We start from the raw sequence: 72,089 nt of genomic DNA, 5'->3' as shown, positions 1-72,089 counted from the left end.
GTCGGGTCAAAACAGCGGGACAGTGACATGGGTTGTCACTCGCGGCTCCATTCATCCTTCAGGTATGTCTGTGACTCAGTTCAAAGGGCTTCAAAGTGTGTCCTGTGAAGTGTCAGACCTTTACAGCCGTTATCTGCGGTGGGTGGGCCGGAGATTATAGAGCCGGGCGCTCTGCCGTACCTGTCTGTCTGAAGGGAGCAGATGGGACTCAAGGTAAATGTCAAGGCCAGACTGCAGCTGTGAGATACTCAGCGCCGCAAACACGTGGACCCGGAGCTGAATAACAAGTTAATGAGCTTCAGCTTTACCTCCACATTAGAAAACAGCTGCGGCCGACAGATAAAAGGGCCAATCAGACGCGTCGCAGAGAGTTTGTTTGGATCCAGGTCAAGGGCGGCACGTAGTGAACTTTGTGTCAGCAGAGAAGGCGGAATGCTCCAAACAAAGTGAGAACCGCCGGCGAGCAGCGCTGTCAGTGTGCTGGATGGGAAGCCGGGCTGCGGTTCTTAAGGGGGCGCGGTGAGGATATGTCCGCCTACTTTCATGAGTGATCGAATGTGTCGTCCGGCTTTTTCAAGATTCAAGATTCAAGAGGTTTATTCGTCACATACATATACATACTTTCATACATATACATACTTTCATACATATATGCAGTGAAATGTAATGCAACGCACCCGGTGATTACACACAATATGTCCTAGGAAAATTTCTCTCTACTAGACCAACTAACTGACTCCTAAAACGTAATACAGTAAGTTGAATACTTATAGAATAAAATAAAAATATATAGAATAAAATTAAATTAAATCAAATTAAATTAATTGGAATAGATAAAGGGAATAGGCTTACGTATATGGGATAGACTTATGTATATGGGATAGGGTTATGTATATGGAATAGGCTATTATGTAAATACAGATATGTGCATTAAAGTGGCATGTGGATGTGAATGAAGTGAGGTAGTGTTTGTGGGATAATACAGCACAGTATACAACAGTACGGCGCAGCAATACGGTAACGCCGAACAACCCAGAACAGTGACACAGTATGCGGTACAGTACGCTACATATAGTACAGAAGGTAGTGGAGCCTATGTGTGTGGCTCAGTTAGGACCCCTGGTGAGGTCAGCGTTGACAGTTCTAATGGTTTGCGGGAAAAAACTCTGTCTCAGTCTCTCTGTTCTCGCTGCGTGACTGCGGAGGCGCTTGCCTGACCGCAGCAGCTGGAACAGTCTGTTGTTGGGGTGATGAGGATCCTTCATGATCCTGCTGGCTCTGCTACTACACCTCCTGGTGTATATTTTCCGTCCTAATTCCATGCTAAAAATGACAGTTACTGAAAAACGACAGTTGCTGAAGACGACTTGCTTGGAATTGCTGGATCTCATCCCCGTTTTGATTTCTCTGTTTCAGCGTAAGGCTGAAACTAACTAAGACTGAATTTCTCCTTTTTCCCCCCGAAATGTTCCAATTTATCCCCATGCGGGAGACACGGCTTCGGGGAGGGAGGCGGGAGACGTCCTGGCAGTGAGGTGTGGACACGACGGGGGTTTTTTCTTTTGTCATGACCGAGCCACAAAAGGGCCCCGGCCCGGCACCATGTGAACACAAAACAGGAATCCGAGCACTCGGCCTAGTGTCTGGTCCGCAGGCTCTCGGCTCCCACGGCACCATCCTCACTGCAGCACAAACCACGCGTGAGAAAAAAACGCTCCCGGCCGACCTCGGGCACGATCGCCGCCGGCGGTTGTCACCAGTTGTTTGTCGCAAGCTCCCTGCTCCAGGCTCCACTCCAAACGCCGGCTGGTCCTTGAGGTGGAGCGGGGGAATAAGCCTCACGTCACCAGCGCTTCCCTGATGGAGGGAGACCGGGGTTGGTTGGTCGGTTGGTTGGTCGGTTGGTTGGCAACGGCGGTTGGTTGGAGCTCAACTCTGGTCCGTTCAGGGTCACAGGAACACTGCACTCATCTGCTCCGTGAAAACATCTGAGCGTCACTGAGTTTTTAAAGACAATGTTTGCATTGTTAGTTAATTATTATTATTTGGAAAGCTCAACAGCAACAGTAAACCTCCTGATGAGTTGCTTTGAAATGTTGTTTGGTATTGGTTGCTTCATTTTTTTGGTTATAATTATTATTGATTATTATTGGTTAACTCTATCATTTTGACATTGTGCCAACCAACGGCATCACGTGATTTGTGATTAAAGTCACGTTGTGCGTTTGAGGTCGGCCGTGCCCGCCGACCTCAAACGCACAACGTGACTTTAATCACAAATCACCAGATTTTTAGAAAACATTTGTGTACATTCAAACATATTTATTTACAGCTGAGACCTTGCAGTGATTTCCAACCTGTTTCCTTTTAACGTTATTTGAAACACTCACATATGTGCGGCTGGAAGGGGCGTCTGATCGTTGCGGGCCTCGCCCTCGCTGGTGGGCGTGGCCGGCTCGATTTATATATAAACTCTGGTTTAGGCTCCTCGGGGCCGTGCGTGGGGGTTGCTCCGCGGGCTTCCGGCCTTTCTGGGGGCCCCGGGGCCTTTCCCGCTGCTTGGAGGTGCTACGATATACTACCGACGTATTGGGATGAGTCCCGTACACTCACCGGTGGACACATCACATGCACGCACACACACACACACACACGCACACGCACACACACACACACACACACACACACACACCAGCACCTGCTTGGACACACCCCTCAACCCCCTCCTGATTACATCCCACTCCTTCTCTCCCTCCTTTACTGCCATAGCTCTCACAGGAGGAGTCCAGGTGCCGAGCTGCTGTTCCAGTTTTCCTGGACTAAATTAACTCTGTTTTGTCGATACATGTTGTCGTCTGATGTTTCTATGGTTATGTTTGGTTTGGTTGTTTGGTTCTATGTTTATTTGTCTCACCCGTGGTGACTCTCCTCCTCTTGGAGTAGTGATCAGTTGTTTATAGAACCAGACATGATAAATAGTTCTCCAAAGAGGGGGGTTGGTGGTGGTTCTGTGTAACAACAAGCTGTGCTCTTGTCATCCTACAGCTCGTCCACAGGACAGAGTTATTGCATCAGTTCTTGATGATTTAAGAATGAATAAAGTGTTGCATTGCAGGTTGAGGAGTTGAACTCCACTTGCAGACTAACTCTGTCCTGGATGCAATGGCACACAAATAATGTGTTGTATGCCCAGCATAAACAAAGAAATAAATAATAAAATAAATAAATAAATACATAAAAAATGAAAAGCTCTCACATGACTGTAACTGCTTTAAATTGTTAAACATTTGTTTATCTATTTAAAGTACAAGCATCTCACAGCTGATTTGATTGTCTGTGTCTGCAGGACATAGAGAAGACCATGACCACGGCCCTCCACGAGCTGCGGGAGTTGGAGCGTCAGAACGCGGCCAAGCAGGCCCCGGACGTGGTGCTGGACACCCTGGAGCCCATGAAGAACCCGCCCAGCTCGGAGCCCGCCAGCCCCCTGCACACCATCATGATCCGTGACCCAGACGCCGCCATGCGGCGCAGCAGCAGCTCCACCTCCGAGATGATGACCACCTTCAAGCCCGCGCTGTCGGCCCGCCTGGCGGGCTCGCAGCTCCGCCCTCCACCCATGAGACCCGTGCGGCCTCCGCCCACCCAGCACCGCTCCAGCAGCTCCAGCTCCTCGGGGGTGGGCAGCCCCGCCGTCACCCCCACCGAGAAGATGTTTCCCAATAACAGCGCCGCCGCCGGCCCCAACGTGAACGCCACCACCGACGCCGGGGATAAGTCTGGCACCATGTAGCACACGCAGAGTGTGGGAGGTGGAGGGTGGAGTGGGAAGGCGACATGGAAAACAGGTACCGATGTATGAAAAGCAGGTGTGGCTGCGCCTGCGTTTCCATGGCGATAGCGGTTGGAAGCAGGTAAAGCTCCGCCCATTTAGGTCATGTAGAGAATAAGTCAAAAGTAACCTCGGAACAAACTCCTTTTTTTTCTGTTTTACCTCAAGATAAACGAAATAATCTGTGGCCATGTTCTCCTCTGGGAGATACATTGAATGAGATTCTAGTTTCAGCTCTTACTGTGTATCGCTCCTGCTGATGTGTGTGTGAGCATCAGCCTAGAAGATAAAGTCAAATTAAATTAAATCGGACACTCTTCGGCTGTATATAATGACTGACTTGAAGTTGTCATGTTTTCAGTTTGTATTATAATGTACTGGATGTTTAGCAAAGTAACAATGTTAGAAAAATATATCATTTGGGTCCAAGGTATAGGTCAAAAAAATAAATAAATAAATAAATAAAAAGGAACCCAAAAGGAAAGGGAAGAATAAAGACCCCGCCCTTATTGAGTGTAGATCTGAGGTGTGGGAGGCCTTTTCAATCCTGTGTCGGTAGATTTATTTCCTCGGTATTAATAAGTCATCATCTCAAACGTTCGATTTCATTTCAAACGTTAGATTTCATCTGTTTTTTCATATTTATTTATTCGGCTCGTGTGGGCTCAGCGTGCGTGTGTTTCAGCAGCGGGGTCCAGTACGTGGATATTCGGCTGCAGCAGGCGTCTCCTCCTTGTTTTCACCAATGAGCAGGTCTGCAAGTGCAATCGTGGGCTTCGGTGAAATACTCATGGAAACCTCCCTCGTTTATTTATATTCCCTTACCTTTCCTTCCTTGCAAGCCCATTGGTTTCCATCCAGCAACCCCACCCCCCTCCCAACAAGCCTACAATAACAAGGAGAACCAATATTTTTGGGAGCACTTCTGGACCGACCTGGAGGACCGCAGCACGAGAACGCCATTGTTACTATTCTGTTAATAGCACTGGTTCACAAAAGGCAGCTTTGGTTGAAAAACATTTGAGATAATTAGGCTCCTCCAGGGAGATATCAGCCCCTATCGCTAAAGACCTCACAGCAGAGGTTTCAGCTGTGGAAGTTATGCCCCTTCTCCTCACCCGCCCCTCACCCTCTCGGGAGACACCTGTTCAAAGTAAAGAAATCAAAGTCATCCTGTACTCTGGAGAGGAAGGCCGCACTACATGTCGGCGCTTACAGTGATTTTGTGTAATACAAAGCGAGTTGCGGAGAAGAAATGCGCCGATTTATTATAGAAAGGCAGATGGACTTGTAAATAATTTATTGCCAGGTTTAGTTTTTTTTGTTTTTTTGTTTTTGAAGCGCTGGATCCCGTACGGGGTGACGGCGGAGATCGTTGCGTCTGGTGAACGTCCAGATATTCGAACCCACAACCAGAGGCCTCTTTGCAGCTTGAGCGCGTTGTGTCGTGCGCTTCGATTCTGCGGCTGCGGGGTCGGAGCGCCGGCGAACCCCGCCCGCCCGCCCGCCCGCCCCGCTCTCCCCGTGAAACCCGCTTCCTCCCAATCACATCTGACCGACACGTCCGCGTTTTAATCGACCTGGTCGGCCTTCATTTGCGCCGTGCTCCCATGAGACGTGCGGGGAACGACTCAAAACATTCAAACGTGACGCCCTCGACGACGCGTAGCCTCCTGGATTCCCCTTCGCTTCTCTGCGGCGGCAGATACAGTACACGCTCCGGCGGGAACCCTCTAAAATATGATCTGCAATTGAAATGTTTGCATATTCGTTCTACTTCTTACGCATTGGAATGGTTGCCTGGAGCGCGGGCGCGTGTATGGAGCGTCCCGCGCAGCCTGCATGACGCCCTGACTCGCGGTTCGACAGCAGCTGGATGTGCTGCTGCGTCGGCTTTAGTTCAACGCACAACGGAATCATTATTGCCCTTTTTTTTTTTTATATATATATAAATGGGCTAGCACAGTACTTATTGGGGGCTTTGGGAATGATAACAGCCCTGCGTTCAGATCATTTAAATAGAACTGAGTAATAGTATTGATCGTTATATTTTAGAATCTGCGAGAGCAGTTGAAAAAATATCAGACGAATGATTCTAGCTTTTAGAGCCAGCGCCCTAAACATTGATCTGTTGGTTTTTTTTCCCTCTGGCATACATGCTTTCAAATAGAAATATTTGCATACATTTCTGTATTTTTATTGTGTGTTGCCTTTCTTGTGTATTCCTGCAGACAAGTGAGAGCAACAGCTATCACAGCACCATAAACAGTGCGTGCACGACCCCTGCTGGTTGCAAGTGGAACTGCTCCTTGTATCTCGTATCTTGTATTATGGGCATTATGAATTTGATCGGATGACATATGACATTGATAAACTCATCCTAGAGACTGCCCTGCTCATAAGTTTGCACCCGTCAGTTGAAATGAAGATGTTATGCAAAGAGTGTGAAAAAGGTTTTAGTTTATTATGCAAGACACACGCCCACACACACACACACACACGCAATGAAATTAACATGTCATGTTTAACTAGACTGTTTTACATAATGTTTTTGCATTTTTTTGTTAATTTATAAACCCTTTGTATAAGAGGAGTTGAAATTCTGAAAGTGCCTTTTGTGCACAGCATCAATTTTTATTGAACTTTTATATTTCCTTTTTTTTTTTAACTGCAATATGTTGTTCCTTAGTTGTTATGTTTGATGTGATCGCTGGTGGTTTTCATTGTCATGGTAACCCTGATGACGCTTCTAAATTGTGAAATCCAACGTGACCAACAAAACAATCAAAGGAATGCATCGTAAAACGCAAAGGTCAAAGGTGTCCTCGGCGCTGGATGAGAGGAAGGATCCTCTGACGGCAGTCTCTGCTCCGTCTAATCGGAAAACTACTGTACACAATACGATCAGCTGAGTTCAGAAGAATCACCGAATATTTTGGATATCTCATCCCTCTCGTGAATTGCCTGTGCTGTGGTTGAGCTGTGAATTCTCCTCATTTAACTCCCCCCCCCCACTTCCCCCAAGCTGAAGCATCGCAGTGAAGATGGCCACGGGGGCCGCTGCGGACCCTCCTACTGCACGGTTTATAAGGCGCCCGGTGCCCTCTCTACCTTCTGGCTAATATGATGTTCAGGGGACGTTTCCTCCCCCTTTTCTTTTCCTATTTTTCCTCGGTTTCTGGAATGTGTGCCGACACGACCCGTGTTTGCCGGGGTGACGGGAGGGCCCGCTGCGAGAGTCGTCGTCGTCGTTCCGTGATCCCTCTCTCTCCTACCCTCTGTCTGGTGACGCTGTCTGTTTATGAGTGTCTGGTCGGTCGAAAACCCTGTGATGTAACGTACACCATACCACTGTCTGGATGTCGAGAACCTTTATGTCCAAATAAAACATTATTGCTCTATGATCCCTACTTGGAATTGGGTTTTATGTCATATTGTCGGGTGGCCAATAGCACAGCTTGTGAGGACAACAGGTGACCCACAGTATTATTAACAAAATTGGAAAGAAAAAACTAAAAACACAAAACAAATGAATGTACTTTTAGGCTGAAGTTCATTGTGTCGCCACACGATGGCGACACTGCATCACTGACCGAATCCAAAACTGCCTGTTTACAGACAAAACCACTTTTGTCCACAATTGTTTACACATGTTTTCTGAATCTTGGGCTCGTTTTCTCAAAACTCTGAACACAAAAACCACAAGCACAAAATGCAAAAGTCTACAAATCTCGAGCAAAAGCAAACGTCACATTCAAAACTGTTTTAGCTCCAAAATTGTGGGTTTTTTGCATCAAAATGACACACACACACACACACACACATACACACACGCATACACATACACACACACATACACACATACACACATACACACAAACACACACACATACACACACGCATACACACACACACATACACGTACACACACACATACACACATACACACACGCATACACACACACACACACACACACACACACACATACACACACACACATACACGCACACACACACATACACACACACACACACACGCATACACACGCACACACACACATACACACACACATACACACACACCATCTTTCTACCAACCACACACACACTGATGTGCTCAACACACTACAAACCTGCTATAAATACTAAAATGTGCGTAATCGAAGGTTTATGCCTTTTGCATTTTCAGTGTTACACTGTAGCTGCTTGTAAAAGATTTTTACATTAAAGTCTATCTACTCAAATATATATACACATACTGTATATTATTTAAAGTATTTCCAAAATGCTGCATTTTGGAAATGCTGAATATATGCTGAATATATATATATATATTCAGATGCTGCTTGTAAAAGATTTTTACATTAATGTCTATCTACTCAAATATATATATATATACTGTATATTATTTAAAGTATTTCCAAAATGCAGCATTTTGGAACACTTGTGTTTCTTATTTACTTTTCATACCCAACAGGAGAAAACCAGGAAGAATGTTCAGAAAGATAAAGGGGTTTCTGTGGCTCATTTTTTCAAAACCCTAAACACAAAAAGATAAAGTCCAATGCAAAAATGTAAGAAAAAATAAGTGGTGCTGCGTCCTGCCTCCTATTGTGGTTTGGCCACGGCGCCTCGTCGACATCCCAGGCCCTGCTCCTCCTGGCTGAGCAGCAGGGAAGGAATCTCCCGGAGTCACGGATCCAGCCGCCGAAAGGCACCGCGTCCACTCCACCGCCTGCGTCCTCCACCGGCTTGCCGTAGAAGAGGCCTGCATGCCTCCCCCAGGGCATGGCGCTCGTACACCTTCTATTACCACGCAAAAAAAAACCAAAAAACCCCTCTTCAGTTGGGTTGAGGAAGGCTGGGGGCTGGGGTGGGAGGTATAGAACATTAAGTTGTGGGTGGTCGATGAACCAGTTGATCTGCTCTGACTGATGTAAACAACGTAAGCAACTAGCGTCCTGCTTTAATTAGTGGGAGCGGGTGACGCCAGCTGGTGAATAAAGCTCGGCGTCGTGGTTGGCCTTGCTCTCCAAAGGGGAACGCAAGAGATTTTAACTTTGAATGTTGCGCCAGATGTAGGCAGCCGTGTGTGGCGCTCTGCAAAAAGTGTGATTTGGAACTGAAAACCGATTGGGATCGGGCGACCGCGCTCGCGTGTTGCAGACCTGCTTTGGCGTCATGGCTGCACGCGCCTCAGGTTTCACTGATTGCGTTTCAGGTTCCAACTTAAAGTGCGTAAACGACGGCGGCAAAAAAAGGTAATTGGCTCATGGTACGTTCACTGGATCACCACGGCGAGAGGGGTCGCGGGTGAAAACTGCTCATCTCCGTTGGATGACAAGGTAAGACCCCCGACCGGGATCTGCATCCAGCTGGTACGGGTGGGGGTGGGGGGGGGCAGGAGGATAATTGCACGTCACCTGGGAGAGCAGCGTCCGTTAAACGACGACGTGGAAGCTCACGCAGGCACATTTCTAACAGAGGGGATTTCCAGGAAGTTGCGTCCATGTCTGATCAATTTCGTCGATTACGCTCGAGACTTTACCTGGAGAGGATATTGTCCTGAGTCGTCACGTCGGGACGTGAACCCACACGCCGGCCGCTCCACACACACACACACGCACGCACACACACACGCACGCACACACACACACACGTGAGCACGCACACACACACACACACACACACAAACACACACACACACACACACACACACACACCTATAACTCAGAGACCAAAATCGTTTAATTTCAATGATCAAATTCAACATTTACAAACCCATCCTGGAGCAGCGTGACTTCCTGGGCAGGAGGGATCAGCTCCAGCGGAAACGTGAGGCGCGCCGCTTCGTTTCACCGCCTCCACCGCGTTGCCTCTGCTCCAGTCGAGCCTGGGAGCCCGACGGCAGGAGTAAACGTCCGTGCGAGGTTTCAGTCAGTCCTCAAAGAATCACAGGTTGAGCGTTAGCTGCGGTGGGAGAATTACGCAGAGCTCTTCCCGAAGTGAAGGTCCAAACACCCCCACGCAAAGTGACTCATCGCACCACATTGACATTTGTAAGCTGACGCCTGTAAGTTCTCACTTTTCCCTTCCCGGTCTGTCGAAGCGACGCGGCTGCGAGCGACAGATCCATTGAACGTGGTCCGGCAGCTGAAAAGTTAACTTCTCTGCACTCTTCTGGCCCACATGTGATCCCCCCCCCATCAAGGTGCACTCACAGGAGACGCAAACAAACTCAACACACACTTCAGTATTATACAGCGCTACTGCGGCTCACGCCGTCGGTTCGGGGAGCGTAGGGTCGTAAAGAAAACCGCCCAACTCCGATCAAATGTCAAATATCAGATTGTCCAACACAGTCTTCAGGACAACGTCCAATCATTTGACGGTCGGCCCATGAAGGTTCACTGAAGACGTTATTATTCAATGAGGGCAAACAAATTCCAAACACATTGTTAATATCGGCACCGCTGGCTTCAGGGCGCTGTTTTGTTTTTTTTAGGGGGTTTTTTGTGTTGTTGTTGGTGTTTTTTTTTTTGTTTTTTCTGCACCTTTCAAGAGCGAATTAGGCTTCTCTCCTGGATGAAGAACAGATGCTGTGACAGGTCCAATCTGGAGCTGGTTTGGGAAAAACAAGTTGCGCCACAGCTCCCCGGTGGCCTCACTCGGGCTTGGCGTTTATCATAATTTGTATCCAAGTGGGAGCCGACCGGCGACGCCCGATGTGTCCGCGTGTGACGCGGCGGAACATCATCCCCCGTGTCCCTCCGCGACACTCACCTTCCCCGTCTCAGCCTCGCCGCCTCAGAATAATTAACTGGAAAACGCTTTCTCTGTTAACCGCGGAAAATGGGAGACAAAACGCTGCGCTCCGCCTAAGTGCGATTTCTGCATTTGTCTCTGTGTTATTATTATAATGTTCTTACGGGTGAAGTCTGACAGGAATTAAAGACGTGATAAAAGTGTGATGATGTCATTTGTTTTGCATCATGTTTTGTCTCGTAAATAAAAACTCATTTAAGTAAAGAGAGCATTCTGCCAACGAGGATGTGGTTTGACATGGCTTCAAAATAGGGATTTATTCATCTCTTCATTTATTTAAAGATTTTTAAATGTTGAAAAATGCCTTTTCAAAATTGGTACTACTACTACTACTACTAATACAAAACAAAAAATAATAATAATGATAATAATAAAAAATACTACTAATAATAATAATAACAATAATAACAATCATAATAATATTAGTTAATATTATTAATATTACTACATTATTTCACAGACATATGACATTCATACGCTTGTGTTAGGTAATGGAACAAAGAGTTAAAGTTTATTTTACGGTCGTATTTACAAAACAGTGAAATAATCTGCTGCTCAAAATCTATGTAGCTCCAATGTGTTTATGAGCTAATTTTTCCACACTTTCACCAGGTTCTCTTCTCATTTCACCACAGCAGGTTTCCATCCAGCAGCGTCAACAGCTCTCCCAGTTCGTAAAAGATCAAGAGATCCTTTTAAATAATGTATTTTGGCATGAGAGTGCTTAGGAGAGCAGTCAATAAACACATTCCCTACGGCTTTATACGTCCAGTTGAGGGTCATCGTGGCCATGGGACCAACATCCAGCCTGGCCTCCCCCACAGCCACTAAGGTCAGCTGTTTCCTCCGGGTAGACTGAGGGACATAATCCCTCCAGTAAATTGGAGGTTGACGATGAGCTCTTTTCAAATTGGGAGGCGCCCTGTACAGCCCCAATGGGGACCTTCCGGGTCGCATCCTTATTACGTCCCCAAACTGGCTCCAGTCCCCTCCATCCAAAGCAATTTTTGAGCTGAAGATTTTTGAGCTACTCACCCTGCCAGTGTGAAGCTGAGCCCCCAATAGAGAAAATCCCATTTCTGGTCCATTGTACCAGCAATCTATTTTTTTTTTTAGGCAGCGAGCCAACTGCCGTGGCAGTGGGTGACTCCGAGACTCCAAGTCACTCCAAGAGAAAAAAAAATCATCCTCAAAAAGCCGCAATGCCGCAACACTGCTCCCGAAACAAACACACACAGCTCCTACCAGAAATGCAACTTTTTGGCCGAGATATACACCAATCAGCCAAAACATTAAAGCCACTGACAGGTAAAGCCACCTGCCTAATACACCATATTAGGCGGGCGGCTATAATGTTGTGTCTGATCGGCGTATGATTCTTGTATATAGACGAGTGAGATACCTTGTCCAAAGTTTTGTGATCTACAGCCACCGTAAACCTGTGAGTAGGTCATGGACCAACTTGAAAGGCTGGAGATCACACGCTGTAGGACAATCAAACTGACTCGCGCTCGTCTTTCTCCGAGAGAATCATTGTAAGATACGGCAGAACTTCATGAACTCATCCACATTACGGTGTGAGTAATGCAATTTTGGACCCCCTCAGCAACCCCAGCGTGAGCACCAGGCACTGGGCACCCCCCCCCGGTCGAGGAGGAGGGTGGGGGGGGTGGACAGGTGGAAAATCTCATGAAAGTATTTTCCACCGATCCCCGAAAACAAATTGGAGGATTTGTCAGCGCTTCATGCCCCCTGCAGCGAGTACATTGGAAGGTGTGGCATCCCCCTCTCCTGAGCCCAAGCCAAAGAGTTCTCGCCGTGCCTCTCCACCGATCCACCAGATGCACTGAGGAGCGGTGCCTGTTTTCATTCTTTTATCTATTTCATTACCTTGCAAACCACATCGCTTTGGAAGTTCCTTTCCCTTTGCCGATGCCAGACACATGGAAAAGGAACCTGCAGTGCTCAGGTATGCGTGGTTGGAGATTAGAGAGTAACCTCTGGCACGTTGACCTTTTCTTGCGATTCCTGTAGGGGTTATGCAGCTTACATAGTTAAAAAAAACAAAAAAAACCCGATGAAACCTTGCAGGATAAAAACGATTATAAGCACACAAACACGGCACAAGAGCCGAGGGGAACCGGGGGCAGGCCAGGAAACCCGCTTCGGTGTTTCCAAAACTTCGAGGGTGTGGGTGCTGGTGAGAGATCCGGCACCGCTGTCCCGTTCAGCCTGAGCCGGTGCTTTTCTTCTTTGTTTTGACTAATTTGACTCGACCCTGGATTTGGACAAGGGATGAAGTGGCTGCATACTAAAACCCTTCCGTCCTCCAGACCCGTCCCTCATCTCCTCGGTCTCGCCTCCTCAGCCACGGTTGGAGGAAAGCTCGCCTGCGCAGAAAACAAGGCTTTCACTTGTCATTCTCCACAGCCTTACACCTTTAATTTGTATTCCAAACATAATGCTCGACTATTACTTCTGTGTGTTTTATAGTTTCCAAGCCGCGCGTTGCCTCCCCCCATCAGCGTGTCCTGACATCCACAGATCTGTGAAGCACACGTGCACACAGCTGCTGATAATGTTCTCTGTCAACACACACACACACACATTAACATTAAAGCTCTACACCATTATAATTCATTCTTTATGGTATTGCTTTGCTATGCAAAATGTAGCAAGGCTCTTACAGCCTTTGATGTAAAGGTTTTTTTTGTTTTTCCTTTTGTTAAATAGTTTTTGCCAAGCTGTTCAGCGATGCCACAGACGACCGGACATTGCACTCAGCTTAAATTGTCAATCAGTGTTTCACTGCAGATTGTCAGTGCTGATTTGACCAAACCTAGAACAGTTAAACATAAACCGTTAAGACATCGTAATGCAGCCCAAATATATGGTGAAGCGGCCATCTGGCCCGTGCAGTGTTCATTGTTTCACATCAGATAGCAATCTGTGCCGAGCGAGCTGTTCAACATCCCACATGACACTGGTATCGCTTATTTGGCTGTTTTCATTTAGAGCGTGCAGCACTAGCGACTGTCCAGGGCTGCGTTCTGATAGCAGCAGCTTTGTGGGGATGACTCACTCGCTGCAGGTCTGATCAGAGAACGGTACACAGGGCGGATAACGGAAGATGAGGCAGAGCAGAATACAGCCCCCTTTCCCCCCCCCGACTCCAAAGCGACGACATGCAAAGCATTCTGACATTCTTGTTCTTCTGTTCAAAGGCTAGTCACACACTCCAAATATTTCTCATAGAACGAGACATGTTCTTCATGGAGATTATGCACGTTTCAAGACTTTATGCTTTATTGCTCTTACTTTCCATATTTTCTGAAATAATCAGATATTTGAGACTTTCTTAGACGTCACTTATTAAGAACCAGCCAATTCAATATATTTGTGTTAAACACGTTCTACTCTCTCCTGTGTCCATCAGTGAACTGTTGATATATGCAAACATTTATGTGGCGTGGGGGTGGTGTGCTTCAAGCAGCCACACCTGTCTTGGGTCTAGTTAATATGGCCCGGGATTAGGGGTGGCTGTGCAGCTGTTGCTCATCAGAGCAATCAATGAGCACAGGTAAATCACCCATCCCCCAGACACGCAAGCGAGGGGAGCCTTTGTCATGACAAGGTTCCATCTGTAACATCTTGCCGCTCTCTTCAATAAACTGTTTGTCTTCAACGTCTTCGCCTGTGTCCTGTGTCGGGGAGCCGAGGAAAAGCCACATGGAGGGCATGTGGCGGGAGAACTGTCACAATTTACAAAACAGAATGGCAGCCTCAGGTGGAAAACCATCCCTCCAACTCAAGTAACCAAGGAAAACAACAACTGACGTTTTGAATGGAATTCTGGGACTTCTGGGGCAGTGCACTCCACCCAACACAGACAATCTTGTGGATTTCCACTTGAATGATGTTGCTGGTGGGTTGACATCTTGATTTGTTGCACTGACATTGACACATTTCAATTCCAATTGTAAAAATATTTAAATATTTAATGACATATTTACCTTGATACTTAATCATAATCTTGTAACAAGTTAGAGTAAAAGTTAAACGATTTAAATTTTTCTACATCATATTCAAACATGGTCACATCGGACCAGCTTTTTACCCTGCTGCAGATAACTGAGGGGGCAAGACAGTTTGCCAATCCTGTGGTTCCGAGAAAGTGTTTTGACCGTGTCCCCCGAGAGATTCTGTGCGAATTGCTTTGGGAGTGAGGTACCGGGGTACCGTGGCTGCCATTACTCTGGTCACATATAAGGTTTACGTCAAGTGATATTTATGGTTAGGCTATCAGGGCGGAGCCAAAGTTTGGTGAATTACTGGTGACGGGGCAGCACCGGGGCCACCCTGCTGTTTGCAGATGATGTTGAACTTTCGGCTCCATCTCAGCGTGACCTCCAGCCTGTACTTGAAAGATCTGCAGCGCAGTTAGCGCGCTAAGTTACTGCTTACTTACTGCATCAGTCATTGCTCCCACAATGACTGATGCATAACCCGGGATTCTCCTCGTGAAATCCTACCACAGAGGTGTGACATGCACGTGTTTGGGGCCCTGCCCAGGGAACCAGCACGACCTGTTACTCTTTCTTGATAATAGTAGTTGGTAATAGTCTGCACGTGAAAGAGAGTCGACAATAAAATCTTTTTTGAGAAAAGAATAAATAAATTGTGATAACCCTAAAACCTGGACTCCAAATTGCAGCCTAAACTGCAACTGACAAACATCCAGCTACGTGTCTCACAGGAATTCTATGGCGCATGTCACCACACTGGTCACACTGAACCATGCATGTAATTACTGCCTCGCTGAGCATCCAGTAATGAAAAATGCCCCCCGTTCCAAACCCATCAGAATGTCTCGGCGGAGTGCAAGGTGATTGTGACGCTTTGTTTTCATCAGACCCAAAGTATCTGCAACAAATGAGATGCGACCGCACACTTGTGAGTTGACTATGGAAAGATGTGTGTTTGATGTGTCAATTCCTTGTACAATAGGATCATTCCTATCTAGTATTCTAGAACATTTTATTATAAAAGGTCTAACATTTGATGCCAATGAAACCACACAATAATTACACGGTTACACCACATATTATATTTTTTTATGAACAGTTCTATCCGAGAACTTCCCTTTAATTCCAGCGTTTATGTGCAGTGGCTGCTCCGATGTGCCTACACACTGCAGATGCAACTGTCGGCACCAGACACAACGTGTAAAGTGGCGTCAATGATTTGTCAAAAATTCCTCTTCCAGCCTGTTTAAATTACAGAATTGGCCAAGTCTCATTGCACCGCGATTGGCCGAGCAGCGACGCCAAATTAAATGACTGCACCTGGCTGCGAGGAAATAATCATTGACACACGTGACGTGGTCTCACATGAACACATTAGCACAACGGCAGGTCTTTTTCACCTTGAGGTTCCAGGCTCTATTCATCATAATGGTTCATAATAATAAGGGTTGCAATAAGAATCAAAGCTACAAATGGGTCGGTTACGGAAGGAGGACACCTTGTTTTTACTAAGACGCCTTCCGAATGACACAGCGTGAAATGCAAAAATGTAATGAAATAAAATGAATGCAATCTTATCTCGAGTGACATTTCCATAATGAGATGAATGATCCTGTTCAGCTGCCAGTGTTCTGGGTCCAATACCTTTCTCAGCGCTGGTATGCCCTTGGCTTAAGACCAGGAATGTGTTTCTAGTTCAACTGCATTTTTCTTATTATCCGTTATGCACGCTTACCGTGGCGAATGATGGTCCGATCAGGTGGAAGCCGTGGGTTTCTTCGTACGAGGTGATCCCTCGCAGGGGATAATAAATTGGTTCCACATCTGCTCTGCGGGTGGGAAACCATCTCAATCATGCGAGCACGGCGGCGCCATGTTACCTCGCCGATATCTCCTCAGGTTGATATTTAAGCATCGCTTACTTGTTTACGCAATAAAAACAAATAACATCAAAACCACCCAATACCCGTCCAAACTTTTACTTTTCAGTTGTCTTTCTCGAGGGCACACCGGGACAGAACAGCAGTTGAGTGTTTTCTCCCAGAGCTTTGATCGATGAACCGCTGAGCTGTCAGACCTTACACCCGGGAGTTTTGCCGCACATCTCCATCAGTTCCAGAGATAGAAAAGAAGTTTCCCTCCACCTCTATCATGTTGCGTAGAGGGGATTTAGGGGATTTGGGTTATATCTGCCAGGATGATGAAGATAAATCTACTAGAATAGATACAAAGGGGGGTTAAATAACATGCCTTAAGGGTTTACAAATACCCCTCCTTCCAACAAAATATTTGTCTTGGGTCAAGAGGAGCAACCTGTTTTTCATATTTGCAGCGAGGTTGCATTGTTTACGACCATTACCTCTAAAGTTGTTGGAAATAAAGTGCGGTTTTTATTTATTTTTGCTTTATTTCACAAGATACTGTACAAAGTTCCATGGCAAATTCATAAGATAGGTCGGAGTGGGCCAAGGGATTATGATCATGCACTGTCATGCGTGGAGGTCTGGGGGACGAAAGATGAAACTCTGTATCTGTATCATTAAAAAGAAAAATGGAATTAGAAAAAAAACAACACAAGTCATACATAATTTGTGGATGGAGAGATATATTTATGCTTCTGTTTTTACATTAAAAATATTAATACAGATTTGTCAATGGTAGTATTTATTAATTACCATTACCATTTATTTTTAAAAATATAATCTCTTTAATATTTAATATCCAAAATACAGCGTGTTTGCAGATTAGATTATCTGTAGTATCTGAATTATCCGACTGGCAGATCTTTTTTCAGCAAGTACAGAAAATTATATTTATTAAACAAAGCAACCCAAAGAACAACAATGACAAAAATAGATACAGCTGCAGGCAGCAACACTAATGGTCCAGGGTAGTCGCCCCTCAGTTAAAATTTAACGGACGAGCGTGTATTGGCCCTCTGTTCCGGTGTGTTTTGTGACCGCAGAAGTTCATTTGTTCCGGCCCGGTTACAGTGTTTATGGATGTGGGTGGATTTCCTACGCAGCAATTAACGGTGGTTATCATTCTGAAGGTCTCTCTAGGGCTGTACGATTATGGCTGAAATGATAATCACGATTGCTTTCGGCAATATTGTGATCACAATTATTTATCACGATAATTAGTTCATTTTGGGGAACAAAATGATTTAATGGCACTTCGTAAATCAACAGAAAACTGCCTTAACAATGATAATGTATTTTATAAATATATAAACCTTAGAATAAACTAAGGTAAGTGGTTTAACTGACTTGTAGAGGATAACAATTGTAGAGGATATACACCGATCAGCCACCACATTAAAACCACCACTTATAACCACTAATATTGTGTAGCTCCCCCAGTAGGATGACTCTGGAGGACAAGAAGAGGAAGAGAGTGAAAGAAGAGCCAAAGGTAAAATGGTGGAAGTTGAAAAAGGAGGAGTGTTGCATGCAATTTAGGGAAGAGGTAAGGCAGGCAATAGGTGGGAATGAACTGTTACCAGATGACTGGCAAACAACTGCAGAAGTGGTGAGCGAGACGACCAAGAAGGTACTCGGTGTATCATGCGGGAAGAGGAAGGAAGACAAGGACTCTTGGTGGTGGAATGAGGAAGTACAGGGGAGCATAGAGCAGAAGAGGTTAGCGAAGAAGAAATGGGATGGTCAGAGAGATGAAGAAAGTAGACAGGAGTACAAGCTGTTTCGGCGCAAGGCGAAGAGAGAGAAGTGGCAAAGGACAAGGAAAAGGCATTTGACAAGTTGTATAAGAAGTTGGACAGTGAGGAAGGAGAAAAGGACTTGTACCAATTGACAAGACAAAGGGACCAAGCTGGGAAGGATGTACAGCAGGTTTAGGGTGATAAAGGATAATGATGGGAATGTGCTGACTAGTGAGGAAAGTGTGTTGAGAAGGTGGTAGGAGTACTTTGAGGAGTTGATGAATGAAGAAAATGAGAGGGAGAGAAGAGTGGATGATGTGGGGAAAGTGGATCAAGAAGTGTAGCAAATTAGCAAGGATGAGGTGAGAACAGCATTAAAGAAGATGAAGAGAGGAAAGGCAGTTGGCCCAGATGACATCCCTGGGGAAGCATGGAAATGTTTAGGGGAGATGGTAGTGGCGTTCCTAACGAGACTCTTTAACACGATCCTGGAAAGGGAGAGGATGCCGGAGGAGTGGAGAAGAAGTGTACTGGTACCCATCTTCAAGAATAAGGGAGAAGTACAGAGCTGTGGTAACTACAGGGGAATAAAGTTGATCAGCCACAGCATGAAGCTGTGGGAAAGGGTGGTGGAGGCTAGGTTAAGAGGAGAGGTGGGGATCAGCGAGCAGCAGTATGGTTTCATGCCAGTAAAGAGTACTACAGATGCAATGTTTGCTTTAAGAATGCTGATGAAAAAGTACAGGGATGGCCAGAGGGAGTTTCACTGTGTCTTCGTAGATTTAGAGAAAGCATATGATAGGCTGCCGAGAGAGGGAGTGTGGTATTGCATGAGGACATCGGGGGGTGGCAGAGAAGTACGTAAGAGTGGTACAGGATATGTATGAGGGCAGTCAGACAGTAGTAAGGTGTGCAGTAGGTGTGACGAAGGCATTCAAAGTGGAGGTGGGATTGCATCAGGATCAGCTCTGAGCCCTTTCCTGTTTGCAGTGGTGATGGACAGGTTAACAGATGGAACCAGGCAGGAGTCTCCGTGGACTATGTTGTTCGCGGATGACATTGTGATCTGTAGCGAGAGTGGGGAGCAGGTGGAGGAGAGCCTGGAGAAGTGGAGGCATGCATAAGAGGGAAGAGAAATGAAGGAGTCAGCAGGAGTAAGACAGAATACATGTGCCTGAATGGGAGGGAGGGCGGAAAAAAAGCTGAGAATGCAAGGAGTGGAGGTGGAGAAGGAGGATGAGTTCAAGTACTTGGGGTCGACCGTCCAAAGCAGCGGAGAGTGCGTGGTTTGGACACGTGTGTAGGAGAGATGAGAGTTACATTGGGAGAAGGAGGCTGAGGGTGGAGCTGCCATGCAAGAAGAAAAGAGGAAGCCAAAGAGAAGCTTTATGGATGTGGTGGGGGAGGCCATGCAGGCGAAAGGTGGTGCGAGGTGAGGCCCCCATAGATCAGGCTTCGGCCCCTAACCCCGCCCTTCCACATGATGTTGAAGAACAACGTGATTCACCAGACCGGGCCACCTTCTTCCAATGCTCCATGGTCCAGTTCTGACGCTCACGTGTCCATTGTAGGAGCTTTCAGAGGTGGACAGGGGTCAGCATGGACACTCTGACCGCTCTGTGGCTACACAGCCCCATACACATCAAGCTGTGATGCACTGTGTTCTGACACCTTTCTATCATAGCAGCATTAACTTTTTCACCTATTTGTGCTTCAGTAGCTCTTCTTCTACCACAAACCAGACGAGCTAGACTTCACTCCCCACGTGCATCAATGAGCCTTGGGCACCCATGACCCTGGCGCCGGTTCACGGGTTGTCCTTCCTTGGACCACTTTTGGTGGGTACTAAACACTGCATACTGAACACCCCACAAGACCTGCTGCTTTGGAGATGTTCTGACCCAGTCGTCCAGCATCACAATTTGGTCTTGGTCAAAGTGGCTCAGATCCTTATGCTTTTCCATTTTTTGTGTAGTAGACTACACAAAAAACACAAAATCAATGAAAATATTTCAGAACACATACACAATAAATACATGTTCCTTGTATTGTGTAGCTGCTTATTGCTATTGTTACCAATTCGGGAAGTTTGAATACATTGATATCTCTGGAATGTCTATAAATTCTGACAGTGGTGTAATTGGGTTTTTATTTTGTAGAACTTACTCTGGTGCGTGTCAGTTGTTCTCAGAAGCGAATACATTTAGGGCATGTAATATGCTGTGCATTGTTTAATCCAATTGTCTCTGGTAAAATAAGAACTTTTTGTCATTGCGCAAATGACAAAAAGTAGTTTGTTTTTTTTTACTAAATTATTCCACAACAATGGACCGACCTGGATCAAATACACATTTCAGTCATTGTGTCTGTGAGTTGGCGGATCCGTGACAGCCACACACCACTGACTTCAGTTTTTCACTATCAAAAAGTAATCGGGCTCCCCCGAACGATAATCGTACCTTAAAATAAAATGTTAGCAACAAAAAAGATGGGGGCGCCCCACGTTCGCGCCTGGTGACGAAGCCAAACGATGACGTTTCGTGACGTCACCGACGCAGCGTCGGCGCGCGGGACTTTGTGTGTTGTGGCCAGCTACCTCCAGTGCTACGTTACGAGCTTCCACGTTCCCGTGGTTAGAGTGAAGTCGGCCTCCGGGGATGGCTCGCCGGAGCGAAGCAAGTCAGCCGCCCAATCTGACGTGTCTCAAAGTGAGTTTGAAATCACTAGGGCGCCGTCACGGTGGCGTGCCGCTATGCTAGCCGCTATGCTAGCTGCTATGTCGGGTCGGCGTCTACCAAGCCCGGCCAGTCGATTGCCCGGCGCAGGTCAGCCCGTTGGGTTTGATTGAGCTCGGGGAGCGGGTGTCGGTTGGACTTTCGGTGTTTGTTCGGATTGTTTTTCACGTCGCAGCACTTGTTTAGCGCAAAATGGCTGAGAACTTCAAATGAGGGTACAGGGTCGTGCGGTGTAGATCAAGTACGGAAAGCCGAAGGTCACAGGGGGAGACAAATACATCTTTTTGCGGTAGTTCATCGCGGATTTTTTGTCCCCTTCGGGGCTCCGTAGTAAATGTGCCGTATTATTGGTCGTACCTGGTGTGTAAATAGGACAGTGGTAACATTTTGTCGCCATAACTTTATATAGAACCTGCATCAAGTTACTAATGCGGTATGGCGCCTTGCAAAAGTTTGTTACAGTAATCCATTCTAGCCATGAGCAGTGTAGGATTGCGACTCCAAATAAATTTGGCTTATACGTAAATGATAGGTTCCGCCATTTATCAACCCAAGATGCTGGTTCCCACCATTTACGTCTGTTTACAGCACAACCTCGCTGAATGCTGTTCTGTTAAAGGGGACCTACTATGCGCCTTTTTACACAAGTGATATAGGTCTCTGAGTTCCCCCAAATCATAATTTTGAATGTTTTCGCTGAAACTGCCACTCAGATTGTGCATTGGAGCCATTCAAACGTGCCTGTGTGTCATCCTGTTCCCCAGGCCCCCAGCTCTGTGAGTCAGTGGCGTTCTGGCATCTAGGGCTGTACTAGACTCAGAGCTGTTGTCAGGTGAATGGGATCGGGCTGTGCAATGCGAATGTTCGACTCTTCGCTGGCGACGGGATAGGCGGCCCCACGTAGGGCCCCATCGTTGGGGGCGGAGAGGGAGCGATTGGGGCGCATTTTGTTGCACCTGTCCCCCTCTCCAGCGTTGCAGGCGTGCTCGCCATGGGGGTGCCCGCGCTAGAACGGGGTGTTTTTTTATTTGACCCCTCCTCATGGAGCGAAACCCGGCGTAAACGGGGACGCTTTCTCCACGGCTCCCTCCCCGGTCGCCCCCCCCCCCCCCCCCCCCCCCCTCGTCACGCGTTTTGTGCGGGAAATCATCTTAGCGAGTCTACGGGTCGCGCCTCGTCCCCACGCTGTTTCTTGTTGTTCTATTTGGGGGAACGGGGCTCAGCTCTCCGTGTTGCTCTCCGCCGCCGGGGGGCATGGAGGGCCGTGTCCGGGTACCGACGCAGACCATTCACACATTTAAAAAATATATTTATGATTCATCATTGAAATGTTACCCCCGTGCATTTCGTAAGCTACTATCTGCTTTAGCCTGTTGTTGTAATCGACCAAAAAAAAAAAAAAGATAAGACTGCTCAACTTGAAGAGTCTCAGCCGATTGACCCGTTTCCGACTGACGACTCGACTTGTTGTATTTACTCCGTAATTTTCACTGATCCCACCTCCTGCCGAGCTCGGACCACGTTATTCTGCCCGGATTTTTCCACTTGTCGAGAGGTTTTTGGAGATCGCCGAACAAAGCCCCAGATCGGAGGCAAATCATAGCGCGTGAGCGACGAGCGTTTGGTGTGAAGTGCCCACGACGTGATCGGCCGCGGCGAGATATGGAGCGGGTTCATTTTCTGGTCGTGTCGGGCTCCACTCGGGAGCGACGCAGCGAGCTACAGCCATTGAGAGCTGACACGGGTGACGGGGGGAGGGGAGAGGCGGGAGCGCAGCAGAGCAGCAGCGAGAAACACAACATACCTATATTATTTTTCTTCTCTAGGTTTTTAATATATTCTTTATTTAAATTCTGCTTTTATTGCTGGGATCCACTGTTTTTTTTAATTAAATGAAAAAAATTTAATATAGCGATCAAGATTGTATTAAAAAAATAAATAAACCTGCCCCGCGCCTGGTGTCGCGTAATTTCCCGTGGCACTTCTCGTGTGTGTATTTTTGTGGCAAAACGTAGTTTGGAGACCCAACAGAGTCGTCAGGGATCCCTCCTGGTGGAACATCTTGTAATGTGGGACCCCTGCCGCCGATCAGTCATTGCCGCGTGAAACCACGACGACGTCAAGGTTCCCGATCACAAGACAGAAAGTTGTGTCGTTTAAACTGTACAGTGATCTGACGGCTTTTAAAGTCGTGTCGTGTGCCCATGGCATTGAGAGTCCACCAAAAATCTGTCTCTGAACAAATTTCAGGCGAGAAATGAGCAATCCAGTTGCGGAATCTTCACTCTTATTAGATCTACAAGACCCGAGTTAAAAGTTTGTTTTCGACTTTTGTTGCCGTTCTTCGAGCCTGTGGGAGACACAGACACCCCGCCACGACGCACCAGGACTCTCGCAAGTGGGGGATTTTTTTTTTGCTTCGGGCAAACGTCGGAAAATAATTCAATAAATGAACACATCTACAATAAAAACCCTAATTTCATTAGTTTGTTTTTTTTAAAGAAACAATCTTACTTTTGAAATACTTACATTCCCATCATCTGCTGTTTTTTCATGGACAAGTTGGTATGATTTCCTCTTTCTTTTAAAATCTTAGTTCGTTGAGTTTCTCAGATGGGGGGCGGTTCATTTAGAACGAAGCCCTCGGTGACGTCAATCAAGGCAGCAAAGCTGAACGGCTTGTTTTAGGAATTTTTTTTCTGAAAGGTACAGCTCAAAAATAAAAAACAGACTTAGTTGTTTTGTTTTTATTTCATAGTTGGTGTGTTAGTAGGCCCATCAGAGACCCAAATAGGTCCCCATAAATCTCCTTTTCGAAAGCGCAAAGCTCTTTTATTTTATTTTTTTTTTAACACGCTTATTAGAGAAAAGCTATGAGTTTCCTGTCATGTTTTGGCAGCGGATTGTTTGTTGGTTAAGTTGCTTTAAAAGCTTTGCCTTGTAAAGTCAGCCTGTCCAAATAACAAGATCAAGAGGGGTCGATAAATGTTCAACTCTGGCACTTTGTCAAACTGGGCCAACTTCCACGCTCTCAAATGTGTAGCTGTGCTCTCCCAAAATGTAATGTTGACGAGATGGTCTGAATGCGTCTCTAGAGCCCCTTTCCCACTTGCACTGAAAGCCCTAAATCCGCTGCCAATGTTCCGTATTGGCTTCATGTAGGAAAAGGACCCGGTTCTCAATTTTCCGCAAAAGTCGTTACGTAAATTCCCCCTACTCTCAACCTAATTCACGAAAATGCCGCTGCAGCTGTGAATGGAAGTGCGTGGGAATGGCGCAAATACTACGTTTTTATGAACATTTATTTTGTACAAATATGCGAGAGGGGCGGGGAGAAAAACGAAACCCAATTCTGTTGCCTGCTCTGGACACCTGCTCTAGACACCTCGCGCACAAAAAAAAAAAAGATTGAATTATGTCCCGCCCCCCCCCATTTTCCATCTGGATAAAAATTTGAGGAGGAAAGCCGGATGTGAAATTGGACGGAGGTGGCCTTTAAGTAAACGACTCCAACCGCTGAAGAAGCCGAACATGTTATTTAACTGGGTTTGGTTAATGACGTACGGTAATCACCTTACCTCGCTCACCGAGCAAGTTAAGTCAGGAAGGTTGGTGCCTCTTTTCCCTCAAACACCCTCTTCATTTCATCAGGACCTGCAAAATTAAAATTGCACAATTTAACATGTAAAAATATTCAAGACAACAGAGAAAAACAATTAGGATGCCAGTACCCTTTTTCCATTTTCCTGGTACTATAAGTATGAGATGTCCAAATAAATTGCCCCCAAACAATCTCAACGTTCAGATGGGGAAATGCGGACCAATTAGGAGAAAGAGCGAGTCATAAAAAGAGATTATTCCAGGGAAGATATGATGGATGACAGCATAGTAATTGAACAGATTACACAAGAAGATAATCCTTTGTTTTTCTGGGTGCTCAGCCAGCGGAGGAGTTCATCACCCTGTTGCCATCAACCATACAACATTCGTCCCAAAATAAGAAATGCTTCTATGTCGACAACAAATCCTTCAATCTAATCCCCCTAATGGCTGTAGTTTAGTCCTTTTTATTATGTTATTTTATTATCCGTACAAGCAGTGAACTAGTTTCATGGATGCCTTTCTCTTTTTTTTCTTTTTTTTCTCACAGAACGTTGATTCCCTGCTCCGATGCCCCATTTGCTTTGATTTCCTCAGTATCGCAATGATGACGAAATGCTCTCATAACTGTAAGTACTGAGAAGTTAAAAGAGGCTTTTCTTTGAATTTAGAAGTTCGGAAAGTTTTTTCTTGGTTTTATGAGGAATGGGAAAACGAAGATTTTGTTAAACCGACAACTTCCTTTGGGGACGAAGCAATTCTGAGAACCGAAAAGCTTTTCTGGAATGAATGTAGGAAATTTTAGGAGTCAAAAGCGCCACGTTAACAGGAGGGCTTGCAATTCAGACATGGTCACCAAGTAAATATAAATATTATTAATGTTGCATCATCAAGCCCAACTTTTTGGAGTTCTTGCTGTAAAAATATAACCACTGTGTTATTACTTAATTAAGTTAACTCGTATTCGTTAAATATGAAAGAACTGTTAGACGTGTGGAATCCATATTTTATCATATTTTCTTTGAATAAATAACACTTTCAAATTCTTAATGGGCAAATCAAGTCTTTTTGTCTGAACTGACCCTCAAGGTGACAGTGATCATTGTGAACTAGGAAGCAGAGTGATACATATCAACTTATTCATTTATTAACTGTCTTGAATCTTGATATTGAAGTTGTTTATGACATTGTCACGACACTATTTGCTGTTTTGGACACTTTACTCACAACTGAACTTACTTATACTTACTTACGTACTTATAAAATTTTTTGTCTGGGTTTCACTTCACAGTTTGCTCCTTATGCATCAGGAAATTTCTCTGCTTAAAGTTGCTGTGTCCAGTTTGCAATTTAGTAAGTACATGTCCTGAGGGTGCAATCAGGCCGATATACTAGTTTCAAATTCATTGAAATGAGAGTGGAAGGAGCTAAATTCAATCACTTTTGTACCAGTTCCTGACACGTCGTGTTCCTAATCTCTTATCCCACTGTTACAGCAAACAACTGAACAGGATTTAAGAAACAACCGAATATTGGATGACCTGGTCACAAACTTCAAAGCAGCAAGGTAACCGCGCTTGGTCATTTAACTATAAATACTTTTTATTTTACTGCTGGTAAACCTTTGAATACTGTGTGTGTGTGTGTGTGTGTGTGTGTGTGTGTGTGTGTGTGTGTGTGTGTGTGTGTGTGTGTGTGTGTGTGTGTGTGTGTGTGTGTGTGTGTGTGTGTGTGTGTGTGTGTGTGTGTGTGTGTGTGTTAGGCTCTAAGAGGAAGAAAGGAAAGCATATATGATGCTGGACCTTAATCTGAAGTTTGAACAAGATGCAGCTGTTTGTACATTTGACATGTACTTATTTACATACTTTTCACTTGTACTTATTTCATAATTGTGCTCGAGTGTGTTGAACGTAAAACTGACATCTATGGCGGCAGTGAGGAATTAAAGGGAGCTGGAAATGATTCATCGAGTCTCGTGCTATAGTTGTGATGAAGGCAGAATTGATCTTGACAAGGCTCAGGAATGGATTTTGGCTGTGAATATTTTTAGATGAAGACAAAAAATATTCACGGCCAAAATCCCTGTCACGTTTATGTTGAAAGTGGACGCATGTTCAGTCCAGTTAAAAGAAGAGTTGGTGGTTCAGAGGTCAGAGCGTTTGATTACTTCCCCAAAACCTTTCTGTGAATTGAAAATTCTGAGGGGCGATCTATTCCAATTTTTACCCTTTTGTAAACTGGATGGAAACCAAGTTTTTTCTGGTGTTCCTCTTTTTTATTTTTTACTTGCATTTACAAGAGGGTACAAGTATGAATTCTCGGATTGGGTTTTATTTGAAGGCATCAATGAAAAATATCTGTCACCAACAAACCAGATCCTGAGTAAATATGAAGGAGTGTATGGCAGTTCATGACATCACACGTCAGTACATGTATACGTGCATGTTTGTTGTCTATACCAGTATGCACAGTAAACATTACATTAATAATAAAATTATTTTGATCAAACACAGAGCATAAGGGGATCTATGTTGACTCCTTAACTGAGAAAAGATCATTATTGTTTATATATTCCACCTCACTCTACCAATTCTCTTTTCAATAATCCACCGCTTTATAAGATACCACCATTATGAAATGTTTGATAGTAACATATTAAAGTATATGAAATGTTACATTCTAAAGTGTTGGATGATCGTCTATGTGCAATAATTGCAACTGTATGTTTTAGGGAAGAGAAACAATATGATGGTACATTTTTTGCTAAACTTCTAATATCAGGGAAAAAAGACTAAAAGATGTTGGGTCAGGTGAGTGCGTGTTTTCAGAGGATGGGTTTGTTCGAAACAAGATCACAATTTGTCTTGGGGGAGATGGGAGGGGTTGGGGCTGCATTTGAAAAAACACTCAAATGTGGATTTTATTTTCATCAACCAAGTCATGCAATGTTTTCTTCTTGAGGTTAAACTCTTGGTCTTAGTTTTCAGCTTTCGGGACATTCTTTCATTGGAAGAGGATGTGTACTTAGACCAGTTGATTGTTCAATGGTATTTTTTCCATATATCTTTGGTTAAACAGTTCACCAAACAGGGGGGTTGGTGGTGGCTCTGTACAACAAGCTGTGCGCTTGTCATCCTACAGCTCGTCCACAGGAATAATGAATAAAGTGTTGCATTGCAGGTTGAGAAGTTGAACTCTTCTTGCAGACTAACGCTGTCCTGGATGCAATGGAACAAATACTCTGTTGTATGCCCAGCATGCTGACAGCACAGGTTAAAAAAAAAACAGGATTTCTTTCCAACTTTGGTAATTTCAAACTCATCTCCTGTCTTTTGTGACATTGTAGAAAATAAGATTTCCCAATGTTTCTCTAAAACTCTGAGCAATATTAGCACGCCTCAGAAGCAAAGGCAGGGCTTTCCATTAACTTAACACGGGCCGTACTAGAGAAACTGACAAAGGACATTTCGCATAATGTCACAAAGGTTTGAATGTCATAATTTCAACCCTTTAAAACACTCTTCGGCATCTACAATAAACCTTGATCTTGTACTAGATCTCTACTGACTTGTTGACATGATTGCCCCATTCGTCTGCCCAGTGTTCAAGAAAATTGATAAGTATGAGTCTGGACTGTAGAATGAGTCCTTGGACTGTAGAATGAGTCCTTCGAAAGTAAAAGTGCCACCTCAACAATCGTTGAAACGGATATGGATTTTTGCTTTAGAAATAGATAATGCTCCGATAAACTGAAACTCACAAAGACATCAAAGTAATAATGAAACATCTTTTTAGTAGGATTCTGGTCGGCAGAAGGACTTCATCCCTCATAACAACATCATCATCCCTTAAACCATGAGGATTCGCCTCTGTAGGTTGTCTTTCCAGTCGTAAATCCTCAGATTGCCATCAGTGTCAGGAATGAGTGGCTTAGGTTGGGGCTTCCTGTGTCTGTCCTTTAATTTCCTGTTGTCTAGAGCTGAGCGTCTGCAAAGTGGGGTTCCTTGATCGCTGAACATTTCATAAGGTAGAGTTGTTCTTTAGCGCTGACCACTTAATTTCCCTCATACCTGGACAAAACCCACCCTCAAATAACCTGGACCAGTTTCTTTAAAGGGGACCCATTACGCAGAACTCAACTTTTTCGGTGCTTGTACGCATACATTTGGGTTTCTGATGAGCCCGGTAACACACAAACTGTGGAAAAAAGACAACTCTGTCGTGGTTTTGGGAGCTGTCTGTTTCAGGAAACGTGTCCTAAAACGTGCAGTTCACCTTTGCTGTCTTGATAAGTGTCACCAGGGGTATTATTCTAAATAGAGCCGCCCCCATCTGAGTAACTCCACCCACGACTCACTTGCATTGAAGCATGCATGGGAAGTGCTCCGTTATTGGCCGCAGAGACCAGCACAAATCTTTTAAAAGAAAGCGGAATTTATACCATGTACAACTTGGTTTATAAATAGTAAGTATGTACCTCCAAAAATATCAATAAACACACCAAATTGGCGCAAAAAGACCACTTTGGAGTGAAGTGAATACACCTTCATTTCTAACCGAAAGAGATTTTGTGTGTAGCACGTCTGCTCTTAACATTTTCCCTTGTGTAGACTTCCTGTAGAGTTGAATGAACATGTGAACACACGTCCATGATTCAGCAGATGACCTTGATAGTGCTGTAAAGGCATTTGCTTTCAAATCAAAGACAGTTGATAAGAAAGATAACTCCTCAAGCTGTAGGAGCAACTAAGTAGTGTAGTTTAAAGAAGGCCGTGTTGACCAAAATGCCTTAGAGTGGCTACAGAGATGCCACGAGAAGATCACTAAGCTGATAAACTGAATAAGAATAAGCTGATGAACTGAAATGCTGAAAAAGCGTAATCTTAAGACTTTCTTCCCCACTTGCATTTTCCACCGCAGCTAGTAACTGAGCACACATCTTCTTTATTTGCATCTTCTGTCAATTTTACCCCGTTTCCCTAATTTAAAAAAGCCAAAACCACAAACAAAAAAAACTAAGCTTCATTATTTGTATTGTATATTTATTTGTATGTGTTCCATGTAAATACAACAAATGACACAGGATATTAAGGATAATTGGCTCCCAGTTACTCTGATGCCTTTGGAAATATGCAAAATATATGACTCAGAACAAACTACTACTTCTTCTTCGGGCTGCTCTCGTTAGGGGTCGCCACAGCGCATCATCTGCCTCCAACACCTCCTGTTCTGCGCATCTTCCTCCCTTACACCACCTTACGCCTGCATGGCCTCCCTCACCACATCCATAAAGCTTCTCTTTGGCTTCCTCTTTTCCTCTTGCCTGGCAGCTCCACCCTCAGCCTCCTTCTCCCAATATAACTCTCATCTCTCCTCTACACGTGTCCGAACCATCTCAATCTGGCCTCTCTCGCTTTTCCACCAAACTTTCCGACCTGAGCTGTGCCTCTAATGTCCTCGTTCTTAATCCTGTCCATCCTTGTCGCTAGAAAGGGAAGAGCTAGAAAATGATGCTAGTTGTACCAAGGTGGATTTTTTATTTTTATTTTTTTTACATTTTTTTACATTTTTTTATTATTTTTTAACATTTTAATTAAAATGGTTTGTACAGATGATTTTGCACAGATCTGAGCCAAAATAATCAAATACAATTCCTTTTGAAAAGTGATCCTTTCACGCATACGGCTGTGGCCCATGCAGGAATAATACAGATGTACAAAATGGACAGGGGTTCTTTTTTTCCACATAGTATTTGTCCAACTTACGCCTTTTTTTTTTCTTCAAGTGTTTATGTGTAGATCTAGTCTAATGAGGAAACTGGAGGTGGGGGGGGTATTCAATGTGGAAAGTGGCGCATCACACACCTCATTGATTCCATTTTATGGCCAAGTAAATGGGCCTGGTGCGATTTGTTTGCTTTCCACATTTTTCCAAGCCAACTTGCGTCAAATTATTTTTTTTTTTCGCTCAAGGAGATAATAGAGCATATGCAGCTGAATATCAAGGAGCTCTGATGTCTGCTACCACATAATTCATGCTTCTTTCCATTGTTCTTCTAAGTGCCCATGCAACTAGCGAGAACAATTGATTATACATTCTATCTTTTTCTACACCAGACAGTGTAGGAATCTGCCAAAATATGCTTCTGCATTAGAATGGTTCTGTGTCTAATTGTTTTTTTGTTTCGTCACATCAAAACACACTAATTACCTTTTCCTCCTGCGTATTCCAGACAGGAGACATCAAAAGTTAAATTAGACTCTCCACCACCATCGCCAGCGACCCATGCCTCAGCTATCCATGCCTCAGCTATCCAGTGCAGAACTGCTACAGCAAGGGGCCCGACGAGGGACGGCTCCATCCTGTCTCACTTTTTCCAAGTGGGGCACAAAACAGCTAAAGACGCTAAAGAAGCCCAGCAGACTGGGTCTGCTCTGTGTGTCTCCCGAAGGAAAATGCAGCCGGCATGCACCCGCACATCAAATAATGCCAACCTACACAAATCGACCGTGCCGCGTCTCCTGGATGTGAAACAGGAGTCAGAGGAGGAAACGGTGTCTCCCTCGGACCTGGTGTCCGTTAAGGTGGAGGAGACGGAACTTTCATCTGCGGTCCCACAAACCTCCAAGGCTTTTCCTGTAATGGTGCTGGAAGATGTAAAGCCAGTGATCAAAGGTGAGGGCTAAGTGTCTGAAGAGTTTTACAAAGATATCAATATTATTTTTTAGTAAACAAGTGAGGGTAAGAGAGTTTAATGTCCCATATTTACGTTAAGTTAAATAAACTTGTAAAATAGATTAAATGCATCAACATCTCTATTTGTGAAATTAAATGCAATGCAATCTATATGCAGCTGTTCTCAAAGCCCTAGACATTTTCCAGTGTCTTTGTGAAAAATTTGGGCTGGTTATATAAATTTTAGTTTGTGTGTTAAGTGAAGTAAGGGGTTTGGGAATGCCCAGTGATCGCCATAGACATGTTGAATATTTTTAAGAGCGTCTGTGTTGTCTGTGGTGTTGTCCAATTTCTCACTGTTGTCTACTTCCTTTCTGTTGCAGTCGAATGTCCAGTGTGTTCCGTAGGTGTTTCTCAACAATTTATCAACAAGCACCTGGACTCCTGTCTGAGCCGCGGGGAGAAGAAGGAGAGCCTGCGGAGGTACTAAATATAGCCTCACTAATGGCAGCCAACTGCTCCCCTTTCTGTGTAGTGGTATTTGTTGAGAGTACCATAAAGTGTATGCAGCCTTCCAGACACATTTTTAGCAAAAAAAAAACATTGTTGCACCAAAAGAACTTTCAACACCGATTTCTTAACTACAGCGTAAGGATTGGCGATAGAGAGTACCTATCTGATCTTGACGTATAGATCACTAGTTTGATCACTAATGTGGGGCCAATAGAATATGAGGACCGATGCTTTCTCCAATAGAAACATCTACATTGTTTCTATGTGCAAACCCCATTTCCAATGAAGTTGGGACGTTGTGTAAAACGTAAATAAAAACACAACACAATGATTTGCAAATCGTTTTTAAGATATATTCAATTGAATACACTACAAAGACAAGATATTTAATGTTCAAACTGATATACTTTATTGTTGTTTTTTTTGCAAATATTCACTCATTTTAATTTGATGCCTGCAACAAGTTCCAAAAAAGCTGCGACAGGGGCAACAAAAGACTGTGAAAGTTGAGGAATGCTCAGAAAACACCTGTTTGGAACATTCCACAGGTGAACAGGTTCATTGGAAACAGGTGAGTGTCATGACTGGGTCTAAAAGGAGCATCCCCCCCCCAAGGCTCAGTCGTTCACAAGCAAGGATGGGGCGAGGTTCACCACTCTGTGAACAACTGCGTGAGCAAATAGTCCAACAGTTTAAGAACAGCATTTATCACGTACAATTGCAAGGAATCTAGGGATTTCATCATCTACAGTCCATAATATCATCCAAAGATTCAGAGAATCTGGAGACATCTCTGCATGTAAGCGGCAAGGCCAAAATCAACATTAAATTCCCGTGACCTTCGACCCCTCAGGCGGCACTGCATTAAAGAACCGACATCATTCAGTAAAGGATATTAGCACGTGGGCTCAGGAACACTTGGGAAAAGCATCGTCAGTCAACACAGTTCATGGCTACATCTACAAGTGCAAGTTAAAACTCCACCATGCAAAGCCAAAGCCATATATCAACAACAGCCAGAAACGCCGCCGGCTTCTCTGTGCCCGGGCTCATCTGAGATGGACTGACGCAAAGTGGAAAAGTGTGCTGTGGTCTGACGGGTCCACATTTCAAACTGTTTTTGGAAATTATGGACGTGGTGTCCTCCAGGCCAAAGAGGAAGAGGACCGTCCAGAGCGCTATCAGCGCAAAGTTCAAAAGCAGGAAAGCAATGAAAGAAAGGAAAGAAAGCAGGTTGATATGGATCTTCACAGACTTTTGTATTGGAACATTCTGATGGATCTCCTGTTTCAGTCGATACTGACTCAATACAATGTTATGACCCCTATAACCAACCACCGCAAGAGATCAGTCATTGTTGGTTAAAAAAGTTCCATTTGCGGGAAAACCTGTTGATTTTATGACATGAGCAGAACACAGATCTTAGTTTTGTTTTTACAGCAGTTACTACGATGAAAATGTTCAGGACTGAATTGGTTTCGTTCGGACAAAATATGAGATTATTTCCATGTTTTCACTCACACTGCAAGTGTATTCAGTTCAAGCAAGACAATGTAAAGATTGATACTGAATTACTATACATATCTTAGAATTAATCTTTTTAATCCATTGCCCAAAATGATATGAACCATTGTCCTAAATGGCCTGAAGATGTTTTTAAAGTTGTGAGAAATAATTGGATTTCAAACAGGTGGTTCTCCATTAATTATTAACCAAACTCCCCCACGGTGAGTGCCTCCAATCTATTAATAACTCATTTGACCCGTTTGAATGGAGAAAAGTATTCTGAAAGTATTGAGTCACTGCATGTTCCACACTGATCGTAAAGAAAAGTAGAGAATCTTCCGAGTTGGTCAGACAGATACCAGCCAAGCACGCGCAATCTCCAGACATATGTCCCAATCTCCTGCCGCCAAACCTCCCTGAATGGGCAGTAAGAAGGAATTGATCAATGTTTGGGGCGCAGGATTGCTGCAACGGTAGAAAACTAACCTCAGACAACTGCATTATAGATTCAAGCTGACCTTCAAAGCCAAAATGCAACACTTAAAACACTACACCATCCTGCGCCAACTCAGTGAAAATGGGTTCTGTGGTAGGAGACCCAGTCAAACCAGTCAAACCCAGTCACAATGGAATCTTTGAGCCTAAATCTTTGTGAGAGAATGTCCTGCTTCTGGCTCCTGGTGCCTTAAATCCGCATGACATCAAATCAGGAGGTGACCAAGTTCTTTTGGAGAGTGGTGTTGAATCCAGTGTGAGAAAGCTGTGTCTCCATCGAAGGCCGCTGGCCTTCCAGCAGGACGATGACCCCCAAGTACGCCCCAAAAAGCACCCAGCGAGTTTTTGAAATCCAAACGCTGCAATGTTCTGTGGCCAGCGGTGGCACCAGATCTCCGTCCCATTGAAGGCGCGTGGAGAGATCTGGAAGCAGCAGTTGGGAGACGGCACCCTTCAAATCTGAGAACTGGAGCAGTTTGCGAAACAAGAGTTGCCCAGACTGTGAGGGTTTTGGGAATCTCATTGAGAAGTATGGGAAGAGCTTCATATCCGTTAAAGTAAAAGTAAAGGCCTAGTATTTGTCAATTGCAACTTATTTAGAGAAAATTTGTGTTTTTTTGAAGAAGGCCAAAAAGCAAGGACGTCAATTGCCACAATTTGAATATGTTGAATAGATCTTCTGTGCACATTTATTATACCCCGTTTTCTTTGTGACAACCCAAAAATGCAAGCACGTTCAGGATGATTAATTGGGGGTCCACTTAATGACTGGATCTATTTGCATGACAGCCCTGCACATTTAATCTGTGGCAGACCTTGATGTCATGATGATGGATTGCACAGATGTCCGCTCTCGTAAGAACTATTCACCTAAACTATCCCACCACAATGGTTTTGTTTCCATCCCACTCACCGTTTTTTTTATCTTTTACCATGTGGTCAAACCTAACATTTGACGTAACTGTTTAAAAGTACCTGCACAAAGTGTCAACACGGTGTCTGGTCTCCTTTTGGACCAGAACGCCTGAAAATGTTTGACTTTTCCTCAGTGACCCACAAGAGCCAGTTGAGACAAACAAATCTCATAAGCTCATCTTGAATACCTTAAGATTTATTGGCCCAAGAAGACGTCATCAGTAATAGAAACGGCTTTCCCAATAATTCCGGTCTTTAAAGTGTCTAGCTACAGCTCTCCCCCCTGGCTGACATGTGCTTATGAGCCCTACACTTTCATTATGTTACGCTTACATAGCCATGTAAGTAAGAGGTTAAGTGTTCTCATCATTGGGTTCTGCTGTTTTGTGCATCAATTACACACTTGTCTACTGTACCAATACAATTATAATAGTATGACAATGAGTTTAAATAAAAAAAATAAAAATAAAAAGATAATAACCACTCATATTGTGTAGCTCCCCCTTCTGCCACCAAAACAGCCGTGACCCGTGGAGGCATGGACTCCACTAGACCTCTGAAGGTGTCCTGTGGTATCTGGCACCAAGACGTTAGCAGCAGATCCTTTAAGTCCTGGAAGTTGCGAGGTGGGGCCTCTATGGATCGGACTTGTTGTTCCAGCACATCCCACAGATGCTCCATCGGATCGGCCCCTAACCCCCCCCATCCACATGATGTAGAAGAAAACGTGATTCATCAGACCAGGCCACCTTCTTCCATTGCTCCATGGTCCAGTTCTGACGCTCACGTGTCCATTGTAGGAGCTTTCAGAGGTGGACAGGGGTCAGCATGGACACTCTGACCGCTCTGTGGCTACACAGCCCCATACACATCAAGCTGTGATGCACTGTGTGTTCTGACACCTTTCTATCATAGCAGCATTAACTTTTTCACCTATTTCATCAATGACCCTGTTGCCATTTTACTGGTTGTCCTTCCTTGGACCACTTTTGGTGGGTACTAACCACTGCATACCGGGAACCCCCCTCAAGACCTGCTGTTTTGGAGATGCTCTGACCCAGTCGTCTATCCATCACAATTTGGTCCTTGTCACAGTGGCTCAGATCCTTACGCTTGTCCATTTTTTCTGCTCCCAAAACATCAACTTCAAAAACGGACTGTTCACTTACTGCCTCATACATCCCACCCCTTGACAGGAGCCATTTGAACCAGATGAGCAATGTTGTTAATTTCACCTGTCAGTGGTTTTAATGGTGTGTGTGTGTGTGTGTGTGTGTGTGTGTGTGTGTGTGTGTGTGTGTGTGTGTGTGTTCATATAAATAATAGACAATGTGAAGATTATATTTTAATTAATAAAGATCACATTGAAAATTGATTATGTGTTTTTGCATAAAATCCTTGGAAATGACACCATAGTGCTTAAACGAAAGTCCTTGAATTACATTTTGTAATGCCAAAATGAGCCCTGTTACAATGTTATACATGTTGAGTTATTAATGTCTATTGATTCACTCTTTATGTCTTACCGGGTTTTCTATAATATCTTTATTAGTGGATCACCAGAAAACTAGTTGCGGAAGTGCCAGTTCAGTCAGTTCTTTGTATTCCAGCTCTTTAGGTGGAAGACGGCGCTCAATGGGCAAGCTGGTGTACAACCTGCTTTCCATGCCGGAGCTGAAGAGGAAGCTGAAGGAGTGTCACCTGTCTGTGCAGGGCTCTCGAGACCAGCTGGTGAAAAGGCATCAGGAGTTTGTACACATTTACAATGCCCAATGTGACTCACTGAGCCCCATATCAGGTTGGTCACTTATGCCAATTATGACATGTGTCAATCTCTATATGATGTAGAAATTTTGCACATCACCCATTTCTAGAGGTGTTGTTTGTTGTTTTTAGTTTTTTTCCTTTTATCACATTCTTTCAACCACCTACATTTAGCATATTCACAGATTAAATGTTGTTTTTAAATTACGAGAGGTCCTGTGCAATAGCATCTGGGCATTCACACTTGGAAACCCTTTTGTAAACGTTCATACACATATTGCGACTGGATAGAATTAGCGTAAAACTCGAGACAGGATTCAGGATTTGGTCAGGTTTAATGAGCAGACTGGAAGCCAAGTAAGACATAATAGCATCAGTTTGATGCAAAATGTAAAACACTGCGATCAGTTCATTTAGCGCTGCTTGCATCAGGACGGGGTTCAGTCATTTAGTCTTGGAGTGCCTTGCTTCTGTTCTATATAAAGAATTTTTCTGGCGCTCTTTGTTTTGCTTATATTTTCCTGACACTTTGTCAGTTGTTTATTCAGGAGAGGTAGCGCGTAGACTGTGAGTTCTATAAATGTATGAATGTGACAAGAGTGGTGACTCAATCAGTCCCATCTTACAGCACAGCCGCAAGTTCTGAAACGAGCACTTAGCTTACAAGCAACGTTGTCATTTAACTGCAGCACGGACTGCAGGTTGCATTCAAGGCTTCATAATTCTTAATTCGTCACTGTTAGAGGGTGTGAAAGGATCAGACTGAGTTGACGATGCATTAACCACAGGATTGAGCTCATCCGCTCAACAGTAGCCTTCACAGTTCCATTTTCAGTCAGTACACGTCATAGACAAGTCCCATTTTAGCTTCAGAGTGGAATTTAACGTTTCTGTTTTTGCTCGGTACGTCTCATGGGATGAGATTTCCCGGGAAGTGGCACGATGAGCCAAAAAGCTTTGTGTTTGGTGAAGGGCAAGGTTTTTTTTAATGGATTTTGAATCATGACGATCTGTCCATATGTCAACAGCTGAAGATATTGCCAAAGAAGTGGAGGCCAATGAGAAGATCAAAAGTCAGTTGCAGGGAAAGTCCAGACGGGTATGTAAATCACAACTTACATATTTTGACCTTTTTTAACTTGTCTGTTTTTCATTATTGCATGCAATGGGATATAAATGAGTTCCACTCAAGGGGCTTTGATCCATCGCTTTTCAGCCGCATTGTAAAACAGATCTTGTCTGGACCGCGTCAGTTGTTCCCCTGTTCTGATGCCATTTGATCCTTTTTGTCAACGGAACACCACACAGGTGTTTGTCTTCTCAAAGAACCAGTCAGAGGGGGAAATTGACGAGATGCATTCAAATTACAGTAAGTGACGCTTCCAGATCGAATTTGGGGTTCATTGCTAAAGTTGGGGCTTTGTGTTCGTATCCTTTGCTACATGTGCTGTAGCCGTGTGCTTATTGCAGCTGTGTCAGTTCATGTCTTGAGGATTGAAAAATTACTGTTAAAGTCGTAAAGACAATCTAGAGGTAAATTACAAAAACAACCGTCATTTAAATTGGAGAAGTCGGAGAGTCATTTATTGAGTAATAATAAGAGTAATGTGTAAGAGTAATATTGCTAAAAATCAGTCCCATTGTGAGAGATTTAGCTGCAGAGAGGGACAGTGTGTAGTAGTAATAGATGTTGAGAGTAGTGAAATCATTGGAAAGCAACAAAGGAGCTTAACGAGAAACCCGCCGTCGACAAGGGAACATTTGTAATGGATCTTTCAACACGTGCCTTAAACCACCACTGCCTCAACAGCCTTCACACGACACAGCTGAGAGCCAACAACAGACTGTCTGGAAAATAAACGTGTTCTATTTTACATTTAATCACATTCTCCTTTGTTTTAGGAAGATTTATTTTTTTACTATTTGATTGATTATTTATTAAGATTTATTTGCCCTTAAACCATCTTTGAGGGTCATACGGGAAAATGCCCGTCTAACTGCAAGTGTCCATGAGCCCCTTTTTGCTTTGTAGGTTTTTGAGAAATCAAGTCATTTCGTCCATCAAGTTCTTCTCTAGTTACAGCCAAAATAGGCACAGGTCAGGAACAGATTCATCTTTTAATGAATTCCGGCTGAATATAAAGGTCTGAAAATTTGTTGACGCCCGTAGTAAAAAAGGCCAATGGACAAAATTAGAAGTTGAAAATAGTTGATGTGATGCACACTGCAGAGACCAACAGTTAACTACTTTTATCCATTTCCAATTGTAGATTTTTCCACAAGTTATTTTTTTTTTTTAAACATTATCAAGAAATACACTGTTATGGTCTTTTTTTATCACTCTATGCCAGTCTTGTCTTGTAAGAGCTATTCTTTAAAATGCCAAGGGCAGCATTTCCTCTTCCACTAATGCTCTGTCTTATATAAGTGGCACCTTCCTAGACGCACTAGGAGTTCAGGAGCTCTTCTTCATCCCGTCTGAATGTGAGTCACACTGGGTTTGCGTCTCTAAACTCCTTCCCAATAGGGTTAAGGCTTGTAACCCATCCCTGCATCGATATTGTTTCATATTGTCTCGATGGTCCTCCGTTAGGAAAACCAATACTTCACATAAATGCTGCCACAAACAACAGAAATGGTATATGGGCAAGTTAAGTTATTACCTTCTTTAGAGGGAATCTTTGTGCTCCAGATTGGTGACCAAGTGATCCCACGGGACAGGGAGTGCACGCAAACACTACATGTCACTGCGTCATTTAAATGTCGCTTAAGAGCGGTGTAGTCTCCTCTAGCCACGGGTGCATAGGTGTTCCCATTAGTGTCAGATTAATCAACCTATCATCTGGATTTAATAAGTAGCAGCCCTAAACACATGTACTGAGATTTTATATGTGACTCAACACGATGAGAAATTAGATTAATTAAAACTCCGTCACCCAGTAACCGTCTGTGCGTGCACACGGGCCAGACAAGACACGGGCTCGTTCCCGACAAGAAACCTTCCTGTCCGCCTCGTCTTTGGAGCGTAATCTTCAAGGTGCATCTGTTTGGGAAGCAGCCAAGGGAGATGCCGGCAGGAGCATCATAATAACACACTGGAGGGTGAGCGCCCTTCGTAGCATTCACTGCAGCAGCATTCAAATACAAACAGTGGTAGAAATGCCCACAGAAAAAAAAAAAAATAACACACAGGTTTTAAATCAACAAAAAAGGAAATCCCCCATGTCCTACTTTGTGATAATATAATAATTTCTACAAGCGGTAACTGCTATTAAGTTCCAGATCACATATAATGGTGTTCGTATGCCTAGAAAAAAATGACCCAAACACTGTGGTTACCTGCTGCAATCTACTATGTTATTTCCTGTATCAGGAGTCGCAACGGGCAGAGAACCAATGTCAATTTGGAACCGGTTCCCGATTGGTCCGAACCAAACTTCCAATCAGCCACACAACAAAGGGTGCTGCTGCTGGCATCGCGCTGTCGAATTCACTCAAATTCCTTCCAAATAAGTCTGCATTTCTGACTTGGCTCTTCAGACACATTCCGAGCCTGCCCCCTATGTGATGACTCTCCAGGCGTTGCTTACGTTCTGTGAATTCCAAGCGCGGCGGAAAGGCTGAAACGCTCAAGTGTGGGCCCAGTTTACCAAGGGGGACAACGACACGGGGGACGGCAAGTCAGCCCAAAAAGGGGGGCAATACCAGTGACCTCCTGACACAGCCTCCATTTGAATCAGTGGAGTGTGCTCGACTACCTAAGCAAAGTGTCTTCTGCTCAGCATTACTGGGTGCAAAGAGCACCCGTGTCGTCAAGGTTACCAGATACAAGGTTTGCTCGGATTCAGTCCATCAGTCATAGACTTTGGAGAACAACAAAGTAGCAGTCAAGCTTCCGACCCCCCCACAAACGTCAGACATGGAAAAAAAATCAGATTTTCTTTTCGGTGTAACTCAATTTTAATATATATTTTTTGGCATAAAATGAGGAGCAGTAATAACAGAATTATGGATAAAATCCTAATGATAGCAATGAAAGTAAAAGATCCGGATTCGTCCTGAGGTTCGAGTCAGGGGACGAGGCACGACACTGGCCTTTCTGGAACATTTGAAAAGCTCCGTGGGCATCGTGGAAGAATGAGACGACGAGCTCGTTGAAAAATAGCTGCGCCGAGAGATAACTCTAAAAGTGAATGAAAAATACGAGTGACTCACCGAGACGGGTTCTAAAAATAGCTGCAGTGCCGTGGTATCCTTGAATTATCAGGAGAGGATGGGGATGACTCACTGCCAGCGTCGGGAGACGGAGCAGACAGACACGCACTCCAAACCTGGGATTGCTATCATTAGGATTTTATCCATAATTCTGTTATTACTGCTCCTCATTTGATGCCAAAATATATATATTAAAATTGAGTTACACCGAAAAGAAAATCTTTTCGATTTTTTTTCCCATGTCTGACGTTTGTGGGGGGGTCGGAAGCTTGACTGCTACTTTGTTGTTCTCCAAAGTCTATGACTGATGGACTGAATCCGAGCAAACCTTGTATCTGGTAACCTTGACGACACGGGTGCTCTTTGCACCCAGTAATGCTGAGCAGAAGACACTTTGCTTAGGTAGTCGAGCACACTCCACTGATTCAAATGGAGGCTGTGTCAGGAGGTCACTGGTATTGCCCCCCTTTTTGGGCTGACTTGCCGTCCCCCGTGTCGTTGTCCCCCTTGGTAAACTGGGCCCACACTTGAGCGTTTCAGCCTTTCCGCCGCGCTTGGAATTCACAGAACGTAAGCAACGCCTGGAGAGTCATCACATAGGGGGCAGGCTCGGAATGTGTCTGAAGAGCCAAGTCAGAAATGCAGACTTATTTGGAAGGAATTTGAGTGAATTCGACAGTGCGATGCCAGCAGCAGCACCCTTTGTTGTGTGGCTGATTGGAAGTTTGGCTCGGACCAATCGGGAACCGGTTCCAAATTGACATTGGTTCTCTGCCCGTTGCGACTCCTGATACAGGAAATAACATAGTAGATTGCAGCAGGTAACCACAGTGTTTGGGTCATTTTTTTCAAGGCATACAAACACCATTATATGTGATCTGGAACTTAATAGCAGTTACCGCTTGTAGAAATTATTATATTATCACAAAGTAGGACATGGGGGATTTCCTTTTTTGTTGATTTAAAACCTGTGTGTTCTTTTTTTTTTTTTTTTTTCTGTGGGCATGTAGAAATGCCCACAGAAAAAAAAAAAGAACACACAGGTTTGTACTGTTTGTATTTGAATGCTGCTGCAGTGAATGCTACGAAGGGCGCTCACCCTCCAGTGTGCTGCAGCCATCCTAGTTATTATGATGCTCCTGCCGGCATCTCCCTTGGCTGCTTCCCAAACAGATGCACCTTGAAGATTACGCTCCAAAGACGAGGCGGACAGGAAGGTTTCTTGTCGGGAACGAGCCCGTGTCTTGTCTGGCCCGTGTGCACGCACAGACGGTTACTGGGTGACGGAGTTTTAATTAATTCAATTTCTCATCGTGTTGAGTCACATATAAAATCTGCAGTACATGTGTTTAGGGCTGCTACTTATTAAATCCAGATGATAGGTTGATTAATCCGACCACAAAAGATAAAGGCCTTTATGGTGAATCTTTAGTCATTTCTTTGTCGGGATTGAAGCTGCCTGGTGTATTGTTTTTTTTAATCACATTATGAACATGTGCAAATTACACATTGCGTAATGCTGCCATGTCAGCAGTAATTATCACTGACTTTATTTTCCACTTACTGCATCCAAACCAAATGACAAAGACGCTTGGGAGAAACACGCAAAGAATGGACGAAAAAGAAAAACATTCACAGAGGAGTTTGCACGGAAAAGGCCAAAACATGGGATGTGTGGATGTATTTGCATGTGAGAGAGAGAGCAATTGCAATGGCGGGCGTTGTGCAAAGCTTGTGTGGAGGTAGCGGGCGCGTGGGGGGGGGGTGTTCAGCATCCCCTCACGTTGGCTCACACGGCGCTCCGTGATGTGTTTCTGTCACAAATGACGGAGGTGCGTCGCTCCTGTCCTCCTCCTCCGACTCCGTCACCAGTCATTACGGTCTGAGGCCAACACGTGATAAATCATGAAATCTATTTTCATAGATACAAATCATCCAGGCGACGTCATCTCAGGAAATCATGGATGCCGATGCACAATACCCCCCCCCCAGTGGTTATTCTCAAAATAAATGAGAAATCTGGAGAATCAGGATGGAAGCAAATGACATACTTTGAGAGCACAAGCGGTCAGAGGGGAGAGCGCTGCATCAGCCTCACTGTGCACGGTTTGCTTTCCTGATCAGCAGCAGGGGAACAGAAGCAGCTACCGAGCCCCAACCCAGCTTGAGGATTCTGCCGGCGACAAACAATAGAAACGTGTTTTTCTCATTAGGGGGGAAAAACAATATTTTTCCAGGCTGTGCCACTGGGTGGTTAGCGGTTAATTGAGTTGTGTTTTACACTCTTATCTCCTGGTCCGCTAAAGTTATTTGCCGTGAGCCTCCGCATGCAGCTGGTCGTATGGGGGGAATGAGTAGTGTGGAAACAGAAACCAGATGAAGGAACATTTCTCTCCCACCCGAGCCGTACGTGTGGTTCCTTCTCACTTTGTATCTGGGTTGGCCACACATTTAGGGGCTGTTCTCGTAGTTTCCACCGACAGAGTTTACAGTATTGTTTCCCCTCGATGTCATACAATGTCATTTTTGTTCCCCCTCAGTGTCCCCTCAATTATGTTTAATTTTTCATCATGTTGAATGTTCAGGACCTACGCTATTGTGACCTTTTAGCCGAATGTATTACATCTACCTGTCTAAAAAAAAAAAAAAAAAAAATTGCAGTTACACTTCAGTCTCCACAATTACACTTCAATCGCATTGATAACTGGGAAGTTGAAATGGTTTCAAAATTTAAATGGTTTAAATTGTATTGTTTGAGCGAGTTGACTTAATGTATGATTCTATGACAGGCGTAGCTTTAATTATTTTTATTTATTTGATAATAATTATTTAAAAATTATTATTTAATATTTAATTGAATTGTATTTTTTTTTATTTGATTTTTAGATACGAGAACACTATGTTAATCCCCGGGAGGGGTTCAGAGGAGTAAATATATATGCTGGTTTTTTTTTGCAATAAAGATTTATAACTTTGAAGATATATGTCCCTCACCTGTAAGGGTAAACAATACCAACTTTTCTTTTCCTGTAAGGAGTTATCATCAGAGAAGACAAACTCAGGTGTTTACAACCATGTTTCAATGAAGTTAGAGTAACCCCTCAACACTTTGACTCTGTTTATGCAACGCCTCCAGGTTGTAACCTGTCATTTGACAGCATTCATCAAACCCACCATATCTTGTTTTCTCCCATAAGAAAAAATATAATATTATAAATAAATATAAATAAATATTCAGACACGCTCCCAGAGAAGACACCCATTTGTGTTTTGCCCTTGTGAGTTAAAAGCGTAGATAATGGAACTGCGTTCACCTTCAGCTCGTCGCATTTATGAATTTCATATTATCTGCGTCGCTTATTTTGTTTACACGCAAATAAAACACTAAGTCGCAAAAAAGCTGAATGGGAGTTAGAAGTCACGGAATGGAAAGCTGATGTGGAGCGTGCGGCCCAAAGAGCAGCCCCCGCACGCTCTCCTTAACCCAGTTGACTTCTGTAAACGGCACAGTGACAGGAACGCTGCAGGGCTGTAAGGTAGATGGAGGCTCACTAGTGTTGCAGCTGTCCCGCTCCCTGCACCCAGGTAACTGCTTCCAAGCGGAGGGATGTGCTGCCTTCTGGAGATACTGATGAACGCTTGTCAGTGAGAACCAGCTTTTCCTCGAGTCATTTTTCGAGGGGCCGTACAAGTGACTAGACTGGCTTTTTGCCACTGTTGGGTGGGGAAATTGTTAATTTAATTTCTCATCGAAATCCTAAAAAAAACAAAAAACGGTAACTTGGTTACCGTGTGGTAACTGATCGTGTGTGTCTCAGTCAATGGTGAAGCGTTTTTTTTTTTTTTGTTTTTTTTTTTTTTTTTTCAAATTGCAAGTCTTACTGCTGCCGCCGCCTCTGTGACAGGATCAGCGGGCGGTAACGCACGGAGTCAAAGCCACTTCAACGCCGCTGCGGCTCATCCTGCTCGGTTGGAAAGGTGCTTCACCTCGTCTGAGTGGCAGACTTGAGGGATTTTTTTTTTTTTTTTTTTTTTTTTTTTACAAAACGGAAAAAAATGTAATCTGTCTTTTATGTATTTGGCCCGAACTGTTTTCACATCGTAGTGAGTGGATGTGATCAGTGGGAGTTAGTTGACAGCCCTGCTTGCTCTGCAATCATCCCTGGATCTGCAGTCTAATCCTCCTCCCAGCGTGTTGTACGTGCTACCTTCATATATCACACATACAAGGATAGCTATACAGTCAGCAGCTGGTATGTGGTGCGCCTAAGTGTTCACATCGGCTCTTCTATAATCGTACATATCAATATACAATCGTCTATAATACGTACTTGGACTTCTGCCCATAATAACAGTGATATTGTTGATGTTTTGTGCAATGTGCTCTGACCAGAACGAACAATTAAAAAAAAACCCCAAAAAAAGCAGTTCGAAGGAGGCGTCGATTTTCTGCTTTGATTGAGTAGAATCGGAGTCAGCTTCAATTAAAATATGAAATAAAAAGAAAATAATGAAAGAAGAATCGCGTTATTGTGGATTTTGTTGGATGGCAGATGTTTTTATTTTATATTTTATTTTAACTATTAAAAAAACATTTTCTTGCCTAAATTGAGTTCCATCCTTAATGTTCGCTTCAAGCAGTCAATTTGAGTATATATACTACCTCTGTTTTTAATTTTATTTTTGGAGTTGCGGTCCAGGTTTAGAGCTAACTGGGGTATGTGGCTTGTGTTTTGTAAGTTAAGTGACATGTTTAGTTTCCCTGATGCCCAATAATGTATTCATTGTGGATGAATGAGCTCTGTTGTGGCAAAGCCTCGCTGCAAGATACTGTATGTAAATGTTAGAATGTGTGGGTTAGCAATGTACAAAAATCATCAACAAAAATATCAAATGGAAACCATTCCTCGTTTGCCTTCCAGGGAAGCAGCACAGCACGGAATTTTCCTTCCTTATTGCCGAGGTTCGAGGTCGTCTGGAGAGTAAGGGGCAGAGTCGGAGCAAGCGAGAGGTGAAAGAGCAAGGAGAGGAGGCCCAGGGAGCGAGCACTGAAGGTATTTCAGCACACGTCGTCGTTCAAAGTGATAACATGAGGCGGAACCTGTTCCCATCTTCGAGATGTTTTAAAATCAATGCGTGACGTCACGAATAACCTTCACTGGGCGGACCAGCGGAGCAACTCTGTTCTAGAAAGAAGGCGTCGCTAGAAACTTCAACTCTATATTTATTATGTTTAAATTGTCCTTAATTCTGCATCATTTATATATTTTGCTTGCAACGAAATGAATGGGGTACATGAAATCTTGAATGTGATCTACAAATATTTTTCCTCATCCCTTTCGATCAAGCTACAGAGTCAAAGGCGTCGGAGAAGGAATGTCGATCCACGATGTTAGAGGAGACCCTCGTTGAGGAGCCGGCGTCGGCAGGAGAGCTCCCGGGGCCCACCAGTCCTTCTGACAGCGTCATGTCGATTAGCAGGTGAGTGCCTGGCGCAGTCGGATTATATTATATTATACATGTCCTTCTCGAACGCCGGAGCACCTGAGGCTGTGGCCCCTCCAGGAGCCTCAGTAGACGGGTCAATAAGTTCAGGGAGTTGAGTAATTATTATTCAAAACATGACACTCACTAACTGCTCTCAAAAACCATCCTCTTAGACCTTTGGATATAAATTGGTCTTAATTCACACTCCTCTGCTTGGCCGGGGGAGCAGACACGTTGCTTGCGTCCGGGGCACGTGGATACACTGACCACCAAGGCAGCGCCCGTTTCCAGATGTGCACTGCAGCTTGTGTGGAGATGCACTGTGGTCAACTCCAGTCACTTTCCTTCCTTGCCTTCTCAGCATGCGGTTTATACATTTATAGTAGTTCCACATTTATATATTCAGACATGTCAACTTTGTCTGATAAATACAATTTGTGCACAGTTCAAAGTATTTCTTTTGAGTGTCCTAAAGTGTGCCCGCCCACTGGTGCGGCGCAGCGCATGGACGTATGGGAAAATATGGCCCCAGCAAAAACAACGGCTTTTAGCTAATTTTCCACATCATTACGGCGGTGATAGATGGCCGGGTCGTTATGTGTGATTAATGTTCACTGTGGATTATGCTGAAGTGCTTCTGGAGCTGAATGGAGCTTGACCGTCTCATCACAGCCATCATACCTGGAGGATCCTCACTGGACAATCCATCTCACTCCTGGTCAACAATGTCAAAGTTTAAGTAGAAAAAGAAGAATTTAACCAGCAGCTGAAACTGTAATGGGGTCAAAATTTTGATTTAATTTTGAACTTGCTTCATATGTTTACAAGTCTCTCTGTTTTGGTCAGCTGTTGTAAATAGCACAAAATGAAAATAATTTTTATTATAATATTTTATAAATAATTTATCTGATTGTTAAAAGCCTAATTAGATGATTAAAATGTGTACAATTTCCAATAATGAAATGCCAATACAATACATCCAATACAATTTTAATTTTATTTTATTTTTTTTTAATAAATCCAAAACGTACTTACGATAGCTAATCATGATGATTACTCTTGAGTGAGTTGTGGCATCACCAGCTCCGCCAGTATGAATCGAGTTTCGAATTTAAACCCACTGTTTAGCCATCGTATTTTTTTAAGATCAGTTCGGAAAAGTAGTAGCTGTTTTGTTTTGCGTGTCTTGCGTAATGATGTGCAACGCAGTTATGAAATGAACAACATATTTGAAAATGTTGGGAGATGAGATGAGGCCTTTACTAAGCCACTAAGGACATTTACAGAATAAAAGGGAGGTGTGCCAAATAAACATGTAATAATAATAATAATAATTATAATAATAATCTTATTTGTATTGCACCTTTCATACACAACATACAACTCAAAGTTCTTTACATAAACTGAAGACAATCACATAGTAGTAGTAATAATAATAAAGAAAATAATGCATTTAATAAAAATATTAAAAATGTAAAAAATATAAAAATATATCAATTATTATGCACTATTACATCTTTGGGTCATCATTTTAGAGACATTGGAGGATCATGATTATTCCTCAGTTAATGATCTCTCTTGAATTATGGGCGTACAATTATTAGTCGTGGACTACTCTAAGCAATTGCCAGGTGACACCATATCCAAAGATATATGAACAATGTGCATTTTGTTGTTTTTGAATGCATAGCAACAGCTGTTCAAACTTGGATGATAAGCACACCCTCAAATCTGAACCTCTGCAAGAATAAAATGCCATAAAATAAAGATGTGTGGAGGAAGAGCAGCAGCCTTGCAGTCATAGAAATCTAAATTTAATACCGGCCGTGGTGGTTTGCTCGAGACAAATCTGGACTGCTCTTCCTGGTTTCCTTCTTTTCCTGGACGTTCCCAGAAAGCATTTGAAGCTTTGCAGCCGTGCCGTTTAAGTCCTACCGGGACATTGGGTTTGTCTTCATTCCAGAAGGACCGTCTGCGTCACTTGCTCATTTTGATCGCTGCCAAGCTCCACAGCTGAGATGCAGGAAACCCCTTTGCTTTGATATCAAAGTGATATTGATAGCCTCTGGTTCCTATATGATATCAGCAGTGCAGAGCAGGAAGCAGGCATTCCCTCCCTCTCTGCACTGATGAGCCGGTGTGCTGCCGTACGTGTTGGAAAGGCTCAGCTGCGGCCTTGTCCATTTTCGCCACTTTATAAAATCTCTGGCTGTGCTGCAAACATTCTAACTGCTGAACCATGAGACCAACAACACCTTTTCAAATCAGTGTTTCAGACCTGCCAACCTGCAGGCATTCTTTGCACCAACCGCGCAACTCTTGGTCAAAATACGCAGGTACGAAATGCCAGCTGAAACTACGCAAAAATAGAAATCATCAGGCCAGGTCAACATCTGTTTTTTATTTATATATATATATATATATATATATATACAGTGGGGCAAAAAAGTATTTAGTCAGCCACCAATTGTGCAAGTTCTCCCACTTAAAAAGATGAGAGAGGCCTGTTATTTTCATCATAGGTTCACCTCAACTATGAGAGACAAAATGAAAAAAAAAATCCAGAAAATCACGTCTGATTTTTAAATAATTTATTTGCAAATTATGGTGGAAAATAAGTATTGGGTCAATAACAAAAGTTCATCTCAATACTTTGTTACATACTCTTTGTTTGCAATGACAAGTCTTCACAAGGTTTTCACACACTGTTGCTGGTATTTTGGCCCATTCCTCCATGCAGATCTCCTCTAGAGCAGTGATGTTTTGGGGCTGTCGCTGGGCAACACAGACTTTCAACTCCCTCCAAAGATTTTCTATGGGGTTGAGATCTGGAGACTGGCTAGGCCACTCCAGGACCATGAAATGCTTCTTACGAAGCCACTCCTTCGTTGCCCGGGCGTTGTGTTTGGGACGATTGTCATGCTGAAAGACCCAGCCACGTTTCATCTTCAATGCCCTTGCTGATGGAAGGAGGTTTTCACTCAAAATCTCACGATACATGGCCCCATTCATTCTTTCCTTTACACGGATCAGTTGTCCTGGTCCCTTTGCAGAAAATCAGCCCCAAAGCATGATGTTTCCACCCCCATGCTTCACAGTAGGTATGGTGTTCTTTGGATGTAACTCAGCTTTCTTTCTCCTCCAAACACGACAAGTTGAGTTTTTACCAAAAAGTTCTATTTTGGTTTCATCTGACCATATGACAATCCTCCCAATCCTCTTCTGGATCATCCAAATGCTCTCTAGCAAACTTCAGACGGGCCTGGACATGTACTGGCTTAAGCAGGGGGACACGTCTGGCACTGCAGGATTTGAGTCCCTGGCGGCGTAGTGTGTTACTGATGGTAGACTTTGTTACTTTGGTCCCAGCTCTCTGCAGGTCATTCAGTAGGTCCCCCCGTGTGGTTCTGGGATGTTTGCTCAACGTTCTTGTGATCATTTTGAGGTGACAAGGTGAGATCTTGTGTGGAGCCCCAGATCGAGGGAGATTATCAGTGGTCTTGTATGTCTTCCATTTTCTAATAATTGCTCCCACAGTTGATTTCTTCACAACAAGCTGCTGACCTATTGCAGATTCAGTCTTCCCAGCCTGGTGCAGGTCTACAATTTTGTTTCTGGTGTCCTTTGACAGCTCTTTGGTCTTGGCCATAGTGGAGTTTGGAGTGTGACTGTTTGAGGTTGTGGACAGGTGTCTTTTATACTGATAACCAGTTCAAACAGGTGCCATTAATACAGGTAACGAGTGGAGGACAGAGGAGCCTCTTAAAGAAAAAGTTACAGGTCTGTGAAAGCCAGAAATCTTGCTTGTTTGTAGGTGACCAAATACTTATTTTACAGAGGAATTTACCAATTAATTCATTAAAAATCGTACAATGTGATTTCCTGGATTCTTTCCCCCTATTCTGTCTCTCATAGTTGAAGTGTACCTATGATGAAAATTACAGGCCTCTCTCATCTTTTTAAGTGGGAGAACTTGCACAATTGGTGGCTAACTAAATATTGTATATGTATGTGTGTATATATATATATATATATATATATATATATATATATATATATATATATATATATATATACATACATACATACATACATACATACATACGTACGTACGTACGTACGTACGTACGTACGTGTGTGTGTGTGTGTGTGGTAATTTAATTATGGAAAAACAATAAATCAATCAATACAAAACAATACCGTACATTTATTCTGTATTTAAACTACATCCCTGGGATTGGACCAGATGCTACGACCTGTGGTTCTGGAACCCTTCCCCTCCCTCCTCTCACTCAACGTCCACTGACAGGCAGCACTGAGCGCTGCGCTGCTTTATGATCCACCCACGCTGCGTCGTGACGGCAAATGGGAAGTGGGGGGAGCAATTAGCAATCCTTTCACTCTGGTAACAAATGCCGGATGTGAGCGGGTGTTACCGGGTTTTTGGTGCAGTGGGAAAGGGGTATAGTGCACTTAAAAGTGAAAGAGGCTTTAATTTTAAGTTTGAGCTGAACATTTCCATGTTACAGTAGTTATATGTTGTGTCCTACTAAAACTCACTGAGGGTTACAGGTTGAATTATACTGAATTGTACTATTCCTGGTGACAATCCCATATTCTATTTTATTGGAATTCAGGGACAGTTTCATGTTCTATTATTGTTCCATAGTGAATATTAAACAATAATAAACACACGTGTCAAAATCAGCAATCTCATTGTGGTAACTGTAGATGACAGTGTAGTGTGTATGTGCAGCTGTCCTGTCACGTGAGCGTGATCAGGTCACGTGACGTGTTCGTCATTGACGTACGGCGGATATACACAATGAGACCAAATCACAAGAAAATTTGATTTCTCCAGTCACCCATTTAAACTCGAAATGATCGGACGACAATGTCAAATATATTTAATAGTCACTGTTTTATTATGAACATACAAATGAATCAACTGAACAAAAATGGAATCCGCAGGTCAGATTCGGCCAAGAAAATAGCGATCGGTGCATCTCTAGTTGGGAAACATGTTCAGTAACTTTACGAGATGATGCATTTTAAGGGGTATATCCTAATGATGTGAATTTCTATACTGTATATAGTTGTATACTGTATATAGTTGTTTACTGTATGTAATTGCATACTGTGTATACTGTATATAGTTGTATAGTGTATATACTGTAGTTGTATAGTGTATATAGTTGTATACTGTACTGTATGTAGTTGTGTAGTGTATATAGTTGTATACTATATATAGTTGTATGCTGTATATATTAATCCGTAGTATCTCACATATGTGCTTGTCCTCGTTAGGAGACGCTACGCTGTGAATAACTGATGGAGTCATTTAGCTGCAGGAACTCAAACACCACGCAGACTCCCTGTTACACTGTGGCAGTATTTCAAATATTTTCCCGCGGTTGGCAGGTCTGGTGTTATCTTTTTGCAGCGTAACTTTCAGTTGATGACTATAATGATGAATATGGCAGCAGGCAGCAATACCCAGGGCCCATTTAGTCGTGTTAGGTAGATATTACAGTTTCTGTGACTTATTACAATTTCACGGGTTCTCATCTTCCGACGCGTTCCTAGTACATGAACGCATCATTGATTCCCACAGTCAGGCTGGACTCCACTCTACGTGGTCACGACTTACTGTGGATTCATGTTTTTTCGTTTCCAAGTTTTTCGATGGGTAATGATTCCATGAAACCGGAAAAAAGGTGATGTTTTTACGTGACTATTTACAATTTTCAGGTGACTATTTTTCTTATTCCATGAACTCATGCACGTCACCAATTTTGTGTGTTACGACTTCCGCGTATTAGGCAAAGTAAACACACACACACACACACATACACACACGTCTATTTTGTCATCTCTAACCACTACAGAGCGATGGAGTCTACACCGTGCTCGGTGCACGATGCAAATGAACATTCAGAACCACAACCTGCACAATTATACCAAATTGGATGATGACGTCAAAAAGCATCTTATTCTGAAACTCATCTCGTTCCATTACCCGATCGAAGGTTTTCAGCGACGGCATGTCGGTGAAGCACAAAGGTTCAGCGAATTTGGGTCAAATCTCTTTCCATTTTGTGTGGCTTACCCGGAAACATGTGGTCGGTCCTGAACTTGTTCTTTTGTTCGTTTTTAACTGCTGTGCTATAGTTTTTCACAGCATTTTAATGTAGGATTAATTGGCCACTGTTGATTTGTGATGTGTAAGTGAATAGTACTTGCGGGCTCCTCCATGCAGGAGAAGAACAGTTCCTAACGACTGAAGGAGAACGCTTCCTAAATCCCTCTAATGACACTTCAAAGATGTTGCTCTTAATCCATGAGGCTGTTTGGCCTGAAATAGCCTCCATGCTAAATACTAATGCTGATCTGTTAAATGATAAGTGGATCTTGTTCATATTAGATTAGGTCTTGTTCCAGGCATCTCTGTTCCTCTGTTCTGTGGCCAAACCTGACCCTTGATTTTTGCCTTTTTTATTTTTCCCCCCCACAAACCACAGTCAGAGCTGGCACTATCTTTTCGCGTGACGTGCACCGCAAAACGCAGAAGGAACTGATGATATCTGTCTGTTGAAGGAAAATGGACCTGATTTGAGATATCACATTTCCCAATTTAGCTCCATTCTCATTCAGTCCTGTGCTTAGCGTACGTTCATTTCATAATGGCTCCTTCATTTTACTTTTGTTACAGTTTGTCACAAGTACAGGGATTGGATTGGATTAGGGATTGACCAAGACCACGTTCTCCTTTTACAGATAACCAGCCTGATTCTAAATGATGTATTAAGTATTGGTTTTGTTGTAATTGATACCAGGTACAGCTCCATTGCTTTTATAGACAATATGGAATTATACTATAAGATTGGTGTCATTGCAATCATTGATCATCGGTTTATTTTGATCAGTAACGAGAAAACGAGAAAAAATTAGGAAATCTTTATCAAATAAAATGCCTCAGATTAAATGTTATGATTAAAACAAAATCAAGTAATTAACCAGTGTCTCATTAAATGATTGTCAATTATGTTCACATTGATGAGTGTCAGGCCCCGAACGCCGCGTGAATCTGACGCACGGCAAGCTGTTGTCAGTTAATAGAGAAGCTTGAGAAAGAGCAGCCGTGCAGCAGTCGCTCAGCAGGCAGTCGACTAGAGAGGAGCAAGCGCAGAAATGACTGCTAATGTTATACTTAGCAGCTCACTCCAGCAGGCGTCTCCTCTAACTGCAGCATGAGCACCTTCAGAAGGAGCTACTTGCGGTGGACATTGGCCTTTGGGTATGTTTTAAACTATTGTTTTGTTTTTTGTTTTTTATTTCGTCATCAATTTGAGGGTTGGACAGGTATGTCGTTTAAAACGTCGCCGTTCCATCTTTTTTTAAAAACAAAATAAAATGTGGATGTACTCTGGAGGTCCAGTGCAGTCACCCTTACTCCATCATTTGAGTCTCTCTCATGCAGGCTAAGATACTAGTTCGTAGGGTTTCCCCGCGCTCCTTTCTTTTCCTTAAAGACACATGAGATAATATGCTGATGCGATGGCGCTGAGGCTGCCGCTGTCTGGGTCAGTCGGCCGCTCCATCTGCATGTTTGGATAGTCAATGGGCAGCGTGCGCATCGGCGTGCGGGGGAAATCCCGCCTCGACCTCCTGCACAGTTAAAAACTCAAGTTTAACTGTGCGTTTACGTCAAGAAGCATGTGGTGGGGAAAACTGCGCGGGAGAGGTGGTGCTTTTTGGGGGGGGGGTGGGGGTTCTCCCCAAACTAGATTTAACCAAGCTACACGGAGAGAACTCTCTCCCACTGTGCAGACGATGGTTAATGTTTCTAATTATAGTTAAAATGTTCTTTTCGTGTTGTAATTTAATATGATACCGTGCTTCGCAGCAATGCTTTAGTGAGTCATAACCATTACAGAGTCAACGGGTCAGGTTCTGTCGGGTCTTTAAATCCTCCCCCATACCTTAGACTGCCATGTCTTTGCCCCGTCCCCTTATGTGACATAAATTCACAAGCTTTTTCTACCCCGTGCTGTTTTACGGCATCATCTTTCTTCCGCCATCAGTGGTTCTGTACCACGTTGAAGAATGTGACTGATTTATCAGGCTGGAATGGATGAAAAAGCAGCGACGGTACGGTTCATCTCCTCTGGATGGAGCTCAGCTTCATGTCCTGATGAATATGGCTCATATGGCCTCAGCTTGGCATCCCTGCAGGGGGCGGGTGGAGGCGGGTTCTCTATATTTTTCACTTCTATCTCAGACTGTGGTTTTAGTGGCACAATGCCATTGGGGGAAGATTAGACTCGGAACGTGTTCGTCTTCTGACGCCGTGAGATTACATTTCAGCTTTCCATGTGTATGTGCACTTTGGAGAGTTTGGATTACAAGCGAAATGAGTTATTATTTAATTTTGTAACATTAAAAATTTAATTGAGACAATTAACTAGCTTGATCCCCTGACACTCTGCTGGATCCAGTAGTTCTGCAAAACTTCCCGGAGTTTTACCTTGTGTTCTGTGTGATGTCACCGTACTAGGGAGTCTTCGCTCTCGGCATTATGCAGTTTGGCCGTGGACCGTTGCCGGGCATTTGCCACCGGGCCGCAAGAAGGCGGGCGGGGGTACCCTGTTTAGCCTGTACCTTATTTTAATTTATTTAATTTCTTTGCAAAGCCCGATTAGAGCGATCTCAAATAAGAAAAACGGTGTGTTTTTATTGTAGATATATTTATCTATTATCTATTGATCTATATTTATTTTCCCCCGCGGCGCTGTGCCGCCCTCTGTTTAACGTTTGCGGGCGGGGGTGCCCCTCGCCGGGTCGGTGTATTTATCTATCTATTATTTATTTTCCCTCCCCGCCCTCTGTACGCCGCTTAGCGGTGGCGGGCGGCCGCGGTGCGCCTCGCTCTGCTCGCTGGTCCCGAAGTTGGGGGCGGAATTTTGAGTTTGTTCTGGAAACACGGGTACTTTATATATTTTTTTTGCGTGACTGTTGTAGATGTATTTCATGTATTTATTTTACTCCATGCGTAACGGGGAGACACCGTGATAATAAAAGGTTTAGGAACCCCTGGCTGAATGGACACTATTCGTCAAGATGCAGCATCCAGCCTGACAATTTTAATGGCCTCCATCACCTATAGCTGCTTTTTTTTTATTGTCCTTGTGTGGACGACCGCAGAGATTGATGGAACTGTAACAGAGTTTTCCAGCCAAGCCTTCACAGCCTGCTCCGCTTGGTATGCCTTGCTGCAAGTCATCTGTGTTGCCCTTTACCCATCTGCCCGGTCCTCAAAGGTTGGTCCAGTTTTCATCTGGCCTTTTTCTGTGCAGCCACGCCACACTACACCCTACTTAATTCTGTGTGTGTGTGTGTGTGTGTGTGTGTGGGTGTGGGTGGGTGTTTGAATGTGTGTGTGTGTGTGTGCGCGCAGGTACCTTACATTCTGTTTTACAAATAAAACGCAGTAAAAGTCATAAACTCACGAGCTCTATATTTCATCATAAACATTTTGTCTGATATGATTTATCCATATGTATTTTTGTCAATATGGTTCAAGTTTTTGTTGCATCCAGGTCAACATTTGTGATGTCCTCAAACCCTTAACTTAGGTTCAGGGTTCAGGTTCATACTTACCTGTAGAGAGAAATCCATGAAATTCCTGGAGATTAATTTCAGTACATAATCACTTAAAGTGCTTTCTTCTAATAACAGTTTGAGAATCATCCTGTTCACAACCAATTATATTTCTACATAATTCTCTGCCGTGCACCAGATATAAAGTGTTTACCTTGGAGAATAATTATTTTTTCCAAAAATCAGTCTTAGATTTCATTACATTTGGTCTTAAAATGTATTAAATGTGACTCGGATATCTGTAGTCTGTAACAGAGTGTTTCATTCTCAGCCCTAATCCAAAGTCTTGCTCTTCAAACACTTGAGGGTTTTTCTTCTGGATTGTCTTCCATCTGGTCCCTGCACACCAGTCGTACCGTGCAGCTCATTCCGGTCCAAATCTTTACCTTTGCATTAGACTTCTTTCTTTCTAGCGCATTCCCATTAGTTGTATATGAATGCCTTTGTGTGATACATCATAAATATGCACGCTTTCCTTTTATCTGAGTTGAATATTCAAACATGACGAAATCTCTTGACGAAAACTTTCTGAAATGTTTCTACAAAAAGCCAAACTGAAATAGAAATGGTGAGGCGTGAGCTGAAAACGGCAGGTAGGATGACTAATGGCACCATGTCTAAAGGGTGGGTGTCAAGGAGCGACGGAGGAGCCTTGCACTCTATGTATAAATGCTCCCTCTCTGTTTGGGGTTGCGACTCAGGCTTCCGGCCAGGCTGCACTACCATTAGGAGCCACAGTGTGTGTTCAAGTGTTTTCCCGACTCTAGCAACCGAGTTAGTCCAACGTTATTTACGCTGGAGTTTGTTTTACCTGGTAAACCCCCCCCCCTTTTTTTTTTTTTAAACCATTTCTCATATTTTCTTCCTTTTATTCTCTCGTTATAGCTCGACTTCTGATGTCTTTGACACAGAGCCTGCTCAAGACGTTACGTAAGTAGTTTCCCTTTTGTAAGAAAAAATTAAAAGCACTCACGATGCCCCCTGTTTAAAAAAAATAAAATACAAAATTAAAATTAAATCTCTCATCTTTATATTTCTGCTGTGCAGCGCCATATCATGCAAGGGTCATAAAGCTGCATTCAACTCTGGTGTTTGCTTATATAGTGGAATTTCCCATTGCTGGTAATTTTATACTGTGACGATGTGTTGATTGGATCTCATTGTGCTGGTGTTAGAACAGCTGCTGCCCTGTTTGCATTGGCATATAGATAAAAGCCATTCGTGTCAGACATAGCAGCTGCAGCACATACAACTTTAACATAGATAATGCTTTATTTCCACACCTTGAGTCCTATAAACCACAGCGCAACACAGAGGAGACATCAGGACAGGAGATTTATTTGAGAATGAGTCTCAGATCTGTATTACCTGGCACATCTGCTGTGGATATTTCTTTTTTTTCAATGTCTTTTCTACAGACCCCTCCCTTATTACCTTGAAAAAACCTAGCCAGCTCTCATTATGCTTGTCGTAAGCCGTTATTGTTTTGAGGTGATGCACAGTCAGTTATCATGTTTTTTTTTCCCTGGCTCTATATAAGGCTTGGGTGGTAACTTTGCATGACAATGGACTGCGGTCGGTCCGGCTATGCTGCCACCGTCAACGCCATGTGTCGTGTCCGTGCATTTATATTTGAAATGTAAGTTCAGGTCTTCAAGAGACCACTGCAATGTATTAAAATGTGTGGGGGGGGGGGAATTGTATGCGTGACAAACATTACAATTTTAAATTAAATATATCCTCTGACATTAAGGTGGTTAACATTTAACACAATATTAAAGCAGGACTATGTGACTTTTGGGATTTGGCGGATTTGGATACAGTTTCTGGTGCAATTGCACTTTTACACCAGTGCCGTAAAACTCGGTCCGGTGTCCGAAAATAATTGATTTTACCGGACAAATGACTTTGTTTGACAGTGTTAATGCCGTCGCCAGCAGGACCCGAAGGTCATTTTAAGAGGTTTTTCTCCACAACATTCAAATTACCAAAACAACATTAAATTGTGAGCTATCATCAGGAAAACGCTCCGGGGGTAATGTAAAATGTGTGTACTGACCAGTAAACGGGCTGAACCTCAATTTGCCACCTTGTGACTTTATGACAGGTAAAAATATAACCATAAAAATCCTATTGAGTTGGTCTAACTAAGATCAGTGAGCGTTACGACACTTAGTTAGTCATTTTGATTGCTGATACATTCTGAACTTCATTTGGCTATCTATCTGCTGGCTGCTGTGATTATGAGCTGTGAAGCACTGCTCCACAGCTCAGAGAATCCTCGGCATCGGACCCAGTTGGCGGTGCCGCTGCTTTTGTATACGGCTTTTTTATATATAAAAGGCAGTTCTGGTTGGGAATTTTTCTTTCATAAACAAGAGCAATTTCAGTCTTACAGCTCTTTCCATTTACCTGGTAAAGCAGAGCAGGCTTGGAAAAACGTTCAAAAGCTTTACTCGGGCAGAAGCAGGGGAAAGAAAACATGAAATCCAGGGAAATACATCTGCCTCTGGTTTTGGGAGATATTTCATCTCCAGTATTGTTCTTGTTCTTGTGGCTAACCAAGGCTCCACTCGTCATCGCTGCCCAAATGACCTTTTGGCGAAGACCGAAACCTGTCATTTTTCCTTCCTTTTGTCATCTGTCCGCACGTGAGGGTTGGGCGACGTGTTTCGGCCCCGGCAACCGTCAAGTGTCCGTGTATTCACCGTGGGAGTGAGGGGGGGGGGTTTGGCGGGGCTAGCGGATGGGCGCCCCCGATGCACCTTTCCATGCGCCCCCGTCTCCCTCTCCCTCTGCAACCCTGTGTGGGGTTATTTGGGTTTCAAACCGGACACAACCGGCAAGCCAAAGGACGTAAAATTAGTAATTTGCAGTCTTTGCAAACGTGGCCACGGGACGGAGCACCGGGCCCCACCGGGCCCCACCGGGCCCCACCGGCCGCGGTGCGGAGGTTCGGTCAAAGCGATCGCTGAGTGAGGCGTTTTAAAAAGCATAGCGCAAAAAAAAAAGAAAAGGATCAAATCGTGTAATTACCCCGTAGAAGGTCCCCGCCCCCCGCCCCCCACCCCCCCGGTAACAGGTGCGCGTGTCTGAGTGCGCTCTGCCCCCCCGCGTCGTTCCCCCCCATATCTGAACCGAACCAAAGAAAAACAGAGAGAGGCAGGCTCACAATGACCTGGAAACAGGGTTTTTACGGCGTTTTATTTATCCTTCACACGGGGAGAAAAGCGCCGGTCACGGAATACCACTTCCTGCCCGCTCACGCTTTTAACTGCACCTCTGCACTTCGTTAAATGGGCAAAATAAAAGGACAAAAATCAGCAAAAAAAAAAAAAACAACCGGCAATGGACTGGGCCAATCGCAGATTGCCGATATCTTCGTCCAGCCGCCCCAGCCTACCGCACATCACATTTCTCAATCTAGTAATTCAGACCGTGACTGTGGCTGGGGAGTGTGAAAAGGAGACTTTCCCACCGGTGAAGGACAAAGGCTTTATCTCTGCTCCGCAGCCTTTGCTCAACTCAGGGAAAGACGACAGAGAATAAATGTCCGGTTATTTGAAGAGTACTGAACTGTGTGCATGTGGACAGACTCCTTGCATACCAGTCATCCACAGACATCTCAAGCTTCTAATACACACACACACACACACACACACACACACACACACACACATACACACACACACACGTTTCCAACCCAAAATCCCAGAGCTGGAATTTTGTTTTCGCTGTCCATCCTGTCAAACGACAGGCGTAGCACTTTGTCAGTGATTTGGGAATGACATGTTGAACTTGCTGTAGAAAGCTCTACATGTGAAGTCTTAAGCGGTTCCATATGCAAAGCACGGGGGGTTTCGGGGCCCCTTTAGGTTCCTCAGCGGGTTGTGTCATCTCAGCATTTCCCTTCTGGGAGAGTGTCCTCTCCCATCAAGGCAAACGTAAACATCATGTTAATATCCTCATGTGTCGTGTGAGTATGGATTCCATATTTCAACAACAGACTAATGCGGGATAGGGATGAGACGACGTGATCCTGGCCTGATTTTCCAGTGAGCGACCGGTTTTTGGAGATCGCCGAGCAAAGCCCCGGATCGGAGGAAATTCGTAGCGCGCGAGATATGGAGGAGGTTTAATATCCGGTCGTGTCGGGATCAAGTCGGGAGCGACGCAACGGGCTACAGCCAATGAGAGCAGACACAGGGTGACAGGGGGGAGGAGTTGAGGAGGAGAGATGGGAGCGCAGCGGAGCAGCAGCCAGAAACACAACATACCTTTTTTACTCTAATATAAATATATATCTTATTTAAATTCTGCTTTTATTCGTTTTTTTTGGGTTGTTTTTTTTTTTTGAACAGTGATCAAGAATTTATTAAAGATTTAATAATCCCCGCACAATAATGTCCACAATAAGTGGTACCTTGTCATTTCCGGTGTCAATTCACGCGTGTTTCCGTGACTAAACGTAGTGTGGAGACCCACTCTCACCGATCAGCCTCGTAGTGTGAAACCACAATGACATCAAGGTTCCCGATCACAAGACAGAAAGTTGGTTAGTGTGAACAGAACAGCGATCTGACGACTTTTAAAGTCGTAGTCTGCCCGTGGCATAAGCTGCCAAATATCAGTGTGCCTGCTCTCATTGCCCGCTCACACTGCTGAGCTTAAGACATTTCTGGCATTTATTTTCCCATATTTCTTATATGGAGCAAGTTTACCTTTGACATGGATGATGATTATTTGCTTGATTGTAGGCGAGGAAATGTTTCTGGACAGAGTAATACTATTAATACGATTATTTAATGATGGCAATCAAAAATACATTCCCTTAAGCAATATTCAGATATACATTCTAATATTTTATTATATTTACTTGACATTTGGGAACAACAGGGAAATGAGTTCCCCTAATTTTAATTGTTATAATAATGTCTAAAAAGCCACGTCTAATCTCTTACTAATCTAGTTTCATACAACAGATTTTTATTAACTTGTGACTTTGAGTCTGCTTTAATAGAATGCCCTCAGCGTGTCCGAGCACCCGGCCTGCATCCATCTCCTCCGGGTCTTGAATGGACCACGATTCTGTCAAGTTACAATTGAAATAGCCGTTAGTCCAGCTGTCCATTTGACCTTTTTTGGAGAAATTCTCCTGCGTGGTCGGTGAGGTTTATCTGCCCGCTACAGGAAAAACAAAACTGAGTATTAAAGATATTTATTCTGCAGAATAAAGAGAAAGGATTCAGAGCTGCTCCAAAGCAGCGTTCTGATCGGTCTGCCCCTGCCACTGGCAAAGAGGGTTTTGTACCGGTGACAGGTTGTGTAACGTTGATTAGCTTGTCATTTACAGGACGATGGCAACTCAGTCATCAATAATCAAATCAAATCAATCCGGAGCTCCTACCATGGTTTAACGGTCAAACTCCGGTCGCAGGTGCGGTCTGACTCTGCCATGAAACAAACACACAAGGCTCTGTCAAGCTGCCCCTCCGTCTCCACACAAGGTTGAGCGAGGACGCAACGGTATCTGGGTTTTCAGTACGACACTGGACGTTGTTTAGAGACCAGTCTCTTCATATCAACTCTGAGAGACTCCAGCAGCAGCCAGATTTAAAAGAGATTTAGAAACCCCAAGGCGATGTGTTTTTAAAAGTTACGTAACACACAAAAGACTATTGTCCTATATAGAACATGTAAATCATTGTTCACAAGATTGATCATGTGCATTCTTCCCTCACACCTTCCAGCCTTGCTCTCAGGGTGTTTTTGTTTATTTTCCCCTTTAGGGTAGAAACTGCATGAGACGCTGCTCTTCTAGGAAAAGGCTGGATTGAGCATGGCAGCGCAGGCTTCGCTCCTCAAAGTCCTTTTCAATCTGTACAGCTTGTGGTCTTTGGATGAGCTGCTCGTGAGCAGTGAGGCAGACTGTCGCATCGGGAACTTAAATGGTATCGCGCTTTCGCTTGCATTTGTCTTTTTTTTTTTTTTTTCCATCCGTCAGGACCGCTGCAGTCTGCTGGATTTTCCACCCCCCACGGTCTTACAGATCAAAACCATTGCACACTGGGTCGGAAAACAAAAATGCATTGGCAAGTTGTGAGCACGTCATATGTGTGCTTAACATACTGAAGCAATGCAATTTTTCCATACTTTCCTTTTCTTGGGGGGCCTGTGATAATGAGGAGTTCACAAAGCAGACTCGAGTGGTCAGGACTGCATTGTCATCAATGAGCAGAGGCATTGAGTGATAATTCAGGTCGGTGCCGTACTGGGCTCCAGCTCGATGCCATTTCCTTTCAGAGCAGGATTTTGTCATTAGATTTCTCAATGTAGCGTGTGTAATGAGAAGGTAATGTGGAAAGGCTCCCCTCCATGGTATGTCCGTTCCATGGAAAGGATTTTGCTGTCCCGGGTGGTCTGGTTTTTTTTTTTATCCATGTTGTATTTGTGGATTCCTCAGCACAGTCTGGCCTCATGCTGTTGTTGTCATTACACTGGATAATGTTACTAGACTGCATAAGCCTCAGTGCATCAATGACCGTTAATGCCTCCGTCTCAAAAACTTTTCCCTTCAGAGACGTGACCAAGACCTCAGTCCAAATTGGGGTTTCTACCTCTGAGGAAGGAAGCCTCTGCCCCCGTCTACGCCGGGCAAAGCGGCGCCGAAAAACCTAAGGACAACTCGAGGACACAGGAGGAGAGAGACATCAGGCCTCCAACATGTCAATAGCGATCAACCTTGGCCTGCCTTTGAGACATGATAGGAAATAATTCATAAGCACATTCCTCTGACAATTCACATGTTCTGCTGTTTACTTTGTTATAGGACCAATAAATGTTTCATATTTTTACCCAAATGAGGTGTGTGTGTGTGTGTGTGTGTGTGTCCAATTTGTGCATTTGGAGCACGTCATCGCAATCTTGTGCATGCTTTAGTGTTCATTTTTGATTTTACAGTCCACTGGTTTAATTAATTGGGTTTTTTTATTTGGCGAAATCAACAGTCCAATAAGTTATAAAAGTTCAAACGATGTTAGCCGGGCTTAAATAAAACAAATGGCGACACCTTGCTTCTTGCTGTTTTGAGCACTGATTTGCTGCTGTAAAACACATGGCCAATGTCCCCGTCCTTTGTGGCTGAGTGGCTGGATGTCAGATTAGGTGGTCTCTACGCTAATGTAGCATCGTCCGTCCTCCGATGTTTGCTTCATGTCTGGGTTGTTGTTTGACCATCTCAGATTGGCCGAGTCGGGACACGAGGTAAAAATAACTTCCAAATTGATTTTTGTGCTTTCTGAAAGAATGGAAGAAGTGGGGCCAGCCTAATTCAATGAACTCAAGGTTCGAGGGAAAAATCAAAGCCGAGACAGGAGGTGAACATTTGGGGTGTTCTCTGCGTGTGCGCACACGCAGGCGGAGGGGCCCCACCTTAATTAAAAACAGCTCAGAATCGGTCGTCTCGGCGCCGCGGGGACGCGCCGGCAGAGCGCCCACCGGGCCTCCCCGCGCAATTACGGGCTGCGTGGGACAGCTATCAGCCGGGCGTGCTCCTTCCGCCGCGGCCGCCGCTGCCCGTTCCCCGCGCCGCACCGTGGAAGCCCCGTTGTCCTCGGCTCGGGGAGCAGCGGGGACGCAAGAAAGCGGAGCGGCTCCCGAATTCTTGCCGGATTTGGAAGCGGCGAAGCAGGCAGCGGTGTTATTGATTCCAGACAGGACAGATCCACAGGCGGGCAGGTTTCCACTCGCCATTTTCCGTAGAATCACACTCACCATATTTCTCGGTACCTCAGCGGGGGGGGGGGGACATTCTATTGAAAGGAGTAGGAAGAGAGCGTCCAGGCCCTCTGCCACAGGGTGCTCATAAATCATCTGTGCTTATTAAACGGGGGCAATTGGTTCGATCCGGGTCTTCGCCCCAGTCGCCCCTCGTCGAAGCTTAAAATGTATTCAATGTGTTTGTCAGTAATGTCGCAGTCATTATGAATTCCTTGTTTGAACCTGCTCAAAGGGGATGGAATTTCCCGTAATAGACCTCACAACCTTACTCTGAAAAAAGTGTCCGCCACCAGTCCACCGTTACCGTGTGACGGTACCTAGAGTCGGAAGTGAGTAGCCAAAGCAAATGTCTTTGGAAAGTGATCAGGCATGATAAGCAATAAGCCTGACCCTGATTTATCAATGTAATAGAACGGATCAAATCATAACAGGTTCATACGAGCAAAGACATGGGATTTGCAATCTCCAAATAAGTATGCAAATTAAACCAGTCACTAGTAAATTGGGGGATTTGCGGCAAACAAAAAAATCTTAAACCCGGTATCCATACACTGCAATGACTACTCAAAGCTTGAAGGCGTTGACCTAAGGATGTAGATACGACACAAAAAGTCATTTTTTTCCGCCGTTGACACCACGCACATTTCACTGCAGCGGCCTGGGAGTACGCTCACTGCACACGGGGAGAGCGATGTGGCAGGTACGTTCGATTCGTTTCTTGACGCCAATTTTGCAGCTTTTATCTTTGAGCCCCTCGGAAATGTTATTTTCTGCTCCTGCACGGGGGAGGCTCTGGGCTCTTCAGACAACCCTCCACAATTCAACTTGTTCTGCTTTTACTGCGGCCTGTTGTGAATTGTTCTATTAGAGCCTAGAGCCTGCTCTGTCGTGGTGGTAACAAAATAATTGCCCGGGGGGCTGACAGCTTTATGCGGGTGGGGGTTCGCCGAGAAATACTGGATTCGGTCCCATATTCTCCCCGGAATGTGCAGGTGGACAGAAAGCTGACAGAAAGTGCTGTGATTTGTCTTCCGTTTAACAGTCCTTGAACGCTGCGAAATTCCAATAAAATTCCAATAAAATACGCCTCGAAATTCCAATAAAATACGCCTCGAAAAATGAAATAGACTGATAGGCCCGACATCATTTTCTGGGGAAAAAAACCCCCTCTGTGTTCCAAAGTCTCACACAAAGCAAGATTGACCGTTTTACAGTCAACCCTTATTAACAATTGTTGTGACACCTTTTTTTAATCCAACTGGAAAGGCCGCCTTAATCAGCTGACCCGCATCGGAATAGTCACGCACCAAATAATGATCAATCTACGCAGCCCAAATACTTAATGAATAACAATAGCCGCAATATCCTTATCACGTTACCGCGATGAATGGCAAGTGCTTTCCTTTGACTGCAACTTGCTCCTGTAGCCTTGGTCCGGTTTAGAAGCATTTTAAAAGCAATCAGTAATATTTTATACGCTTGTTTTTCCAAATTGGCCGTGATTGATCTGTGCCGTCCGTCCTCTGCTGCCCTCATGGCTGCTGAGGTTTGGTGCTCAGAGACCGAGCAGTCCGGTCCGGATTCCATTTCGGAGGAAATGTCCCTCACCCCCAGATGTGTCCATCCCTGCCATTCACCCTGAACCACGCTGCTGGCATCCCCAAACCTTCTCCGGTTAAAATGATTGCAAGGCTGGGAAAAAAAAGCACTTCAGAACTGCTGCTAAAAGTGAGCCCTGAAATGCAGTTTGGTTCTGTTCCCGCTGCCTCTGTGCTTTTGTAAAATCTCTCCCTTCAAACCCTGAGGGAGGTCTGGCTCGCCGGGCTGTGTCCTTGTTTGTTTGTTTTTTTGGGGTTTTTTAGTTGTTTTTTTTTTGTATGCATTCCTCGATTGTTCCCCCTTAAAAGGCACCGTGCAGCCGTGACAGCCTTTAGTCCCCGTTAAGACCTTTCCAGAAGTCCTGACTGATGGATAACCAATCCCCCTGTCACGGTGAGGGGTTGCGTCAAATCCTTCTCTGGGGCGGAGCGCATGAACCTGCCGGCCCCACGCCGCGCGCACACACACACTCCCCCGCGGCCTGAGTTCCAACTGCAATTGTTGCCGTGCCTCCAAAGCTGTGCGTTCCTCACAGACCAAAATATACATTTCCTTTTTTCACTGTTTAAAAAGAAAAAAAAAAAAAAAGTTATTTCATGCCCGAAAGGCGAGACAGCGTAATACATTGCCAGTGGCGTTCCAAAGCTTTCTGTTCCCGGCTAATTTCAACATTTATTTGCAATCGACATCCATTTTTGACGGCCGGGCTCAGCTTTTTTTTTGGGGGGGGGGGGTTTGTGGACGTGCGCTGCAGGCGGCGGCGGAAGAGACGCCTCCGTTCGGTGCTCGTCCATCACTATGCTGCGCTGGACGCTCACCTTGGACTCTGGATCCATAGTGCTGAGCAGCCCTTATACTGCTCACGTTGGGTCCTATGTATCGATTATCGTGTCGAGGCCTTTTGGTTAAATTAAGCAAAAACAAAAACCCTCCCAATGTCATGTACTTTGCAATCAGCAAACTGTGCTTGAATCATCTCCCTCGAGCTTCCCTCGAGAAAAGGGTGTGGCGGCTTTGTTAAAACAAACAAAGAAAAAAAAAAAGGGGGGGGGGGCTCCATTTGTTGTCCACTGCTCGTTATTTGTACATCAAACTGTAATCCTTGTGGATCCTAACTTGAATAAAACAGTGAGCATCAGCACAGAACACTTTATTATTTACCTCCTTTTAACCCATTCATATTTAATGTGGTCCAGAAACCAGCGTTGACCTCGTCGAGCATTCTATCAAACTAGAGCTGTGGGGATCGACCCGGCGTCACGGAGCTGCAGTCGGGCCGGGGCCGCAGGGCGCCACCCTGGGGCCCGGCTTCCCGGCGGCCCTGACTGACGGCTCATAAATATTTCCCGAAGTTCGACTGCAACGCACGTCTCTGACACGTGACCTTTGAGCGACCTTTGCCTCATGCTTTGTCAAAAGTCCCGGTGAAGCAGCGAATCAATGCCTCCCGAGTTCCCCGCTCGGCAACGCGTCGACCCCGCAGCCCAATTTGAATGATGAAAAAAATCGCCAGGTGTGTAAAAAGAGGTTTTCGAAATAGCCGGGGGGGAAAACCAGGCGGGGACCCCCTGCTCTGGGGGTGAGGGAGAGGTCAAAGGCCACCAATCCAGTACATGCAAATAAACATAGGCGCAAATCCAAAATTCAGAAAACCAAAAAACGTGACATTATCTCCGCTGTTTCGACTTTGCTTGAGGTTAGGCAGTAACGAAGTTCGTTACGTAACGCCGTGGCGCATGGCACCCCGACCGCACCGGTGTGTGGGTGCCCCCCCGACCGCACCGGTGTGTGGGTGCCCCCCCGACCGCACCGGTGTGTGGGTGCCGCCCCCGACCGCACCGGTGTGTGGGTGCCGCCCCGACCGCACTGATGTGTGGGTGGGTGCCCACACCCTCCACCCACCGCCGCATCGGGGCGAGACGAGCAGCAAAGAGCAGAAGCTGGTTGAGCGGAGAACTTCTGTTGTTTTATTAAATATCCGGTCTCCAGCGGGTGCTGGCACACAAACCCCCCCGCCCGTTTCACAACACCACCACCCTCATTCACACATTAACGGCAATCTGTGTCTCCGAAGACCACCTGAAAGGGATGGTCTGGATCCTTTTTTCAACTTTTATTCATACGAGTACACTATTCTTGTAGTGTCGCCCACGAAAATAAAAAAAAGGTATAATCCAATTCTAATCATTTCTCCGAATGCGTAAGGTAAGATAACGCGTTATTGATCCCCGGGGGGAAACTCGGGGACTCAATTCATTATGGTTTCGGTCGATAAGGTGAAATCTTTCTCGGAGCCATTTCCCTTCGCATTCAAATGCGTCCTAGCATTTACATTCTGCCCGGCACCTCCACAGCTGGAGCCGCCCGGGGCCCGCGGCAAATCCAATAAACTCCATAACACTGGAGTCGGAGCAGGCTCTCAACCACCTTAACATTTCTAATCAGCTTGAATTACCAGGCTTAACCTTTGGAATTTGATTAATGACAGCGTTTTTGTTGCACGTAAATAGTGCACTCTGAAAGATTCTCCTGCATATTTCATGGTCGTTCTTGTGCCGTAATGACTCCAGACTAAAGCTTTGACTCAATTTGGAGCACGACTTCATCTAATGACACGTCCGTGGTTTGGAACAGGGATCCAAGAACAAAAACCTTTAAAATCCGCTTGAATGTACGAGACAGATTGGTGAGACGTTCGTAGACGTTCATAGACGTTCACAGACGTTCACAGACGTTCACAGACGTTCATAGACATTCATAAATGTTCGTGATTTGCAGGGAGCAACGTTTCCAGAGAAGAGCATCTGATTCGTTAAGTTATCTAGTGACGCTCTGTTCAGCTTTATTTGGGGGACGTACAGTCAAAACAGAACAGCGCTGGTGTTTTGTTCGGCCGCCGGCCGCATGTTCGTAGCTGTGGAGACGGAGCAGCATCGCGGCGCGGAGCACGCGAGGCCAACAGCGTCTCTTCGGTTTTCCGCCCCGCTGCCAGAGCCCGTGAGCCAGGCGGTAGACGTTGAGTCTCCCCTCCGCCGGGGCGCTTCCTGTCACCCCTGCCCCGATAAGACGGCGAGCAGCCTACGCAGTTGTGACAGCGGCCGGTGTGCGGCCCAGAGATTAATTGGGGGAAGAGTGAAACATCATCAGCGCTTATGGAGGAAATTGACACCGAGCCGCTTCAAAATTAAATAAAATTAAACATGTCAGAGTTCTCAACAAGAATTGCCCCAGGTGTGTGTGTGTGTGTGTGTGTGTGTGTGTGTGTGTGTGTGTGTGTGTGTGTGTGTGTGTGTGTGTGTGTGTGTGAGATTTGATTATATTGACTTCATTATTAACTTTTCAGTAACCAGCTGGAGGAGCGTGACTGGTCCTTTTTAAGGCTTCTATGGAGTAGCACAGGACTTTTTTTTTTTTTTTTTTTAATAATTCATCTTAATTATTATTAACAATCATTTTGGAAATGTCTAAAGCGACTCAAATTAGTCACTGCTTGCACGCCTGTATACAACTAGCGTTGCTTTACACTTTTTTTTTCCAGATATCTACAACAAACTATGTGATTTTTGTGAGGCCTCTTGTAAACCAGCCTGTTCTGACTGCGTTCAAGGCCTTTTTATGCAACCGCCAGTTATATGTAAATATGAAATGCATTCGGTCTGAAGGGCCTTCAAACCAAAACATATGCTTCGATAATTTAAGCCTTTGTGTGAAGAAGCTTGTGAAACTGTACAAACAGGGCCAAGCATATCTGGTACACTGCTTAAAGTGGTAATCTGTGAGATTATTTAGAAAAATAAAAATAAAATAAAAAAAATTAAAATCCCTTGATTTTTCAACAGTCTTACCTCTGAACGTCTGAAACCTCTTCGCGTTCTGCGCGTGCTCCTCTGTGTGCTGCCTCCATCGTTGGCGGTGGGGTCCGGCAAAAATCCGACATCGGGCGGGACAAGCGAAAGGGCGGAGGGGTTGAATTTGTCATTACTAAGCTGCCGTTATGGATGAACATTCACAAGAGGAGACGGAGACCCCCCCCCCCCCCCTCCGCCCCCGGATTTAAAAAATATGCCCTCCGCCTCAAGTCAGCAAGAAAAACGGATCAATCAGGAAAAAGGCACAGCTTGGAGAAAAGTAAGTGATTTTCCTTCTTTCTTATGGCGAAGACGAGGGTGAACCCCGATCATGAAAACAATGTTTCCGTTTTGAACTGAATTCTGAACCAGAATCCGCCAAACACACGTGATCTTATGGAATGCCACTTTAAATTCCATGGTAAATAAAGCTCGATAATATAGGTATGACTCCAGATCGTCCAAATGAAGCACGTCTATTATGGTGTAGATGAAGACAGGTTATCGGAAATTGTACAAGTTTTTTGTTTGCGTTCTTTCTCTGGATGAGTTCCGTGTCTTCCCTGAGACGGACGGGCGTCCCCCTGCCTGGGGTCCCCAGCAAAGACGAGCCCCTCCAGACCCCCGAGGACCCGAACCGGAGTAAGCAGGTTAGGGAGGGGCGGTGGACGGACCGATTTCCCCTCCGACAGATGTTGAGACGTTGAGTTTCATTCCCACAAGGTGAGCACGCTGCGCTGTTTGCCGTCATGGTCCCTTACCGCTGCGGCGGCTGCGATGTGGGGGCCGCGGCGCCGGCGGACGGGCACTGTGAAGCACGCACACGATGAACGCATTTCCCCGCAGCGTAACAAGCGCTGGGATGAGGGTCTATTGCATTATACCCGTTGAGGAGATGCCAATCGCATGTCGCCTCTGGTGCCTTTGAGATAAGTAAGTAAGTTAGTGCGATATTTGATGTTTGTTTTGGTCCTCATGAGCTGCAGGCTTCATGGGGAACTCTGAACCACAGTGTGTGTGTGTGTGTGTGTGTGTGTGCGTGTGTGTGTGTGCACTCTGCACTGGAAAACAGCTTATAAGAAAAATGAAAAGAGGGAGGGAAGTGCGTGTCAAGGAGACGTCACGCCGAGTCGCCCTCTCCTCAGAGGTAACCTCTCTTTTAGACGCTGGGTTTTAATTATCTGCCTTCCGACCGGCGTCCTTCTCTGCCTTCCCGCGCGGGATATCACAGCCCGGTTATGCGCAACGGATGCAGAGCTAATGGCCGTGTTGGCGGGAGTAGTAACGCTGCCGGGTGGGGCTCCGCAGGCCGGACACGCTGCTCGCTCGTGCCCCCGCTGTGATTGTCACCTCACTGTCCCGGCGGCGGACGCTTAAAGGGACATGCCGCGTCATTTGGACTTCTCGCCGTCAGCGGAGATTTTCCCTTTCCCTTTGTTTCATTAGATCTCAGCCGTCCCCCTAAACGCCCTGAGGATGTGCCTCTCAAGGTGGAAAGATGTGGAAAAACACTCATGAAATGAAAATGATTGGCTATAGTTAAATCCCTCCTTGTGGGAACCGCCAGACTCTTACTTTTGCTCAATCCTACTACTACGACTGCAAACCGACTGACTGCAACTTGTCCTTCAAACTGAATATGAATATGAATTACTTTTCAAGCAATACGCCTGGAAAATGACTGGAGATATTTCATGTTCTGCCTTTCAACCTTGACATGTTTCCCGAAGAGGACCCTTCACATCCACTTGAGTTTCAGACGGGAGTGACTAAAATATGTTAGGATTTATCAAATGCGGAGGAACGTAAACACCCATCCATCGCTTGCTTTCCCTGCTAAGTGCTCACGATCCCACTGTGGCGTCCGTCCATGTTTGCGACAACGTGCAGTTGAGGCGCGGGGCCGCTGTGCTCCTCAAAACCTCTTGCTGGAGGTGAGCAGACCACTGCTACGGAGACCGGGGCTTTTTATTTCGAGATATCGTCTGGCGAAATGAGAAAACCCAACGGGTGTTTTCTACGGAGCATTAATCACACCTCCCGCTGTGTGAGAACAACCAATTCAGACGGATGTGGTGACTTTAATGACTCTCAACAAAGTGACACATTCGAAAGTGAGTTTATTTCCCTGGTATTTTTTCCGTGGCAGTGGAGCTGAGTGCCTGTTCCGGGCTTGCCTCAGACGCTGACATTTGAACGGTCCATCATGGTCATTAGTTATTTTTCCATTTCTATGAATCTATTTCGGTCTCACGGCGAGGAGCCTCTGATGCTCTGGGTGATCTCCGTCACCGTCTGAACCATGACTGAACCCACGACTCCACCTGCGGTTGTCATGGGGATCGTAGACCGCATAATGAAATGGGGCGCGAGGGTCGGGGGGGGGGGGGGGGGGGGATTAGGGTGAAATCATAAACACTTTTGCTAATGTGTCCAGAACATTCTGCTTGTATTCACTCCAGTGGCTTGGAAATCCAATAGTTCCTTGGAGGCAGCACACTGTTCAGGCTGCTCCAGTGCTGAATCGTACACACCAGCGGATTGTTTTTTATTATGCATATATGCTTGTACTGGTTAATATTAAATCATCTAAATGTGAAAAAAATGTGTATATATATACATATATATATATATATATATATTATAGTATGTCTACAAGAAGAAAAAAGGTAAGCAAGAAAATATCCTTCATCGAACATGCATATCCATGTATTTGTATGAACGCAGAGAGTTTTAACATGAATGAATAATAATGTACAATGTGCAGCATATTTGACAGTGGCCAATGTTGACAGTGTGAAGGAAAACATTTGAATATGCCTTCATGCAAGGATGAAGTCATCTATTTAACAAAAATCTTTACCTTATTTAGCACATTGGATCATATTTTGTTTGAACTGTTTCAAATATCCGGAGAGACGTTCTCTCAGAAATCCCGGCCGGCTAAGCAAAACA

The 72,089-nt window shown here is 44.5% G+C and overlaps 2 protein-coding genes across 3 annotated transcripts in view; both read left to right on the top strand.

Annotated features, from left to right (window-relative positions):
* The window catches only part of srgap3 (SLIT-ROBO Rho GTPase activating protein 3), a gene marked incomplete at its 3' end in the record, with an annotated part of 53,628 nt that extends 49,835 nt beyond the window's left edge, over positions 1-3,793 (top strand). Inside the window, exon 21 of the mRNA XM_080000174.1 lies at positions 3,347-3,793. Within this exon, the coding sequence (XP_079856300.1) occupies positions 3,347-3,793 (447 nt within the window). The remainder of the gene's footprint in view (positions 1-3,346) is intronic.
* Positions 3,794-20,912: 17,119 nt separating this feature from the next.
* rad18 (RAD18 E3 ubiquitin protein ligase) lies at positions 20,913-62,705 on the top strand. Of its 2 annotated transcripts, XM_080001532.1 has the most exons (13): positions 20,913-21,051; positions 25,229-25,307; positions 25,970-26,031; positions 26,175-26,245; positions 30,911-31,353; positions 31,737-31,836; positions 36,393-36,580; positions 37,575-37,645; positions 37,855-37,915; positions 45,684-45,815; positions 46,110-46,242; positions 56,794-56,838; positions 62,487-62,705. In XM_080001532.1, the coding sequence occupies exons 1-13, from the start codon at positions 21,001-21,003 to the stop codon at positions 62,584-62,586; spliced, it is 1,536 nt and encodes a 511-aa protein (XP_079857658.1). In that variant the 5' UTR covers positions 20,913-21,000; the 3' UTR covers positions 62,587-62,705. The 2 variants fall into 2 exon arrangements, with proteins under 2 accessions (XP_079857658.1, XP_079857659.1); XM_080001533.1 differs by lacking the exon at positions 56,794-56,838.
* The last annotated feature ends 9,384 nt before the right edge of the window (positions 62,706-72,089 follow it).

This window comes from Zeus faber, assembly GCF_960531495.2.
Source record: "Zeus faber genome assembly, chromosome: 5".
Taxonomy (NCBI): domain Eukaryota; kingdom Metazoa; phylum Chordata; class Actinopteri; order Zeiformes; family Zeidae; genus Zeus; species Zeus faber.
This window is presented reverse-complemented; position numbering and strand designations above follow the sequence as displayed.

What these genes read in the sequence shown, in the direction of transcription:
- rad18 (XM_080001532.1), top strand. Translation starts at nt 21,001, where the DNA reads ATGGCTCGCCGGAGCGAAGCAAGTCAGCCGCCCAATCTGACGTGTCTC. An exon ending in TGTGTCCAGTTTGCAATTTA is followed by an intron (nt 26,032 to 26,174) that starts GTAAGTACATGT and finishes CCACTGTTACAG; the next exon opens with CAAACAACTGAACAGGATTT. An exon ending in CGAGATGCATTCAAATTACA is followed by an intron (nt 37,916 to 45,683) that starts GTAAGTGACGCT and finishes TTTGCCTTCCAG; the next exon opens with GGAAGCAGCACAGCACGGAA.